The 72089-nt window shown below is 40.3% G+C and overlaps 2 protein-coding genes and 3 pseudogenes across 3 annotated transcripts; 4 read left to right on the top strand and 1 right to left on the bottom strand.

Moving 5' to 3' along the window:
* The first annotated feature begins 3915 nt into the window (after positions 1 to 3915).
* LOC125221064 (uncharacterized) lies at positions 3916 to 13804 on the top strand (annotated as a pseudogene).
* A 16450-nt stretch (positions 13805 to 30254) lies between these two features.
* LOC148929303 (uncharacterized) lies at positions 30255 to 34043 on the bottom strand. The gene has a single exon (XM_089056786.1). The coding sequence runs from the start codon at positions 34041 to 34043 to the stop codon at positions 30255 to 30257; it is 3789 nt and encodes a 1262-aa protein (XP_088912912.1).
* An 8948-nt stretch (positions 34044 to 42991) lies between these two features.
* LOC125195243 (uncharacterized) lies at positions 42992 to 48272 on the top strand (annotated as a pseudogene). Its single transcript, XR_016137554.1, has 6 exons — positions 42992 to 45523; positions 45601 to 45700; positions 45776 to 46403; positions 46489 to 46547; positions 46780 to 46847; positions 47624 to 48272. The product of XR_016137554.1 is annotated as an uncharacterized LOC125195243 (transcript).
* A 1811-nt stretch (positions 48273 to 50083) lies between these two features.
* LOC148929302 (uncharacterized) lies at positions 50084 to 57256 on the top strand. The gene is made up of 7 exons (XM_089056785.1): positions 50084 to 50174; positions 50703 to 50840; positions 50920 to 51179; positions 56069 to 56279; positions 56363 to 56442; positions 56524 to 56622; positions 57200 to 57256. The coding sequence occupies exons 1-7, from the start codon at positions 50084 to 50086 to the stop codon at positions 57254 to 57256; spliced, it is 936 nt and encodes a 311-aa protein (XP_088912911.1).
* A 915-nt stretch (positions 57257 to 58171) lies between these two features.
* Positions 58172 to 58951, top strand: LOC148929301 (protein CORTICAL MICROTUBULE DISORDERING 3 pseudogene; annotated as a pseudogene).
* Positions 58952 to 72089: the final 13138 nt, after the last annotated feature.

Below are 72089 nucleotides of genomic sequence, written 5' to 3'. Positions count from 1 at the left end.
CCAATTGTCGTTCGAATTGTAGTATCCTGCGGCATTTGCTTGCTCCACATCCAGCGAGTTGTCCGGCTGATCATATGGTAGTGCTGGGGCCTCTTGGCCTCCAGTCGGAGAAGGTGGTGGAGTGTTCTGCTTGATTGCAGTCAACAACTCCTTCTTTAATTCCTCCATCTTCAAATCCATCCGTTCCTCCTGGTCAGTAGCCGAAGCACTCGCTACCCTTTCTCTGCTGTACCCCTCTCTCGCGTTGTCGTACGTCTTCTTCGCATTCAACAACTTGTGTAACACCTTTTTGGCTTCACTTACTCTCAACTGGGTGAAATCGCCTCCAGATGATGAATTCGCCAGATCCTTGGTTTCCTTGTCCATCCTCTCATAGAAGGTGTGGTGCACCTCTATCTCCTTCATGCGATGGTTGGGGCATGACTCCAGAAGGCTCATGTACTTCTCCCAGTACTCGCTCAGTGTTTCATCATATTCTTGCCTTATGCACGATATTTTCCTCTTCAATGCGCTTGCTTTGAAGATGGGAAGAACTCGGCTAGGAAAACTGACTTGAAATCGGCCCATGTATTGATGGTGTCGGCTGGCAGGCGCATGAACCAGGTGTTGGCCTCTCCCTTTAGGACAAAAGGTAGGGCCTTCAGTCTGTAATCGTCCTCGCTTGCTCCTGCTGGCCGCCTCTGCGCCTTACAGATTTTGCAGAACTCATTTAAGAATTCATAGGGTCCCTCGTAACTCTTCCCACAGTACGTCGGTAGGATTGCAATCACGTGGGGTTTCACATCACAGGCGGTCTGGCCTGGGGTGACCACTATGGCTTGTGGGGGATCTCCGTCGGCGTGTGCGGTAAGTTTTGCGAGCTCGGGATCGTCCTCTCCTTGGTTAGCCATTCTCACTAGTGTTCTTACTGGTTGGGGTAGAAGCTCCGGGAGTTGGTACTCTAGCTCCTCTTTTTCTTCGTCGCTACTCGTGCCTAGGTCGGACAATGCTGTCGACAGGCCAGAACGAGTGGTAACGAGTATTGTTCCTCGGGGAAGTATCCTCGGTCTCCACTGACCAGGAGCCGAGCCACTTCTCATAAACTGAAAACAAAAAGAAAAGAAAAATTATAAACAGTATGTACACCAAAAAGATCACACACAATAACAGGTATGAACGCCATCCATCCCCGGCAACGACGCCATTTTGGTGGTTCCCAGGTTCTTTCCCTAGTTTTACGTATGTAATTTGGAGTGTATCCAACTGATCAGGAAGAGATTCCCGACCCAGCTGAGTCGTTGGTACGACAACCGGGACCTGGCTTCAAACAAGTTTCCTCAACCCACTTCTACTGATTAGTATAATGGAGGTAAGGGTCGAATCCCACGAGGATGGATACGTTTTGATAACTGCGGTGACTTTCCTGGGTGTTTTGGTTAGCTACCACGCTTGGGTTGAGATTTTACCTAGGCAAGAAATAAAGGTGGTACTCTACTGACTAGTAGGCGTGAAAATAACAGGCATGTGGTGGTGTTCGTGAAAATAGGGGACAAGGCGTCTCAGAGGCATATGGAAAGTAGACAGTTACTAAAAGAGGAAAATTAGACAACAAGGTATATCTGGTGACTGGGGCTCTCTGACAGGTCTGGATAGTACAACTGAAAAGTAGGGAACAAAAGCAAAAGTAACTTAAAAGTAAAAGTGGTCCCACTAAAGTTGATTTTGACGTTTTCTTCTTCACCAAGTATTGACAAAAATCATATGAACACAAACACCATAACTAAACTTCAGATTCATAAATTCAAATTCAAGATCCATCGATTTAAATGTTCAGACTTAAATTAAACGGTGAAACTGCAACTTTACTTCTACTGACTGACATGCAAGGTGGTAATCACAACGTAGAAAAGAAACTCATGCATGGAAATTTGACTAACATAACTGCAACTTCAAATCAACAACTCCAGATAAGAAAGCACTCAGAAATTAAAAGCAATAACTAGATCTAACTTCCCTAGGCAGAATGAAGCAAACTCGAACCAAAGCGACATGCGAAATAGAAACTTCATAACGTAAATGTTGGAAAATAACAAGGTACTTCAAAAGGGTAACAGCGATGAGTGTTTGCAACAAAACCATGATGAAAGCAAGTAAAGATTAAACTAGAAAGCAAGGTAACGATTGTTTGGCCACTTCGGGCGATGATACTGCTATACTACTACGATAACTGGTTGGAACGGCGGACTGATGACTTCTCCGGCAGACTCTTGGACGTCAAGTGAGCATGGCTGTGGCGAGGAACGAGAGATTGGATAATGCTGAAGGAACTGATCTTCTAGAGAGAATTCTAACTAAGTGTGGTGGCTGGACTCTAAAGGCGAACTCCTTCTCTCTCTCCAAGTGGCTTCTTTTATAGGGAGGCTTGCCCTTGCTTTTAGGGTAGACTTCCTTCAAGTTTTGACTTTTATGCCCTTGTTAATGATCATCCCAGCTATCCTTCTTCTCCATCTCGAGCCTTTTCTCTGGCATGCATCCTGGTCAGTATTACACCCTTCTAGCGCCCTTTTCACTTGTGTCACCTGAATCGTCTCCTACTGACTTGGATCCTTTAATCCTACACACTTGAGAAACTGTTTTGCAGATAATGCATGCATTTCACGACATACTGACCAATAACCAAGGCTTAGAATACGACTTATCAATTACCGACTACGCGCGATCCCGTTTGCGCTGAAGGGGGAGGCTAACACGTGGTTATTTTGGTTGCCACCCGACTCGATCCATACATGGAAGGATTTCAAGTTGGAATTCCTGGATTACTTTTTCCCTTCTAACAAAATGAATTCTCTTAAGAAGGAGATCCAGGAATGCAAGCAAGAATATGATGAATCGTTGAGTCAATACTGTTCCAGATTTAAAGGGCTGCTCGATGCTTGCCTAAACCACCGGATGATGGAAGCCGAAACCTACTATCTATTCTATGAAGGGGCAAAAACTGAGTCCAAAGACCTGATGAATACCGCTAGTGGAGGAAATTTCACCAAGAGGAAGGTGAGCGAGGCCCGAGAGATACTGGGAAGATTAATTGATGCAAAAAAGACATACGATTCACCTCGTACCATCCTAAGGAGAGGAAGTGCAGATGTAGTAACAATGCAAAATGAAGAAAAGATGGATGCCCGAGTGGATGCAAGGATGGATGTTAGAATGGAGCAGCTGGAGAAGACTATTCTAACCGCCCTGGGGAAGAACGACTCACCGGGTCCAACAGAAAAAGAAAAACAAGCACTGGGTCCAGAGGATGGTTACAATTATTGCGGATCTCAAGGAGGGATGGATTGTCCAGCCCATATAAATGTTTTAGGAAATTGGAACCAGAATAATCAGGGCAGTAATTGGAACCAGTGGAAAATTAAAGACGCTCCATGGAGGGACAAGTCATGCTTCAGGTGATCCGATGGGAATCAAAACCCTCAACTCCAGATTACTAACTCAGAAGGAAACCAAGGGAACCAATCCAACTGGTCCGGAAGAAATCAAGAGGGACAGGGCAACTGGAATCAAGGAGCACAAGGTAATTGGAGTCAAGGAGGTCAAGGAAATCAACCCAGCTGGAACAATAGGAATCAAAATAACCAGGGGAGTTCATATGTACCCCCACACCAGAGGAACAACAACTATCAGGGACCAGGGAATCAATACAACAATAACCAAGGAGGTCAAAGAAACTTTTGCCCGCATCAAGAGGGTGGACCAAATCATGGTCAAGGGCCAAGTGGCGGTCAACCGAACTCCAGGACCCAGAGGAATCTGGATGATATGGTCCATGACCTAGTGAGTTCTCAACAGCACATGCAGAACAACTTACTGGCAAATAATGACGTGGTCCACAAGCTCCAGGATGCTCAGCGGGAACACAAGGCCGCGATGGATCTGATGTCGAAGCAATTATCTCAGATCGCAACGTCACTGGGCGACATGCGAGGAAATGAAGAGAGGATTCCAGCCTCAGTAAAGCCACCCGAAATGGCAAATATCAGCCAGGTTACCCTGAGATCCGGGAAAGCATATGAAGGGCCCAAGCTGAAGGTAAATGAGAGAGGATGTTATCCACCCGGTCCAGCAAAAAGAAGAAGTTAGGGCAGAGGATGATGTCCAAGCCGGTGATTTGGGAGGACCGTTACCTCGGATGGCTGAACCATTTTTCTTAGACCCGGAGCCTGAGGTAGAAACTGAAAAAGAGAAAGAAGAGGCGGAAGAGCCCTCTAAGGAAGATCCGACCAACGCAACAAAGAGGATTAAACCTTTTCCCTACCGAGGGGATGCCAAGAAGAAAAAGGACAACCCTGTGGATTTCATGGAGATCTTTGGAAAGTTGGAGATCAATCTCCCGTTCCTGGAGGCGTTGAAGCTGCCCCCGTTCAGCAAATTCATTAAGGAGTTCATTGCGGGCAAGGCAAAATCCGATGGAAAGATCGTGATCGGGGAGAATGTATCCGCAGTAATCCAGAAGAGGATAATGCCGTCGAAGCAGACTGACCCAGGTATGTTTACCTTACCTATCACTATAGGAGGTGTCAGAGTCGAGCATGCTATGTGTGATCTAGACGCGTCTATTAATGTGTTACCGCTTTCCATTTATAAAAAACTGGTAGGAGCAAGAATGACTGATACGAAAGTGGTGATCGAGTTAGCTGATAGATCATGCATTAGCCCTGAAGGAGTGTTAGAAAATGTGATAGAAAAAGTTCATGATTTTCTATACCCTACTGATTTCCATGTGATAAAGATGAGTGAAAACGAAACTGCTGAGTCTAGTGGCATTCTTTTAGGAAGACCATTTTTGAGGACCGCTAAGACTATAATAGATGTTTTTGATGGCATTATCTGTTTAGATTACAATGGGGAGAAATTCAGTTTTAGCATTGATGAAGCTATGAGGAAACCACTTGACGTGGAAAACCTCCATTTTGTTGATGTCATTAACTCCCTGGTCCAGGAGTTTCTTGAGGCTGAACTATTGCAGGAACAGGCTGATGCATCGGAGATGACCGAATCTATAAGGAAAGAAGTTGCAGGATGGTGTGAAGCAGTTATTAAGCAAGGGCTATCAAATGAAGAAATCACAAAGGCAATAACGGAATTCTGTGGTGAGGCAGGATCCCCTGGGTCCAAGGGATCAGTCCAACTGGCTAGTGTGGAAAAGTTGCCAGAGTTGGACGAGCTGGTCAAGAAAGGTATGGAGAAGAATCCGTTGCCACCTGAAGTACCCCCTCTAAAGAAAGAGTTAAAGAACCTTCCTCCGGGTCTGAAGTATGCCTACCTAGGCGAAGACGAATCTCTGCCAGTCATAATCAACAACCTTCTGACCCAGGAGCAGGAAGTCAAGCTATTGGAAGTGCTGGGGAGGAACCAAAAAGCAATAGGGTGGACTCTATCTGACCTAGTAGGGATCAGCCCCGATCTATGTATGCACCACATCCGTTTGGAAGAAGGAGCCAAGGCACACCGGGATCTCCAGAGGAAACTCAACCCCAACATGAGAGAGGAAGTCTTAAAGGAAGTATTGAAGCTGCTGGCCATGGGAATCATATACTCCATTCCTGATAGTGAGTGGGTGAGTCCTGTCCACATGGTGCCGAAGAAATCAGGAATACAAGTAGTCAAGAATGACCGCAAAGAGCTTGTGCCCACAAGGTTAGTCACGGGGTGGAGAATGTGCATAGACTACCGGAAACTCAATGCGGCCACACGCAAGGATCATTTCCCGCTACCCTTCATCGACCAAATGCTGGAAAGGTTGGCGGGAAAGCAATACTTCTGCTTTTTAGATGGCTACAGTGGATACTTCCAAATCTATATCAATTCGGAGGATCAGGAGAAGACCACATTTACCTGCCCCTTTGGAACATACGCCTACCGGAGAATGCCTTTTGGTCTGTGCAACGCACCTGGGACAATTCAGCGATGCATGATGAGAATTTTCTCGGATCTACTAGAGGACTGCATAGAAATATTTATGGATGATTTCACTGTATATGGAGATTCTTTCGAGACTTGGCTGGGGCACCTGGATATTGTTTTGGAGAGATGCAGGAAGAAGAACCTGGTGCTGAACTATGAGAAATGCCACTTTATGGTCAAGGAAGGGATAGTACTGGGACATGTTGTATCTGAGAGGGGCATCGAGGTAGATCAAGCAAAAGTGGAGGTGATCTCTAAGCTTCCACACCCAACGAATCAGAAGGAAATTTGAGGATTCTTGGGGCATGCAGGGTTCTACCTGACAAGACTTCTCCAAAATGATGTGGAGTTTGAGTTTGATGATAAGTGTAAAAAAGCCTTCCAGCTACTCAAGGATCGTCTGGTCACAGCTTCGATAATCCGCTCGCCCAACTGGGATTACCCCTTCGAGGTAATGTGCGACTCAAGTGACTTTGCAATAGGAGCAGTGTTGGGCCAGAGGATCGAAGGAAAAAGTTATGTCATATTTTATGCCTTGAAGACGCTCAACCAGGCCCAGAAGAACTATGACACCACCGAGAAGGAGATGCTAGCTGTGGTGTACTCATTTGAAAAATTCCGACCATATCTACTGGGGTCGAGGGCAATAGTGTTCACTGACCATGCAGCCATTAAATATCTCCTAGCCAAGAATGAATCTAAGCCAAGGCTAATCGGATGGGTGCTGCTATTGCAAGAGTTCGACTGGGAAGTCAGAGATAAGAGAGGGACCGATAACAGAGTGGCTGACCATTTAAGCAGGATTACCCAAGGAGAAGATGAGGAAGCCGTACCCGATCCTTTTCCCGAAGAGCACTTGTATTACTTAGGGGGATCCGCTAGACCGATCAGATGGGTAGCAGTGTTAGCATTAACTGGGCCTGAGGAGTCAGAGAAACGAAAAGGCAAGCTGAATGACGAGCCTTGGTTCGCGGACCTGGCGAATTATTTAGTTACTAGAGAACTACCTGCCGCACAAGAAATCACTAGGGCCCAGAGGATGAAAATTAAAAGTGAATCCAAGTACTACTTTTGGGATGACCCATACCTCTGGAAGATGGGTTCAGATCAAATGATAAGAAGATGTATTCCAGAGTGGGACCAAAGAGACGTGCTAAACCATTGTCATGCACTAGCGTGTGGTGGCCATTTCGGCCCAAGTAAAACGGAAAGGAAAGTTCTGGATAGCGGGTTCTATTGGCCTTCGCTGAATAGGGATGCTTATGAGTTCTGCCAGAATTGCAATAGGTGCCAACTGACCGGAGGGATTTCTATGAGAAATGAGATGCCACAGACTCCGATAATAGTCTGCGAGATCTTTGATGTTTGGGGCATGGACTTCATGGGCCCATTTCCATCCTCGTATGGAAATACGTATATATTGGTTGTTGTTGATTACGGCAAAAATAGAAAGTTGGCCCACAAAATCTAAAAACGGCAGAATCACCCGGCCGGGCGTTTCGCGCGCCCGGTTCAGTGTGGAAATTCGCCCGAACGCCCGACCGGGCGATTCTGCCGTTTTTAGATTTTGTGGGCCAACTTTCTATTTTTGGACCCATAGTATAAATACCTCTTGATGTTATTTCATTTCCTTAGGTTTTTGCTGAATTATATGCTTGAGAGATTTGTTCCTCTTTGAGAGGGTTTCCTATCCAATTCCTAGATTTAGGTTGCTTGGTTCATCAATTCTTAGTGAAGTATGGATCAAGTAGAGGTATGCTTCAAGGTTTGTGGTTTCCTTGAAGATCTAACCATGGATGCATGTTAGTATGTTGTAAGTGTCTTAGCTTACCTCATCAATGACTATGTATCTCAATTTTCCATTCTATCCAATGTTACTTCTTGCTTTAATCATCTTAGTTTCCTAAATTCTTGTTGGGTTGCCATTATTGATACAATAGAAAATCTACTTCACAAAAATATTAGATCAATCACCTACAAATTGGGTAAATCCTTGGGAAATGGATCACAAAATACATGGATCCACATCATTTGGTATCTACAGCCTAGTACCCACTAGGTGTTTGATCTATTGTTGCTTTGGGTTGGGTTATTTTTCCTTTTGTCTTTTGTTTTTGCTCTGTTTTGTTGGGATGATCGGATTGATCAATTGTGATTAGATTAAGCTGAAATTTGGTGTGTATGATCTATGTTATGTGACCTACGTACCTGCAAAATTTCATCAAAAAGTTCCTTTGTTTGCTTAGTTAACCATGGAGATTAACATCATTGCCCTGTTTTGGCATAGTTGGGGAAAACCATACAAAACATATCCAATCATCAAATCTGACTATATGTGGCCATTTTTCCCTTGATCTAGACTTGTTTGGTAATCTATCCACCAAAATTCATCCAAATTGGGCGAGATGATGAAGGAATTCAAACAAGAGATGATGATCCAAATAGATGTGCGAGCAAAAGAATCCATTGCTCAATCAAAAGAATCCGAAGCCCGCATGCTTGCCGCCCAAAACACTTTATTTGAGGAGTTCAACACTTGGAAGGGAGAGCGGGGGACGAGGCCTCCCACTCCTATGGGCAATTTTGTGCCTAATGAGGTCCCGGAGGAAAATGTTGAAGAGGAGGAGTATGAGGGGTGGCAAGGAGGGAATGTTCGGGATAGGGTTAACAATTTGGAGAATGGAAGGTTTAGGGGGGGAAATGGAGTCAATAGGCGAGGGGGATGAGGAAATGGGGGGTATGGTCGCTATGGAGGAGGAAATCAATATGGAGGGATTGAGCCTTATGGGGATAGATTTAGGAGGGATAGGTATTATGAGGAGGAGCCCCGACCAAGGTTTGATGATCCGTCCAAGACCTTGAAACACAACCTTCCCGAATTCCATGGAAAGTTCGATCCCGAAGCCTACTTGGAGTGGGAATCTCAAGTGGAAAAAATCTTTTCCCTCCACAACTATTCCGAGGGAGATAAGGTGAAGATTGCTTTGGCCGAATTTAGGGGTAATACTAACACTTGGTGGAATGATGTGTTGAGAAAGAGGAGGATAGCTAGGATGGGAGAGGTGCGATCATGGGATGAGTTGTGCCGAATCATGAAGGAGTCCTTTGTACCGAGGTCCTATTATCTCAAGCTTCGTGGGGAGCTTCAAGACCTAAGGCAAGGATCCATGAGTGTGATGGATTACTACTATGAACTTCTTGCTTTGAGAACAAGATTGGAGTAAATGAATCGGAGGAAACCACTCAAGACCGTTTCATCCATGGTCTCAACACGTCCTTGAAGCATAAAGTCCAAATTGAGGCTTTGAGGGGAATCACATTGGGGGAAGTACTAAGTTTTGCCGAGACTTTTGAGAGGCAAGGTAAAGAGGTGGCTCTTAGCAAAGCAAGAGTGGCTTCTAGTCAAACCGGGATGGGAGGAAACAAGTGGAGTACCCCTTCCAAAAAGATGGAGAGCTCACCTATTACTCAAGGCAAAGCACCATACAAAGGATCTCCAAGCTCAAGTCCACAAGTTACCAAGAGCCCTTCCTCAACGGAGAGTAGCAAGGTACAATGTTTCAAGTGTAAGGGCTATGGTCACTATGCTCGTGAGTGCCCCAACCAAAGAGTCATGGTTATTGGGCAAGATGGTAGCGTGCATAGTGAGGATGAGGAAGACGTGGTGGTAGAAGACAAGAAGGCGAGTGTAGAGCCACGAATGTCATATTCTAGTGGAGAAGAAGAGGATGAGGGGTCAAAGTCCTTAGTGATTCTAAGGATGCTCAATGTACAACCCGATCTTGAGGAGCATAAAGAACAAAGTTGCAACATCTTCCATATGAATTGCAAGGTATACTCTATAACTTGTTTGGTGATTATTGATGGAGGTAGTTGTGCTAATGTGGTGAGTGAATAATTGGTGGTCAAGTTGGGGTTGAAGGTTGACAAACACCCCAATCCTTACAAGCTTCAATGGCTAGGGGAGTCCGGGGAGCTAAAGGTGAAGGATCAATGTCTCGTTCCTTTGAAGAATGGTGTCTTTGAGGATGAGGTGATGTGTGATATCTTTCCAATGACGGCTTGTCATGTGTTGTTGGGAAGGCCTTGGGAGTTTGATAGGAGGGTGTATAAGAATGGTTTCACCAATGAATATTTCCACATGGTGAATGGTTTGAAGGTTAGGTTGAAGCCCCTCTTACCTAAGGATGTGTTTGAAGCACACCAACATCTACAGAGGGAAAGGGAAAAGGATAGAGAGAAAAGGCTTGTGGGTGAGGGTGAGTTAAAAAAGCCAAGTGAGAGAGGGGGTGGTGAGAGCAAAAATAAAGTACCCAAGCAAGAAAAACCACAAGCAAGGGAGGGAATCCAATGACGGCTTGTCATGTGTTGTTGGGAAGGCCTTGGGAGTTTGATAGGAGGGTGTATAAGAATGGTTTCACCAATGAATATTTCTACATGGTGAATGGTTTGAAGGTTAGGTTGAAGCCCCTCTTACCTAAGGATGTGTTTGAAGCACACCAACATCTACAAAGGGAAAGGGAAAAGGATAGAGAGAAAAGGCTTGTGAGTGAGGGTGAGTTAAAAAAGCCAAGTGAGAGAGGGGGTGGTGAGAGCAAAAATAAAGTACCCAAGCAAGAAAAACCACAAGCAAGGGAGGGAATCCAATGACGGCTTGTCATGTGTTGTTGGGAAGGCCTTGGGAGTTTGATAGGAGGGTGTATAAGAATGGTTTCACCAATGAGTATTTCTACATGGTGAATGGCTTGAAGGTTAGGTTGAAGCCCCTCTTACCTAAGGATGTGTTTGAAGCACACCAACATCTACAAAGGGAAAGGGAAAAGGATAGAGAGAAAAGGCTTGTGAGTGAGGGTGAGTTAAAAAAGCCAAGTGAGAGAGGGGGTGGTGAGAGCAAAAATAAAGTACCCAAGCAAAAAAAACCACAAGCAAGGGAGGGAAAAGGTTGCTTGTTAGCTAAGGCTCCCGACCTTGGGTGGGCACTAAAAAGCCGATCAACCATCCTCCTCATGGTCCAGAACGATTTATGTTTAAATACTAACACTAATCCTTGTCCTTTGTTGATTGAAAGTGTTTTGCAAGGTTTCAAGGATGTCTTCCCGGACGAGCTTCCAAACAAGCTCCCACCCGTGAGAGGGATTGAGCACCAAATCGATTTTGTACCGGGATCCTCTCTTTCCAACCGGGCGGCATACAAAGCAAACCCAAATGAGACTCAAGAACTTCAAAGGCAAGTCGAGGGACTTCTTGCCAAAGGTTTGATTAGAGAATCTCTTTCACCTTGTGCCGTCTCCGTTATTTTGGTACCTAAGAAGGATGGAACTTGGAGAATGTGCGTGGATTGTAGAGCCATCAATAAGATCAGCATTAAGTATAGGCACCCTATACCTAGGTTAGATGATATGCTTGAGGATCTATGTGGCTCTCATTGTTTTTCCAAAATTGATTTAGCAAGTGGGTACCACCAAATTCGCATGAAAGAAGGGGATGAATGGAAAACCGCTTTTAAAACCAAATTTGGCTTATATGAATGGCTTGTTATGCCTTTTGGATTGACTAATGCTCCTTCCACTTTCATGCGTTTGATGAATCATGTGCTTCGTCCTTTCATTGGAAAATTTATGGTGGTGTATTTTGATGATATCTTGATTTATAGTAAGAGTGTAGAAGAGCATGCTAATCATCTTAGGGATGTGCTTGAAGTGTTGAGAATGCATGCCTTATATGCCAAGTTATCCAAATGCACTTTTTGTGTTGATGAGGTTTTTTTTCTTGGATTTGTTGTGGGGAAGGATGGTGTGAAAGTAGATGAGGAGAAAGTGAAGGCGATTAGGGAGTGGCCTATACCCAAGAGTGTGAGTGAAGTTCGATCTTTCCATGGTCTTGCAAGCTTCTATAGGAGGTTTGTGAGGGATTTTTCTACTAAGGCATCTCCCCTTAATCACCTTGTGAAAAAGAATGTCGAGTTTAAGTGGGGGGAGGAGCAAGAAAGAGCTTTTAACACCTTGAAAAATGACCTTACTCATGCTCCGTTGTTAGCCCTTCCCAATTTTGACAAGACTTTTGAGCTTGAGTGTGATGCTAGTGGAGTGGGGGTAGGGGGAGTGCTCATGCAAGAGGGGAAACCCATAGCCTATTTCTCCGAAAATCTTGGCCAAGCCCAATTAAACTACCCCACATATGACAAGGAGTTGTATGCTATAGTGAGGTGTTTAGAGAATTGGCAACATTATCTTATGCATAGGGAGTTTGTAATTCACACCGACCATGAATCCATTAAGTTCCTAGGGGGACAACATAAACTTGATAAAAGACATGCTAAGTGGAGTGCTTTTCTAGAAACTTTCCCTTATGTGATCAAATATAAAAAGGGGAAGGAAAATGTTGTTGCCGATGCCCTTTCTAGGAAGCCTCATGCTCTTTCAAGTGATGATGTCTTAATTGATAATCATGTGATGCATGTGAGAAAACAAGTGTTTGTTGTGTGTGCTTCCAAGTATGTTGGCTTTGAGTTCATTAAGGACTTATATAAGCATGATCACGAATTTGCCACCATTTTTGAAGCATGTGAAAAAGGATCTTTTGATAAATATTATAGGATGGATGGTTACTTGTACAAAGAGAATAAGCTTTGCATTCCTAATTGCTCTATTCGTGACTTGTTGATTAAGGAATCTCATTTGGGAGGCTTGATGGGACACTTTGGGGTGTCAAAAACTTTTGATATTTTGAGTGAACATTTCTCTTGGTTTGTATGAAGAAACATGTTGAGAAATTTTGTGGTCAATGCATAGAGTGTAGGCAAGCCAAGTCTAAGTCTAGTAACTTTGGGCTTTATACTCCTTTACCTATACCTACACAACCTTGGGTGGACATTTCCATGGATTTCGTGCTAGGCCTACCCATGTCTTCTCGCAAGAATGATAGTATTTTGGTAGTGGTAGATAGGTTCTCCAAGATGGCTCATTTCATTCCATGTAGGAAGACGAATGATGCTAAATTCATTGCAAATTTGTTTTTTAAGGAGGTGGTCAAATTGCATGGGGTTCCAAAAACAATTGTGAGTGATAGGGATGCCAAATTCTTGAGTTTCTTTTGGAAGACCCTTTGGGGAAGTCTTGGAACCAAGCTTCTTTTTTCTACTACCGCTCATCCCCGAACGGATGGACAAACGGAAGTAGTGAATAGGTCCTTAGGAACCCTCCTTCGTGCTCTCGTATTTGAAAATAATATGTCTTGGGAGGAGTGTCTACCTATTGCCGAATTTGCATACAATAGGACTTTTCATTCCACTACTAAATTGTCTCCTTTTGAAGTTGTATATGGATTTAACCCCCTCACCCCGTTGGATTTGTCCGCGGTGGATTTGCCTTTGTCAATTATGCTTGATGTAGGGGGAGAGGAAAAGGCTAGGTTCGTGAAGGAGATGCATACTCAAGTGCAAGAGAGCATCCGAGAGAAGGGAGAGCAAGTAGCCCGCCACGTGAACAAGGGACGCAAGAAGGTGTTTTTTGAACCCAACGATTGGGTGTGGGTACATCTTAGGAAGATACGTTTCCCCGACAAGACCAAGGGCAAGCTAGCCCCTAGAGGAGATGGGCCTTTTCTCGTGTTGGAACGCGTCAACGACAATGCCTACGTGATCGACTTGCCCGGTGAGTATAATGTTAGTTGCATGTTCAACGTCACTGATTTGAGTCTGTTTCATGTTGTAGGGAGTTCGGATTTGAGGACAAATCCTTTCCAAGAAGGGGAGGATGATACGACCTCACGGGATGGACCCATGACGAGAGCCATGGCGAGGCGGCTTCGGGATGGATGGACTCGCAACTTTCATTCAAAAGTCCAAGCGGGAGGAGCCTAGGAGGACGGATGAGCCAAAGTTGAGGATCATGCTGAAGAACGAGGGCCGACCGGAAGTTCCAGAGGAAACGCCCGGGTCGGGCATTTTCACATGTGAAAATCGCCTTACCGGGCGATTTGATTAAGGCGCGAGGAGGACGCCCGGCCGGGCGTTTCGCGCGCCCGGTTCAGTGTGGAAATTCGCCCGAATGCCCGACCGGGCGATTCTGCCGTTTTTAGATTTTGTGGGCCAACTTTCTATTTTTGGACCCATAGTATAAATACCTCTTGATGTTATTTCATTTCCTAAGGTTTTTGCTGAATTATATGCTTGAGAGATTTGTTCCTCTTTGAGAGGGTTTCCTATCCAATTCCTAGATTTAGGTTGCTTGGTTCATCAATTCTTAGTGAAGTATGGATCAAGTAGAGGTATGCTTCAAGGTTTGTGGTTTCCTTGAAGATCTAACCATGGATGCATGTTAGTATGTTGTAAGTGTCTTAGCTTACCTCATCAATGACTATGTATCTCAATTTTCCACTCTATCCAATGTTACTTCTTGCTTTATTCATATTAGTTTCCTAAATTCTTGTTGGGTTGCCATTATTGATACAATAGAAAATCTACTTCACAAAAATATTAGATCAATCACCTACAAATTGGGTAAATCCTTGGGAAATGGATCACAAAATACATGGATCCACATCATTTGGTATCTAGAGCCTAGTACCCACTAGGTGTTTGATCTATTGTTGCTTTGGGTTGGGTTATTTTTCCTTTTGTCTTTTGTTTTTGCTCTGTTTTGTTGGGATGATCGGATTGATCAATTGTGATTAGATTAAGCTGAAATTTGGTGTGTATGATCTATGTTATGTGACCTACGTACCTGCAAAATTTCATCAAAAAGTTCCTTTGTTTGCTTAGTTAACCGTGGAGATTAACATCATTGCCCTGTTTTGGCATAGTTGGGGAAAACCATACAAAACATATCCAATCATCAAATCTGACTATATATGGCCATTTTTCCCTTGATCTAGACTTGTTTGGGAATCTATCGACCAAAATTCATCCAAATTGGGCGTGGGAATCAATACCAATAAAAAAAAAATCATAAAGATCATTCAAATTTCAGCAAAAGTGTCACCCCTTGTTTGTTTTTCTTTGACTTGCATCTTGCTAATATGTGTTTATGGCTTTGTCTTCTTGATTTTGTTGACCAAGGAGTATACCTTGATTGATCCACCTCAAGCACTTAAATCTTGGAATTGGAGTTGTGAGTGTGAGTGAATCCACCTTTCTCACAATATTCTAAGCCTTTGTCGAGAGTTATTGGGGAGTGATTTGAGGGGGGTTTGGGACATCAAGGTTGAGTTCATCTTCTTAAATTCTACTTTCTTTTATTACTAACATCTAGGACTAGTTCCAAGTGTTTGTTTGAAGAAGATACGGCTGTTTTACGAAGACTGCGCAATGCAGTGCAAAATGTGCGACATGTGCAAAACGCGCGACTGGGCGTAAAAATGCGCGACCTGATCGAGAGTATGACAAAATGCCCGATCGGGCATTTTTCAAGGTGTAGATCGCCGGACCGGGCAAATGCTACTGGGCCTATTTTTCGAGCCCTAACTATTGATAAGGCTAATTTCATGCATCGGTTATGTGGTGAAAAACACTTTATTTTACTGGGTCTAACGCAGTTTTTAAGCCAGGTGTGTGAAGGAGACGCTAGATCCAGGAAGAATTGGAGGCAATGGACTAGAGAAGGAAAATGAAGGAAAGTGAGCAGAGTTGAAGAGAAAAAAATGGCTAGACGAAGGAAGTCAATAGCTGAGGGCAACAAAGACTATTCATACCTCGCTGGACCCACTTCAACGCCTATAAATAAAGGAGCATGCAGCACACACCAAATACATGATTTGCTCTCAGCTCACACACTCACACACACACTTGGGGAAAATGGGAATTTTGGGGTAGTTAAGGGTTTCTAGGGGTTCATCTTCGGAAAAAGTCAGTGGTAACACCGTCCTCACGGAGGGCGAAGAAACAATCTGTTTACATTCAGCTTTTCGCACCTTTATTCCGTCGAACTTCATCGTTTGGAAGTCGATTAAGTTGTTTGCTATTATCGTTATCTACGCATTTGGTTTATGTCATGATGGTGTTTATTTTGTGCTGATTTACGTTGATTCTGAGTTTTTTGTTTGAGGTTTTATTTCGGCAGTTGAATGTTGTTCTCTGTTTTGGATAATTTTGTGCTTGATCTGGGAAATAGGTTGTGGATCTGAATTGTTGTTGTTGATCGGTGGTTGTTTGGAGAATCTGTAGCTATGGGTATACTTTTGGTCGGAGTTTGTGTCGGATGCTTGGATCCGGAGTGGATTTAGCTTCCGAAGTTGGATTTGAACAGGGGAATCAAGTTGTGCATGGATTTCGAACTTTTTGCTCTCTTTTCATTTTACTTCGTCTAGTAGTCGCAGATCTACTTAGTTTTAAATGTTCTTCGTTTAATTGCTTTAAATTCAGTCTGCTTCGTTTCCGATTCACGTTCCATCTCTGTTTCTACTGAATTTTTTATGCAAATTGATTGGAGAAGATGATGTCGCTGTTAGTTGGTACTTTAGTTAATTGTTTTTCAGCTTTTCATCCGTACTTTACCTTTTCAGCAAATGGTCTCCACCGTCAGTTCATTTCCCAGGTCTAGGTAATTTAGAAAATAGTTTCTTAGATCTAGTGACTGTCTTGTTTTTCCAGTTATATGCATAATTTCTGTTCAGCCTAGATCTAGCTGTTAGCGTAGCATATTTCACTCCAAGTTTAGTTTAATCTCCTCAACCCAAAAAAAATGCGTGGCAGCAACCAACCCAAAAATAGTCCCAAATCCTTGAACATGTTTAATTGCGCATTCATATTTGTGGGATCGATCCCTACTTCCCTGTGCTAATTTTAGTATACGTGGTTGAGGGTTTTGAAGCGATATTCTGTGTGTCCAACGACCGAGATCTTCCAACGTTCTGTGAGTTCCTTGACCTGTGATCTAGTGGATTCGCTAGACCTAGGAAACTTGTTATTCCCTTCTGTGCATGCAGTCTCTAAACAAGAAGAAAATTCCTGAGCTTCAAATGGCGTCTTTGCCGGGGATGGATGGCGTTAATTGTTTATGCGATTGAGGATTTGGTGTAAATAGTTTAATTTTTGGGCTAGTTCATCTGGAAGTTGGGCTAGTTCATCTGGGTCAGGAAACGCCCGATACAAGTGGCAAGTCAAGGAGTCTACGTCCACCGTCACTACCAGATCAGGGTTAAGGACAGTAGACCCGTTTCCGTTCGAATCAGAAAGTGAGAAGGAGTGGAACTCGTAAGGAGAAGAGGACCCGAAGTCGTCCACAGAAACAGAGCATTCCGAGACTGAGGAAGAGGAAGATAGGTTCACTCACCACGCATCTAGACGGTGAGCCCGCCCATGCCATAGTCTCAAACCCGCGCCGGACGTCTATCGATATCAAGACAAATGTGCAGGGGGTTTTGCCCACATTCTCTGGACGAAGGAACGAATGTCCTTACGAATTCCTAAACGAGTTTAGTAAGTTGTGCAGCATTCAAAAGAGGCCCAACGAGGCGACTGAGGAGGACTACCGTTTGCGTGCAGTCCCGTTTGCCCTCAAGGGGGAGGCTAATACTTGGCTGCTGAGGCTCCCACCAGACTCGATCAACACATGGAAGGACTTCAAGCTGGAGTTCTTGGATTATTTTTTCCCGTCCAACAAGACGAATGCCTTGAAGAAGGAGATCCAGGAGTGCAAGCAAGAATATGATGAATCTCTGAGCTCTTCTTGGTCCCGGTTCAAGGGACTGTTGGATGCTTGTCCGAACCACAGGATGATCGAGGCAGAGACTTACTATCTGTTTTACGAAGGTGCAAACCCTGAGTCAAAGGACTTGATGAATTCCTCGAGCGGGGGAAACTTTACCAAGAATAAAGCAAGTGAAGCCAGAGAAACTTTGGGAAGATTGATCGAGGCGAAGAAGGCCTATGATAATCCGCGGAGCATTTTGAGGAGAGGATCGGCCAAGGCAGTGACAGAGCAAGATGACAAGAAAGTGGAGGACAGGATAGATAAATTGGAGAAAGCGCTGTTGAATGCTATTGAGAAGTACAACCCTCATGCTCCATCGGAAAATGAGAAATCCCCTGGTCCAAAGGAAAGGCAACTTCAACCTTATTACAGTCAACCTTGTGAAAGGGAATGCCAGGCCTAGGCAAATTCAATGGGAAGCTGGAATCCGGATGGAAGTTGGAACCAAGGAAGACAAAAGGAAGCCCCATGGAGGACTCACCCCAATTTTAGATGGACTGACAATGATCAAAGTCAGCCGCCCCCAGTGCAGCTCACAAATTATGCACACCCTCCAGAGAGGCAGTCCAACTGGTCAGTGAGAAATCAAGAGGGGCAACTGCAACTGGGGTACAGGAATCAGGACCATACTAATTGGGGAAACAGGAATCAGAACAATCCAGAGAGCTCCTATGTGCCACCTCACCAGAGGAATAACCAAGGGAACTATCAGAATTCCCAACCAATCACCAAGGGAATCAAGGGTCTAGCAACCAGTACAATAACCACCAAGGAAATCAGGGGAACTATCGACAAACCCAAGGACAGAACCAAGGTCAAGGATCAAATTATAATCAATTCAACTCCAGACCACAAAGGAGTTTGGATGACATGGTCCATGACCTAGTGAATTCACAGCAGTTCATACAGAATAACTTACATTCCAACAACGACGTGGTGCACAAACTGCAAGACGCTCAGTCGGAGCACAAATCCGCCATGGACATGATGGGAAAACAGTTGTCCCAGATCGCGATTTCTTTAAATGAGATGCAGGGGACTGAAGGAAAACTTCCTGCCATGGTCAAGCCACCCGACCGAGCAAACATTAGTCATATTACCTTGAGATCCGGAAGGGGCTATGAAGGACCGACATTGGAGATCGACGAAGAAGTACCCACACAGGCAAGTAAGGGGAAGGAGAGTCAGGTGCTTCTAAGAGATAGCCCTAGACCCAGAGAAATTCCTGTTCAGGATGACCTCCAGAAAGGAGATTTAGGGGGATCTTTACCTGGAACAACCGATCCATTTTTCCTAGATCCAGAGCCTGAGTTAGTAAGTAAGGAAGAAAGCAGGAAAGCTGGCGAAACCCCAGCTGGAGTTCCACAAATGCGGTAAAGCGGGCAAAGCCGTTTCCATACCGAGGGGAAGCAAAGAAAAAGAATGATGATACAGAGGACCTCATGGAGATTTTTAGCAAGCTGGAAATCAACCTGCCCTTCTTGCAAGCCCTGAAGATGCCTGCCTTTAGCAAGTTCATCAAGGAATTCATAGCTGGGAAAACCAAGCCAGACGGGAAGATTGTGATAGGGGAGAATGTGTCTGCTGTGATACAAAAGAGCAGGATGTCGTCGAAATGCTCAGACCTAGGTATGTTCACATTACCCATTTCTCTAGGGATATCAAAATCGAGCATGATATGTGTGATCTAGGGGCGTCTATAAATGTTTTACCGCTTTCAATCTACAAGAAACTGACAGGGTTAGGATGGTCGCCACCAAGGTGGTAATCCAGTTAGCAGATAGAACTTGCATCTGTCCTGAAGGTGTGTTAGAAAATGTCATAGTCAAGGTGCATGATTTTCGATACCCTGCTGATTTTTATGTGCATCGGCTACAGGAAGCTGAATGAGGCCACAAAGAAGGATCACTTCCCCCTACCTTTCATTGATCAGATGTTAGAAAGATTGGCTGGCAAACAGTATTTTTGCTTCCTTGATGGATACAGTGGCTATTTCCAGATCTACGTTAACCCAGAGGACCAAGGGAAAACCACGTTCACGTGCCCTTTTGGTACGTATGCATACCAAAGAATGCCGTTTGGATTGTGTAACGCACCAGGAACGTTCCAGCGGTGTATGATGAGTAATTTTTCGGATTTGCTTGAAGTATGCATTGAGATATTCATGGATGATTTTACCGTATACGGGGATTCATTCGATACCTGTTTGGCTAGCCTTGACCTAGTATTAAAAAGATGCCAGGAGAAGCACCTAGTTTTGAACTTCGAAAAATGCCACTTCATGGTGACTGAAGGTATTGTCCTGTGGTTTCTGAAAGAGGAATACAGGTGGACAAGGAAAAGGTAGATGTGATATCAAAGTTACCTTACCCCACGAACCAAAAAGAAGTTAGAGGCTTCCTAGGTCACGCGGAATTTATAGGGGGTTTATCAAGGATTTCGCGAAAATCGCGCAACCGCTCAGTCATTTGTTGCACAACGATGTGGAATTCGTCTTTGACGAAGGATGCAAGAAGGCCTTTCAGTTGCTTAAGGACAGACCCGTGTCCGCACCAATAATCAGGGCACCAGATTGGAATCACCCTTTTGAGATAATGTGCGATGCGAGTGATTTCGCTGTGGGGGCTGTCCTAGGGCAGAAGATAGACGGAAAAAGTTATGTGATCTTCTATGCATCCAAGACTCTAAATCAAGCTCAGAAGAACTATGATACCACGGAGAAGGAAATGTTGGCTGTCGTGTACTCGTTTGAAAAATTTTGACCTTATCTTCTTGGGTCGAGGGTTATAGTCTTCACAGATCACGCAGCAATAAAGTACTTACTGGCTAAGAAAGAGTCTAAGCCGAGGTTAATCCGTTGGGTGTTGCATTTGCAGGAGTTTGATTGGGAAGTGAGAGAAAAAAGAGGAACGGAGAATAGAGTAGCCGATCACTTGAGCAGAATTCGTCAAGGGGAAACGGAAGAGGCCATACCCGATGCTTTTCCTGAAGAGCATTTGTATTATCTAGGGGACTTTCCTAGACGGATCAGTTGGGAGTCAGTTTTGGCATTAACCGGTCTAGGAGATTCCGACAAGGGGAAGCGAACGCTGAACGCAGAACCATGGTTTGCTGACTTAGCAAACTACTTGGTCACGGGAGAGGTGTCAAGTTCAAACGAAGTTTCCTGGGCCCAGAAGATGAAAATTAAAAGCGAAGCCAAATATTACTTTTGGGACGATCCTTACTTATGGAAGATGTGTTCGGATCAAGTGATTAGACGCTGCATTCCCGAATGGGAACTAAGAGATGTGCTAATTCATTGCCACACCTTGGCGTGTGGAGGTCACTTTGGACCAAGGAAGACAGTAAGGAAGGTATTGAACAGCGGGTTCTACTGGCCGACACTTAATAAAGATGCCTTTGAGTTTTTTCAGTGTTGCGAGAGATGCCAACAGACAGGGGGAATTTCAAGGAGAGACGAGATGCCCCAGGTCTCGGTGATTGATTGTGAAATCTTCGACGTATGGGGGATGGACTTCATGGGACCATTTCCATCATCCTGTGGGAACACATATATACTGGTTGCAGTGGACTATGTGTCTAAATGGATAGAAGCTAAGGCCACCAAAACATGTGGAACGAAAGAGGTGGCAAAATTTCTGAAGGCCAATATCTTCAACAGATACGGAGTTCCTCGAGCCATTGTCCCAGATCAAGGAACACATTTTTGTAATCGCACCATCGAGGCTCTGATGAAGAAATATGGTGTTCACCATAGGGTATCTACCCCGTACCACCCTCAGTCTAACGGCCAAGCAGAAATTTCTAATCGCGAGATTAAGGCAATATTGGTGAAGACAGTTAATCCGTCAAGGAAAGACTGGGAGTAAGAGGCTCGGCGATGCATTATGGGCCTACAGAACTGCTTTCAAGACTCCTATCAGAATGTCGGCTTATAGGCTGGTGTTTGGAAAAATGTGGCACTTGCCCGTGGGTATCGAGCACAAGGCGTACTGGGCAGTCAAGGAGATGAGTATGAAGCCTTCGGCTTGTTAGGAAGAAAGAAAGTTACAGTTACAAGAACTGGAGGAACTGAGGCTGGAGTCTTATGAGTCTGCCATGTGGTATAAGGAAATGACAAAATTATGGCATGACAAGAATCTGCGGGTCAAGGAACTCCATGTGGGATAGAAGGTGCTCCTTTTCCAATCCCGGCTCAAGCTGATACCAGGGAAGTTGAAGTCTAAGTGGATTGGTCCATATACCATTGTCGGCCTCCGCGCAAATAAAGAAGTAGAGATCTAGGGAAGTGCCTCTAACTCTGTCCATTTTCTTGTTAATGGTCATAGAGTGAAAGTCTATAGAGATAATTCTAAGTTGTGTGTAGTGGAGGAAGTGCCACTACGCGCACTCCCTATTATCACCTAATCAGACAAGGAGATATTCTCGATGAATTCCTGGGTCAGGTAAATTGGTTGACATTTTAAATATATACACTGAACCAGGGGATCTCGGGAATACTCGAACGGAGTTGTAAATAGTTTAATTACGTTTTAAACATAGGAAAATGCAAAAATATATATATATATAATTTAAATCTTCCAAAAATATTTTCGAAGCACCAGACTCCGTAGGAAAACCGATGCCTTATATTCTAACCTTGACCTAGGAGTCTGGCGTCTTCATTTTTTTTAAGTATAGGGTCATGGTCAGGGAAATCAGCTAGGGAAGGAGAGCCTGGAGAAGGAAGTCAAGGAGGGATGGAGATAATTTGAATTTCAAATTGGTCGATATTTATGGGAGGTGTACGGTTGCTTACATCACACCTGCAACCGCACCATCTTTTCACCAGAAAAGGCTAACCGGCATTTCTCTCTCCAATAACCCCAATCGATGAAACTGCATTTTCTCTTCCTTCTCTCTACTTCGTTCTCTCTCAAGAAACACAAACCCTTACCAATTTCGACCGAGTTTTCTTTTTGATTTCAGATTTACAGCAATGGATCCAACCCAGGCCACCAGAAGTTCGCAGCCGGCGGTGTACGACGCAGTTCTGTTGGCGGAATTGACGCAAAAATTAGGAAGCGTCGAGAAGGCGAAAGAAGTTTACGCTCTGTTCTACGCCAGCCTGATGACATCCGCGGCGGCCTTACCAACACCGACGATCCCAGTGGATTCGACGGCACAACCCGCAGTTCCCCAAGAAGAAAGGCCTCAAGATTCAACCAGGGTACCGGACTCTGGTCCTCAACAAGCAGAAACCGCTTCACTGGAGGCGGATAAAGAAGAGGCGATGAATGAACTGCCAACGGATGGTGAGCGGAATGATGGTGAAACGGAGATGGAGACCGAACGACAAGGTGATGGAAACCCTAACTCTGAGGGTGAGAAAGAGGGGGAATCCCCTGTTCGAGAGGAGGCTACTGAGGGGGAAACCCGTATTGTGGAAAGGATTGCTGAGGGGGAAACCCCTGTTTACGAAGAAGTTGCTGAGGGGGAAACCCCTGTTTTGGTATAGTTTGCTAAGGGGGAAACCCCTATTTTAAAGTTGATGGCTGAGGGGGAAACCCCTATGGAGATTGGTGACCCCTGAAGGATTTTAGATGTGCGACCCCTGAACCCATGGAGAAGGGGGCGACCCCGAGTGATGTCAGGGGGGAAACCCCTGTTTACATTGAGGGGGCGACCCCGTGAGGGGGCGACCCCGATGGTGGAAGATGTGGTGGAAACCCCGGAAAAGCTTGTGGAAGAAACAAACCTAGATACTACTGGAGTACCGGAGCCCGTTGAGGAAGGGTTGGATCTGATTGTGGACCTGGTGGACGACCAGGAAGATGTCGAACCCTGGGTGGACGAGAGAGCAGAGAGGAGAAGGGCCAGGAGGAGTCTGCTTGACGAAGTGGATGACTTGGTCTATTCCAAGACGGAGGAGTTCCCTGCCCGAGGGACAGAAGCTGAAGTCGCAGAGGAAAGAGCAAGGAAAGGAAAGGCAGCTGCGACCCAGTCAAAACGGTCAAGGAAAGCTCCCTCCGTCGAGGAGGTTGAGGAGACCCTTTCCCCAGTGACCGAAGTTCCCTCGACCGATGAACAAGACAAGCCTACTCCTTGGTCCAATTCTGAACTTGGAGAATATGAAGAGGAGTTTGTCCAAGGACGTCCGGAGGTGTGGCTGACCAAGGAACTACTGGAGTCGATGAGGCATTTCGACGATCAGAAACGGGCCACAGTGTACAAAGAGAGATGCAGTGCGAGAAAGATGGCTAAGTCTGGCAAGCAGTACAGCTCCGAGGAACTCATGACGATTGCATGTGATGAAGATTTCCGCGCATGTATCTATTCAATCGGTTTTGAGTGGTTATTGAGGCACAGCCAGGAGAAGGTGTCGGTGAACTTAGCACGGGAGTTTTTCTCGACATTCCGATTAATGAACACTTCTGACCTCGACGCGGACTCCATCACATTCAGGCTTTTTAATGAGGAACATGAAATGAGCATCCGAGAGTGGTCCTTGAGAATGGGGTTGTTTACCAAGGCTGAGGACGATGAAGGCATATGGAATGAGAGGATGGTTGGCGTACCGAAGAACACGCCATGAGTCAAAGTACAAGCAGCATGAGAACTAGTCACTCACTCCAAGGCAGGGGCGTTTAAGTCCAGTTACTCCAAAGCCTCTAACATCGAGGACCGAATGCTCCGTTTTGCTCAGACGTTTATCAGCTACAACCTAATGGGAACTGCAAATTCAGCTCTGACAACAACCGACCTTTATTTCACTTGGTGCATGGCAAAAGGCGTTAAGGTACATCTGGGTTACTGGCTGGCTCAAGCATGTCATCAGGTGACAAGCAACCCTGCTCGACATATGTATACCTGCCATCTCCTTGGCGCCTACCTCCAGCGGAATATTGAAATGAAGATAGCCAAAACCGCTCCCTTGGTCGTGATGTGCGAAATTGAGTACTTTTTCAACAAGGGGTTACTCCAAGCTCACGGCAAACAAACTTTCTTCTACACGGTAGGAAACAAGGTGAAAGCGGAGGCTGAGGAAACTGCGGAGGCTATGCCGAGTGAAGAGGTCGAGGAGCTGAGGAAGGATGTCCAGGAGGTGAAGAAAGAAATGGTGAGAGAGCTTGGAGGGATAAGGAAAGAGCTGAGCGGGAGCCGTGAAGAGGTGAAGACCCTGCGGGAAAACATTGCGGACCAGGCGGTGAACTCCGCCAAGCAGAACGAGCGGATGACGGAGGCTGTGGAGCTTGTAATGAAGATGTGGAAATGGTTGGAGAAGACACTCCCCTTGACCCAGTCGAAGGTAACTCTTGGGTCCAGCAGCGAGGTCAAGCAACCAGGCCAGAGCAGTCCCTCCGTCCAGCGACCACCGCACCCGCTCAAGCAAATGGTTACCCCATCCACGTCCAAGCCAGTGTTAATCCCATCCAGGTCAAAGTCCATGATGTTAAAGAAACCAGTGTCTGATCAACTAGAGCAAGAAAAGGAAGAAGAGGAGCCGGAGCTGCCGGCGAAAAAGAAAGTGAAGATGACCCGACCCGGAATCCCACCCCAATCTGGCTCTCGAGGGAGCCAGACCCAGAAGTGAATCACCCCCATGACCAAGTAACTTTTATTTTCTGCTTTCCGTTATATCTTTTTTTTTTATGTTTGTTGTTATTATTTGTGTCTCTGTGAATATTTGCTATATGTGTCAACCTTCTCCCACTTAGCCCTTGTCAGCATGTTATGAGTCGTTAAGTCTAGGTTTTGTTTCTGTCGCATGAGCTGGTGAATATAATACGGCATGATCTCCTTAGTGAAAGTAATTGAAGATAGGATGTATTTCAACTTATAAGCCTTTTCCTTTAACAAGCCAAGTCAATCTGGACGAAGTAAGAACGATGGAGGATGCCTTAGCTTACTTAGTTGTGAAGCCCCACTAAAAGAGTGAGTTATAAGCCTTAAATAACTTTGAGCTAACACATGTAAAAGGGCCGCCACTGAATGCTTAGGGAGAAGAGTCATGACGAAAAAAATAGGAGAATTGGGTTATGAAGGTATAAGCTGGACGAAGTCCAGGTAAAGGAGTTATAAGCTGGACGAAGTCCAGAGGGAAAAAAGGGAAGAAAATGGAGGAATAAGCTGGACGATGTCCAGAGGAAAAAAATGAAAAAAAAGGGAGGTATAAGCTGTTTGAAGTCCAGGGGAAATATGTCTAAGGGCAGGAAACAATAGTAAAAAAGGGGAGAACGAAGTGTAAAAATGGGAGAACGAAGTGTAAAAAGGAGAAAACTCTCATAACCCGACGCTTCAGTGGTATGGCAATAACTTATGAGAGAATCGGTCCTAACATCCCTGGTGAGGAATGAGTGATCGAGTGAATCCAACAATTGGGAAAGTGAAAGGCTATCTTGACGAACTGACAGATTGATTAGGTAGAAAAAGGAAAGGGGCCAATTTGGAGAAGTGCAGCCTGTTGGATTGACCTTGATCTTGTGGGGAAGGTTGCCTAAAGTTGAAGCTAGTTCATGCATATGTGTCTATGTGTTTTTTTTTTCTTTAAGTGTTTGTTATCTGTGCATTAGTTGTGTCTGGGTCTAGGAGTTTGTTCAGAGTCTAAAGAGTCGGTCAGGGGATAACCGTGCTTTGAAATTCGTCTTATTCTTTTTTCTTGTCTTTATACTTGAGGACAAGTATGGTTTAAGTGTGAGCAGTTTGATAAGCCTAATTTCATGCATCGGTTATGTGGTGAAAAACACTTTATTTTATAGGGTCTAACGCAGTTTTTAAGCCAGGTGTGTGAAGGAGACGCTAGATCCAGGAAGAGCTGGAGGCAATGGACTAGCGAAGGAAAATGAAGGAAAGTGAGCAGAGTTGAAGAGAAAAAAATGGCTAGACGAAGAAAGTCAATATCTGAGGACAACAAAGACTAGTCATACCTCGCTGGACCCACTTCAACGCCTATAAATAAAGGAGCATGCAGCACACGCCAAATACATGATTTGCTCTCAGCTCACACACTCACACACACACACTTGGGGAAAATGGGAATTTTGGGGTAGTTAAGGGTTTCTAGGGGTTCATCTTCGGAAAAAGTCAGTGGTAACACCGTCCTCACGGAGGGCGAAGAAACAATCTGTTTACATTCAGCTTTTCGCACCTTTATTCCGTCGAACTTCATCGTTTGGAAGTCGATTTGGTTGTTTGCTATTATCGTTATCTACGCATTTGGTTTATGTCATGATGGTGTTTATTTTGTGTTGATTTACGTTGATTCTTAGTTTTTTGTTTGAGATTTTATTTCGGCGGTTGAATGTTGTTCTATGTTTTGGATAATTTTGTGCTTGATCTGGGAAATAGGTTGTGGATCTGAATTGTTGTTGTTGATCGGTGGTTGTTTGGCGAATCTGTAGCTATGGGTATACTTTTGGTCGGAGTTTGTGTCGGATGCTTGGATCCGGAGTGGATTTAGCATCCGAAGTTGGATCTGAACAGGGGAATCAAGTTGTGCATGGATTTCGAACTTTTTGCTCTCTTTTCATTTTACTTCGTCTAGTAGTCGCAGATCTGCTTAGTTTTAAATTGTTCTTCGTTTAATTGCTTTAAATTCAGTCTGCTTCGTTTCCGATTCACGTTCCATCTCTGTTTCTACTGAATTTTTTATGCAAATTGATTGGAGAAGATGATGTCGCTGTTAGTTGGTACTTTAGTTAGTTGTTTTTCAGCTTTTCATCCGTACTTTACCTTTTCAGCAAATGGTCCCCACCGCCAGTTCATTTCCCAGGTCTAGGTAATTTAGAAAATAGTTTCTTAGATCTAGTATACGTGGTTGAGGGTTTTGAAGCGATATTATGTGTTTCCAACGACCGAGATCTTCCAACGTTCCGTGAGTTCCTAGACCCTGTGATCTAGTGGATTCGCTGGACCTAGGAAACTTGTTATTCCCTTCTGTGCATGCAGTCTCTAAACAGGAAGGAAATTCTCGAGCTTCAACTATTTAAATAGCTAGGGCACGACTTCAAATGCATCTTTGGTGGCTGTGGGGCAAATGTTGAAGAGCAGTTAGAGCTTGGGAGCCATTTTTAGAAGGAGAGAGAAGATCAAGCCCCCTTCCACCTAAAATCAAGCCTCATATGGTAGCATTTACTCATCTTCTTGTATTGTTGCTCACTATGAGTGGCTAGATTTTAGGGATTACTTCTAGTTTGTTAGGGGTAAATATGAATCCATGACTTTGTTTTGATAGATTTTTATCTTTTGGTTCTTATCTATGTCTTTATTTCAATCCGTATTCGTTAAAAGCCTTAACTTCAATGTCTCTTTTACTTGTAGTAGAGAACTAACATAGATAAGGAACCCTAGGCTAAAACTGATTAGGGGATAGTCCGGGGTGGATCTTATGTGTTGAACGTTTGTAGAAGCCAATCCTGAGCTTACTATGCGACTGTAGGAGTGAGGGGTTGGTGAGTAGAGCCTAGGAGACGGGATGGTACACGGGGAGGGGCTTCTGCTTCCTTGACGGAAGAGATTCTCCGTGACTTCCTGGGTTTGGGAGTGGCCACCTTCTTGCCCTTACGCTTACGCTCCATGGCTATGCGGCGTTCCTTCGCATTGTCAACTTCCTCCTCCGACCCAGGGACACCCTCCTCCAATGCACTTCCTTCCCTTGGGGCTTTGAATTCCGATCCTCTGGACTGATTAATTTCGTCGAACTCGTCTAGCACGCTCCTCCGCACCCTTCTTGATATGGATCCATGTATTTTGTGATCCATTTCCCAAGGATTACCCATTTAATGATGCTTGATCTAACTATTTTTGTGAGATTGATTTTCAATTTATCAACACTAGACACAAGATAATAAAGATCCAACCAACAAAAATTGAATCTAAACAAGAATGTATGGAAGATTAGGAATGGAAAGCATGTGTATAAAGATGAGATAAGAGAGCTACAACCATAGGACCTTAACCAAAAAGATGGAGACAACCCTAGGCAACTTTCATTAGCTCTATCACCCCTTGGCTCCACTACTCAATGGATACACTCCATTGATGCATACCTGTACTTGAATCAATCAAAGATGGAAACAAGCAACCTTCAAGGAAGGAATTGGATACAATCCTCAAAGAGGAAACTCTCTAGGATAGAAACTTTAATTCAGCCAAAAATCTAAGGAAATGGAATAACATCAATAGGTTTTTATACTAAGGGTCCAAAAATAGAAAGTTGGCCCACAAAATCTAAAAACGGCAGAATCGCCCGGTCGAGCGTTTTTCACAGGCCAAAACGCCCGGCCCGGGCGTTTTCCCTATTCCCGGGCGAATTTCCACACTAAGCCGGGCGCGCGAAACGCCCGGCCGGGCGTCCTCCTCGCGTCCTCAGGCAATTCGCCCGGTCGGGTGATTTTCACATGTGAAAACGCCCGACCCGGGCGTTTCTTCTGAAATCTGCGGCCGGCCCTCGTTCTTCAGCACGATCCTCAACTTTGGCCCATCCGTCCTCCTAGGCTCCTCCCGCTTGGACTTTTGAATAAAAGTTGCGAGTCCATCCCGAAGCCGCCTCGTCATGGCTCTCGTCATAGGTCCACCAAGTGAGGTCGTATCATCCTCCCCTTCTTGGAAAGGATTTGTCCTCAAATCCGGGCTCCCTACAACATCAAACGGACTTAAATCAGTGACGTTGAACATGCAACTAACATTATACTCACCGGGCAAGTCGATCACGTATGCATTGTCGTTGACGCATTCCAACACGAGAAAAGGCCCATCTCCTCTAGGAGCTAGCTTGCCCTTGGTCTTATCGGGGAAACGTATCTTCCTAAGATGTACCCACACCCAATCGCCGGGTTCAAAAACCACCTTCTTGCGCCCCTTGTTCACATGGCAGGCCACTTGCTCCCCTCTCTCTCGGTTCCTCTCTTGCACTTGAGTATGCATCTCCTTCACGAACTTAGTCTTTTCCTCTCCCCCTACATCAAGCATAATTGACAAGGGCAAATCCACCGCGGACAAATCCAACGGGGTGAGGGGGTTAAATCCATATACAACTTCAAAAGGAGACAATTTAGTAGTGGAATGAAAAGTCCTATTGTATGCAAATTCGGCAATAGGTAGACACTCCTCCCAAGACATATTATTATCAAATACCAGAGTACGAAGGAGGGCTCCTAAGGACCTATTCACTACTTCCGTTTGTCCATCCGTTTGGGGATGAGCGGTAGTAGAAAAAAGAAGCTTGGTTCCAAGACTTCCCCAAAGGGTCTTCCAAAAGAAACTTAAGAATTTGACATCCCTATCACTCATAATTGTTTTTGGAATCCCATGCAATTTGACCACCTCCTTAAAAAACAAATTTGCAATGAATTTAGCATCATTCGTCTTCCTACATGGAATGAAATGAGCCATCTTGGAGAACCTATCTATTACTACCAAAATACTATCATTCTTTCGAGAAGACATGGGTAGGCCTAGCACGAAATCCATGGAAATGTCCACCCAAGGTTGTGTAGGTATAGGTAAAGGAGTATAAAGCCCAAAGTTACTAGACTTAGACTTGGCTTGCCTACACTCTATGCATTGTCCACAAAATTTCTCAACATGTCTCTTCATACAAGGCCAAGAGAAATGTTCACTCAAAATATCAAAAGTTTTTTACACCCCAAAGTGTCCCATCAAGCCTCCCAAATGAGATTCCTTAATCAATAAGTCACGAAGAGAGCAATTAGGAATGCAAAGCTTATTCTCTTTGTACAAGTAATCATCCATCCTATAATATTTATCAAAATACCCTTTTTCACATGCTTCAAAAATAGTGGCAAATTCGTGATCATGCTTATATAAGTCCTTAATGAACTCAAAGCCAACATACTTGGAAGCACACACAACAAGCACTTGTTTTCTCACATGCATCACATAATTATCAATTAAGACATCATCACTTGAAAGAGCATGAGGCTTCCTAGAAAGGGCGTCGGCAACAACATTTTCCTTCCCCTTTTTATATTTGATCACATAAGGGAAAGTTTCTAGAAAAGCACTACACTTAGCATGTCTTTTATCAAGTTTATGTTGTCCCCCTAGGAACTTAATGGATTCATGGTCGGTGTGAATTACAAACTCCCTATGCATGAGATAATGTTGCCAATTCTCTAAACACCTCACTATAGCATACAACTCCTTGTCATATGTGGGGTAGTTTAATTGGGCTTGGCCAAGCTTTTCTGAGAAAAAGGCTATGGGTTTCCCCTCTTGCATGAGCACTCCTCCTACCCCCACTCCACTAGCATCACACTCAAGCTCAAAAGTCTTGTCAAAATTAGGAAGGGCTAACAACGGAGCATGAGTAAGGTCATTTTTCAAGGTGTTAAAAGCTCTTTCTTGCTCCTCTCCCCACTTAAACTCGACATTCTTTTTCACAAGGTGATTAAGGGGAGATGCCTTAGTAGAAAAATCCCTCACAAACCTCCTATAGAAGCTTGCAAGACCATGGAAAGATCGAACTTCACTCACACTCTTGGGTGTAGGCCACTCCCTAATCGCCTTCACTTTCTCCTCATCTACTTTCACACCATCCCTCCCCACAATGAATCCAAGAAAAACAACCTCATCAACACAAAAATTGCATTTGGATAACTTGGCATATAAGGCATGCATTCTCAACACTTCAAGCACATCCCTAAGATGATTAGCATGCTCTTCTACACTCTTACTATAAATCAAGATATCGTCAAAATACACCACCACAAATTTTCCAATGAAAGGACGAAGCACATGATTCATCAAACGCATGAAAGTGGAAGGAGCATTAGTCAATCCAAAAGGCATAACAAGCCATTCATATAAGCCAAATTTGGTTTTAAAAGCGGTTTTCCATTCATCCCCTTCTTTCATGCGAATTTGGTGGTACCCACTTGCTAAATCAATTTTGGAGAAACAATAAGAGCCACATAGATCCGCAAGCATATCATCTAACCTAGGTATAGGGTGCCTATACTTAATGGTGATCTTATTGATGGCTCTACAATCCACGCACATTCTCCAAGTCCCATCCTTCTTAGGTACCAAAATAACAGGGACGGCACAAGGTGAGAGAGATTCTCGAATCAAACCTTTGGCAAGGAGTCCCTCGACTTGCCTTTGAAGTTCTTGAGTCTCCTTTGGGTTTGCTTTATATGCCGCCCGGTTGGGAAGAGAGGATCCCGGTACAAAATCGATTTGGTGCTCAATCCCTCTCACGGGTGGGAGCTTGTTTGGAAGCTCGTCCGGGAAGACATCCTTGAAACCTTGCAAAACACTTTCAATCAACAAAGGACAAGGATTAGTGTTAGTATTTAAACATAAATCGTTCCGGACCATGAGGAGAATGGTTGAACGGCTTTTTAGTGCCCACCCAAGGTCGGGAGTCCTAGCTAACAAGCAACCTTTTCCCCGCCTTGCTTGTGGTTTTTCTTGTTTAGGTACTTTATTTTTACTCTCACCACCCCCACTCTCACTTGGCTTTTTTAGCTCACCCTCACTCACAAGCCTTTTCTCTCTTTCCCTTTCCCTTTCCCTTTGTAGATGTTGATGTGCCTCAAACACATCCTTAGGTAAGAGGGGCTTCAACCTAACCTTCAAGCCATTCACCATGTAGAAATACTCATTGGTGAAACCATTCTTATACACCCTCCTATCAAACTCCCAAGGCCTTCCCAACAACACATGACAAGCCGTCATTGGAATGATATCACACATCACCTCATCCTCAAAGACACCATTCTTCAAGGGAACTAAGCATTGAGCCTTCACCTTTAGCTCTCCGGACTCCCCTAGCCATTGAAGCTTGTAAGGATTGGGATGTTTGTCAACTTTCAACTCCAACTTGGCCACCAATTGTTCACTTACCACATTAGCACAACTACCTCCATCAATAATCACCAAACAAGTTTTAGTTCGTACCTTGCAATTCATATGGAAGATGTTGCACCTTTGCTCCTTATGCTCTTCAAGGTCGGGTTGTACATTGAGCATCCTTAGCATCACTAGTGTCTTCAATCCCTCATCCTCTTCTTCCCCACTAGAATATGACATACGCGGCTCCACACTTGCCTCCTTGCCTTCTACCACTCCATCATCCTCATCCTCACTATGCACGCTACCATCTTGCCCAATAACCATCACCCTTTGGTTAGGGCACTCACGTGCATAATGACCATAGCCCTTACACTTGAAACATTGCACCTTGCTATTTTCCGTTGAAGAAGGATTTTTGTTAGCTTGTGGGCTCGGGTTTGGCGATGCCTTGTATGGTGTCTTGCCTTGAGTAATAGGTGAACTCTCCATCTTCTTGGAAGGGGTACTCCACTTGTTTCCTCCCATCCCGGTTTGGTTAGAGGCCACCTTCGCCTTGCTAAGAGCCACTTCTTTTCCTTGCCTCTCAAAGGTTTCGGCAAAACTTAGTACTTCCCCCAATGTGATCCCCCTTAAAGCCTCAATTTGGACTTTATGCTTCAACGAAGTGTTGAGACCATGGATGAATCGGTCTTGAGTGGATTCCTCCGATTCATTCACTCCAATCTTGTTCATCAAGGCAAGAAGTTCATAGTAGTAATCCATCACACTCATGGATCCTTGCCTTAGGTCTTGAAGTTCCCCACGAAGCTTGTGATAATAGGATCTAGGCACAAAGGACTCCTTCATGATTCGGCACAACTCATTCCATGAACGCACATCTCCCATCCTAGCTATCCTCCTTTTCCTCAACACATCATTCCACCAAGTATTAGCATTACCCCTAAATTCGGCCAATGCAATCTTTACCTTGTCACCCTCGGAATAGTTGTGGAGGGAGAAGATTTTCTCCACTTGAGATTCCCACTCCAAGTAGGCCTCGGGGTCAAACTTGCCATGGAATTCGGGTAGGTTGTGTTTCAAGGTCTTGGACGGATCATCAAACCTCGGTCGGGGCTCCTCCTCATAGTACCTATCCCTCCTAAATCTATCCCCATAAGGCTCCATCCCTCCATGTTGGTTTCCTACCCCAAAACGACCATATCCCCCATTTCCTCCTCCAAACCGCCTATTGACTCCATTACCCCCCCTCCCCCCAAACCTTCCATTCTCCAAATTGTTAGCCCTATCCCGTACATTCCCTCCTTGCCACCCCTCATACTCCTCCTCTTCCACATTTTCCTCCGGACCCTCATTGGGCACGACGTTGCCCATAGGAGTGGGAGGCCTCGTCCCCCGTTCTTCCTTCCAAGTGTTGAACTCTTCAAATAGAGTGTTTTGGGCGGCAAGCATGCGAGCTTCAGATTCTTTTGCCCGAACATCCATTTGGGTCACCAACTCTTGCTTGAGTTCCTTCATCATTTGTGCCATCATGCTCACAAGATCACCTTCGGGTTTGGAACTACTTGAGCCCGCCCCCTTCCTTACTTCCTCCTCATGGACATCCCCCATCTTGTTAGATCGAGTAATAGGACGCATCCAAGTTACCTACAAACACAAAAAAAAACAAAGACTAGAAACTAGCCTTAGATATTAGCAAAATAAGAAAAGAGATTTAAGAAGCTAACTCACCCCAATGTAGTATCCCAATACCCCCCAAGTCACTCACCAATGTCACTCGGTAGGTTTAGAATATAGTGAGGCTAGTATCACACACTCTCGATCCAATTCCCACTCGTTGGCGCCCGGACAACTCAATCAAGGTATACACCTCAAGAACATATGGACACCAAGTAGTAAATACCAAAGTAATAATGATTAAACATATGAAAGCAAAGAAAACTAGGCCTAGAGCAAACACACACACTAAAGAACACAAGACATGGGATGAAGCTTTATGCTGAAATCTGGTTGATCTTTATGAATTTTTTTGGTATTGATTCCCGCGCCCAATTTGGATGAATTTTGGTGGATAGATTCTCAAACAAGTCTATATCAAGGGAAAAATGGTCATATATAGTCAAATTTGATGATTGGATATGTTTTGTATGGTTTTCCCCAACTATGCCAAAACAGGGCAATGATGTTAATCTCCACGGTTGACTAGGCAAACGAAGGAATTTTTTGATGAAAATTTTCAGGTACGTAGTTCACATAACATAGATCATACACACCAAATTTCAGCTTAATCTAAGCACAATTGATCAACCCGATCATCCCAACAAAACAGAGCAAAAACAAAAGACCAAAAGGAAAAATAACCCAACCCAAATCAACAAAAGATCAAACACCTAGTGGGTGTACTAGGCTCTAGATACCAAATGATATGGATCCATGTATTTTGTGATCCATTTCCCAAGGATTACCCATTTAATGATGCTTGATCTAACTATTTTTGTGAGATTGATTTTCAATTTATCAACACTAGACACAAGATAATAAAGATCCAACCAACAAAAATTGAATCTAAACAAGAATGGATGGAAGATTAGGAATGGAAAGCATGTGTATAAAGATGAGATAAGAGAGCTACAACCATAGGACCTTAACCAAAAAGATGGAGACAACCCTAGGCAACTTTCATTAGCTCTATCACCCCTTGGCTCCACTACTCAATGGATACACTCCATTGATGCATACCTCTACTTGAATCAATCAAAGATGGAAACAAGCAACCTTCAAGGAAGGAATTGGATACAATCCTCAAAGAGGAAACTCTCTAGGGTAGAAACTTTAATTCAGCCAAAAATCTAAGAAAATGGAATAACATCAAGAGGTTTTTATACTAAGGGTCCAAAAATAGAAAGTTGGCCCACAAAAACTAAAAACGGCAGAATCGTCCGGTCGGGCGTTTTTCACAGGCCAAAACGCCCGGCCCGGGCGTTTTCCCTGTTCCCGGGCGAATTTCCACACTGAGCCGGGCGCGCGAAACGCCCGGCCGGGCGTCCTCCTCGCGTCCTCAGGAAATTCGCCCGGTCGGGCGATTTTCACATGTGAAAACGCCCGACCCGGGCGTTTCTTCTGAAATCTCCGACCGGCCCTCGTTCTTCAGCAGGATCCTCAACTTTGGCCCATCCGTCCTCCTAGGCTCCTCCCGCTTGGACTTTTGAATGAAAGTTGCGAGTCCATCCCGAAGCCGCCTCGTCATGGCTCTCGTCATAGGTCCACCAAGTGAGGTCGTATCACTTCTCCTAGATTCCCTTGGTTTTAGTGGTGAGTCTTGTGGCACATCTACCAGATCCACGATCTCATGTAGCTCTTCTTCCCTAGGCTCCTGTTCTTCAGCAAAAACGGGGACTTCCTCCCCCACATACTTTTCAGGGATTTCTCCCTCAGCAAATAAAGACGGGGTTTCCCCCTCAGCAATTTTCGGGGTTTCCCCCTCAGATAATTTCGGAGTCTCCTCCTCAGCAGTTTTCGGGGTTTCCCCCTCAACGAACAAACTTGGGGTTGCCCCCACAACGGATTCAAACGGGGTACCCCCTCAACATACAGATTTGGAGTCACCCCCTCGGCATTCCTTGGGCTTTCCCCCTCAACAGAATTTGAAACAGGGGTTTCCCCCTCAACAGACTTCTCCACAGAAATTTTACCTTTCCTTGCGTCCTCATTCCCAAAATCGTCCACCGTCAAGCTCCTCCGCAAAACCACTGACGCCCTCCTGCTCCACCACAAGTCCACCAACACCCTCTTCCTCTTCTATGTTGGGGCTCGGCCCAGTTTCTTCATGTGGTTAATCTTGGGTAGACTCTTCGATTGAGGCTTGGGCTATCTCTGAGTGTGGAATCGAGGCCTGGGCTGTTGTATCCTCAGGAATTGTCTCCGGCAGATTTCCCTTGTTGCATCGCCGAAAAGAGGGCAAATATTCTTCTGACCTCCTCCTTGCTGCCAAAATTTTCCTCCAATTCCCTCAAGAATGCTGCCTCTTTAGGGTCTTCAGTGGTAGTGGGCTCTGGATCTGAAGCCAATCTCCACTCGATTCGTATATCATGCATCATAAAAGTTGCTTGCGCGGGAACCGGTGGGTGCACTTGAGATGAATCACTAGATGGTGGTTTTGGGGCGGGGTTTTCCTTCCTTGCAGTAGTAGCCGGTGCCTTCTCTATTGTTTTTTCTGCAGATATTTCACAAAGATTAGGGTAAAATGTGGGTTAGGGTTAGAGAGAAATTGGGTATTGAGAGAATTTTTTAGAGAGATTAGTGAGAGAAAGGTCGGTTGGGGTTTTTGATTTGAAAGGAAAAAAGGAAATTATTTTATTTGTTTTTAGATAAGAAAGGCGAACGGTTGCAGGGTGATGTAAGCAACGGTACGCCTCCTTAAAAGGCGGATTTTGAATTTCAAAAAGTAACCGACTTCCCTCCAAAAGTATTTTGCCTCCCCTATGCATCTCCACGCAAAAATAAAGGTGAAACACCAAAGTCCCAGGTCGAGGATTATGAATGACAAAGCAATTTCCCTAAGGAGCTTGGTGTTTCGAAAATATTTTTGGAAGATTAATTTTTTTCTTTGTTTGGATTTTTTTATTTTATAAAAGCGATTAAACTATTTACACCTGCAGATGAGTATTCTCAAGATCCCCTAGGTCAGTGCACAGATAAAATTTTGTTCAAATTTTACCTGACCTAGGAATTCGTTGAGAATAATCATTTGCCTAACCAGTTAGGCAATAATTACGGATGAATGCAGTGGCACTTCCTCTACTACATGCAATTCCGAATTATCCCTAAATACTTTTACCCGATGTCCATTGACGAGGAAGGGTACAGAGTTAGGAGCACTTCCCTGGATTTCCACAGCTCCATTTGCTCGAAGGTTGACGATGGTGTACAGGCCTATCCACTTGGATTTCAACTTCCCAGGCATTAGCTTAAGCCGAGATTGAAAAATAAGTACTTTCTGCCCAACTCGTAGTTCCTTGACCCAGAGGTTCTTGTCATGCCAAAGCTTTGTTCTCTCCTTATACCACATTGTTGAATCAAATGCTTCCAGCCTTAGTTCCTCCAGCTCCTGTAGTTGCAGTCTCTTTTCTTCTTCACAGGCCAACGCCTTCATATTCATCTCCTTTATGGCCCAATATTCCTTGTGTTCCACTTCCACGGGTAGATGACACATTTTCCCAAACACCAATCTATAAGGTGACATTCCAATTGGTGTCTTGTAAGCGGTCCTATAGGCCCACAGAGCATCATCAAGGCGCTTACTCCAATCTTTCCTCGTGGCGTTCACCGTCTTCTTCAGAATGGTCTTGATCTCTCGGTTCGACACTTCAGCCTGACCATTTGATTGGGGTGATATGGAGTCGATAACCGATAGTGGACACCGTATTTCCTCATCAATGCCTCTATGGTGCGATTGCAGAAGTGTGTTCCCTGGTCTGAGACTATGGCTCTTGGCACTCCATACTTGTTGAAAATATTCGCCTTCAAAAACCTTGCTACTTCTTTCGATTCACATGTGGGTGTAGCCTTTGCCTCTATCCATTTGGACACATAGTCAACCGCGACCAAAATATAAGTGTTACCATAGGAAGATGGTAACGGTCCCATAAAATCCATCCCTCACACGTCAAAGATTTCGCAGACTATTATTGGAACTTGGGGCATCTCGTCCCTCCTTGAAATTCCTCCTGTCTGTTGACATCTCTCACAACATTGACAGAATTCGAAGGAATCCTTGTTCAGTGTTGGCCAATAGAATCCACTTTCTAAAACTTTTCTGGCAGTCTTCCTAGGTCCAAAATGACTTCCACACGCCAAGGCGTGGCAGTGGTTGAGCAAGTCCTTCTGTTTCCATTCTGGAAATTCCTTGGGAGCTTGGCACTTCTCCCGTGACCAAGTAATTAGCCAGGTCAGCGAACCATGGCTCTGTATTCATTGGATATTTTTCCTTATCTGATGTTCCTGGACCCGTTGCTGCTAATATTGTTTCCCATTCAATAGGTTTAGCAGGTTTCCCTAGATAGTAGAGGTGTTCTTCGGGAAAGGCATCAGGTATGGCTTCGTCCGTGTCCCCTTGAAATATTCGACTCATATGATCGGCAACCTTGTTCTCTGTGCCCTTTTTATCTTTTACTTCCCAGTCGAACTCTTGCAACAACAGCACCCATCTAATCAACCTTGGTTTGGACTCTTTCTTTGCCAGGAGATATTTAATGGTTGCGTGATCAGTGTAAACTATCTCCTTCGACCCCAGTAAGTATGGTCGGAATTTTTCAAATGAGTATACTACGGCCAACATCTCCTTCTCTATAGTGTCATAGTTCTTCTGAGCCTGGTTTAGGGTCTTCGAGGCATAGAAAATGACATAACTCTTCCCTTCGATCTTCTGACCCAGGACTGCTCCTACTGCAAAGTAACTCGCATCACACATCACCTCAAAGGGGTGATTCCAATCTGGTGCCCTGATTATATGAGCAGAGATAAGCTTATCCTTCAACATTTGAAACACCTTCTTGCAATCTTCATTAAAGACGTCATTGTGCAGGAGATGAGTAAATGGCTGTGCAATCTTCGCGAAGTCCCTAATGAACCTTCTATAAAATCCTGCATGCCCCATGAATCCTCTGACTTCTTTCTGATTCGTAGGGTAGGATAACTTTGAGATCACATCCACCTTAACCTTATCCACTTGAATACCTCTCTCCGAGACCACATGGCCTAGGACTATTCCCTCCGGCACCATGAAATGGCATTTCCCAAAGTTTAAGACCAAATTATTCTCCTGACATCTCCTCAGCACGAGGTCTAGGTCAGTATGTCGTGAATTACATGTATTATCTGCAAAACAGTTGCTTAAGTGTGCAGGATAAGGGGTCCAAGTCAGTAGGAAACAATTCGGACGACGCATGTGAAAAGAGCGCTAAAAGGGTGCAATACTGACCAGGGTGCATGCCAGAGAAAAGGCTCGAGATGGAGAAGAAGGATAGCTGGGATGATTAATAACAAGGGCAAAAAAGTCAATTCGCAAAGGAAGTCTACCCTAAAAGCAAGGGCAAGCCTCCCTATAAAAGAAGCCACTTGGAGAGAGAGAAAGAGTTCCGAGTTCGAAATTCGAAAGTCCAACCACCACGGTTAGTTAGAGTTCTCTCAGATCAGTTCCTTCAGCACTGTCCACAATCTTCTTGTTCCTCGCCACAGCCATGGTCACCTTAAGTCCAGAAGTCCATGGGAGAGTCATCGTCCTATCGTTCCAGCTAGTTTGTCGTCGCAGTATAGCAGTTTCATCGCCCGGAGTGGCATAAACAATCTTTAATCACTTTCCTAGTTTAATGTTTACTTGCTTTCTTCGTTGGGTCTGTTGCAAACATAAATTCTTGTTGCCTTTTGAAGTATTTCGTGAAGATCCGAACATTTAAGTTATGAAGTTTCTATTTCGCATGTCTCTTTGGTTTGAAATTGCTTCGTTCTGCCTTGGAAAGTTAGATTTAGTCGTTGCTTTTAATTTCTAAGTGTTTACACATATTTTTGTTTGAGTAAACTAAATATGGAATTGTTGATCGAAGGTTGTAGTTATGTTTCAGTTTAAATTTTCGTGCATGAGTTTCTTGTTCGGCGTTGTTATTACCACCTTGCATGTTAGTCAGTAGAAGTAATCTGCAGTTCCAGCCGTTCATCTTAAGTTTGAGCATTTTAATTAATGGATCTTGAGTTTGAAGTCATAAATCTGAGTTTAGCTATGGAGTTTATGTTCATATGATTTCTGTTAATACTTGGTGAAGAAGAAAACGTCAAAATCAACTTTTGCTTTGGACCACTTTTGCTTTTTAGTTACTTTTTGCTTTTGTTTTTTTACTTTTCAGTTGTACCTTCCAGACCTGTCAAAAAGCCACCCAGCCACCAGATATACCCTATTGTCTATATTTACCAATTTAGTAACTGTCTTCTTTTCACATGTCCCTGAGATACCTTGTCCCTTATTTTCACGAACACAACCACATGTCTGTTACTTTTACGCCTAATAGTCAGTAGAATACCACCTTTACTTTCCACCTAGATAAAGTCTCAACCCAAAAGCGTCGTAGCTAACCGAAACCACCCAGGAGTATCACCATAATTATTCGAGCGTGTCCATCCACTACTAGAAAAATGAGCTATTCTCACACTTACAATATGGCACTTCATAAAAGATGTCAATATATATATCCAATTATTGCATCAAGGTTTCCTGACATTTATAATAATTATTATTGTTGCATTTTAAATAAATGTCAAAAGAGGATTCACTTAATGACAATTTTATTACGTGTCATATGATTATAATGCTAAATATTAAACTTAAATTTAGATATAAATTTAAATAGATAATGGAAATCAAAATATGATATCATTTTTAGATTAAATATTAGTTCGTAAAACTAAAAGATTTATTATACTATTAATTCCTAGTCAAAATGAATCACAATCTATTTTTAACGAAATTCCAATTTTCGCTCCTTTCTCCCTCTAAGTCCTAACACTCTCTCCACTCCTACCCCCAATTAATTCCTCTCTCCCACCGCCCTTTTCTTTCACAGTCTCGATACTCACTCCCCTGTTTAAAATGGCGGACGACACCCGGTCCTTAGCTGGTTCTCAGTGACAATCGTCTCTTCCCCTGTATCACCTCACCAAATTGTCAAAGTTACAGAACAAAATAATCTAGATCACTTGTCTTTCTCATCCCTACAGCTCTATCATTCTTGACATCGACCAATCTATTAGAGTCCAAAAGAACCCAATCTTTGTGTTCTTGTGTGCTCTATCTCGGCCGAAGGGTTTTCGTGCCACCACGACAGTGTTGTGCTTTGTCTTCTCACTCAGGTATCATCTTCCCTTGATCCTAAATCACTCCAAAAAAATCCTAGCTTGTCAATTAAATTTTGTTTCAGTAGCTTTATTTTATAAGAATTTCTATGATAATTATTTTTGTCCTACAACTTTTTATCGGATGCGTGTTTCTCATTCACAATCAACCGATTATTGTATAATTAAATAAATATAGTGTAGTTGAATGGTTGATCTAGGTACAATAAAGCTTGATTTTAATTATGACATTTTGTTTAGTTTGATATCGATCAAGAAGAATGAATATCCACTATCATCTTTTAGATTTGATTTATTAGTAAATTTATTTTAATGTCATTGTTAGTAGGAGTTCTTGCTATTATGTTTAAGTAGTAATAGTAGTAATCTTTTAGATTTTGTTTATCCTTTTGTTATTCAGTATTCTTTCTAGCCAAAGATTTTAATTTGCAGAGTGTAACAGTTAGGAGTCTTTGTAATTTTGTAAAAATACCTTCAAGGGATCAGATTTTGTGAACAACAGTCCGCCACCGCCTCTTTAAGAGGATTATTTTATTTCCATTAGTTAACTTTTGCTTTTCACTACATATAATAGTTTTTTTTACATATAACTGATTCCCAGCTACTTCACTAATGAATGTCTTAACGACTTGTAAATTAGAGCACGACCAGAATAAATTAGTAGTTTATCTTATCATTCATTATCTAAGTTGCTAAGTTGTCAATATTTATACATTTCCTATAGATTTGATAGGAATGTAGAGTTTGATGTGTGTGCACAATCTTAACAAAAAGTTATGGATAAGGAATGATGATCAAAAAATGGCTGAAGTGGAATAAAAAGTTCTTGTTTTCTCGCTGCATTGTTGTTGCTGTCACAGTTATGTTACTCTTAGTTTTCATTATCTTAGGTATTTTACCAGTAATTAAATCTCTCTTTGTCGCAGCTGCTGGTATCCTTCTCCACACTTCTCTCCATTTGAGTCCGAAAGATATTTAATCTTTTTATTTGTGTGCACTCTCTATCGGTTAAAGGGACGTCGTGCCATTGCTGTGCTTTGCCTTCTCTTTCACAGGTCAGCATCTCATCTTTCTCTTGTCTTGAATCATAAAAAAGATTACCTATCCTACTAATTAGTTTAGGTTTTTGTAGTTTTTTTTTTTTTTTTTTGCACAAGAGTTCCCTTGCTAATTAATGTTCTATGTATATTTGAATTCTAGAACCTCAATCTAAAATCAACCATAATTCATTTGCATTATAGTCTGAATTTTTCTCTCTAAATTTTTTAGAGCCACTAGAATTTTTGTTCAAGCAAAATAGAGAAATTTGACCAAACAAAATTACTAGAACTATACATGAAACACATCCTAACATACATTGCTTTTGTGGTCCTCATAAGTTCAAAAATAAATAGGTGAACAATGTCTATTGTACTTAATGGGGATGATAATTAGGTCATTTTAGTGTTTTTGTTATTGAATGCACACAAGCATATTTGTGCACATAGTGTGCTAATGAATTTCATATGTGTTGGTTATTTGAACATGACTAATCTTGCAACATAAATATGATTACAATTTTTTTTTTGGGGTTTTTTTACAATTCACTTTCTAATTTACATAGTTATCTATATTTATATTATTACATATATAGGCTTGGTGGAATTTATTAAAACAATATGGATAGAAGTTGGATGACAAAGTCAAGAATCACAACGGAATACCAAAATGGACTTGAATATTTTTTGGACTATGCTTTTCGCAATTCAAGCATGAATGATAAGATATTATGTTCATGTAAACGTTGTGGGATCGGTATATCCGTGAGTAGAGATGAGGCATTTGAACATTTGACGGTTGACTGATTTATTCCAGGGTACACCCAATGGATAGCTCATGGAGAACTTCCTAGTAGTCGCTCATCTAGGTGTGACAATCAACATAATACTTTGGGTGGTGATGATATGCAAGGTTTAGTTCATGAAGCCTTTGGAGTTCCAAATGAAGATGGATATACTGACGAACATACTAGATCTCAAATAGATGCAGAAATTGCTAATGGACAATCAAGAGAATTTTATAAGTTGATTGATGGTTCACAACAACCATTGTTTGAAGGATGTGATAAATTCTCAAAGCTATCATTCATAATCCGTCTGTTGCACTTAAAGTGTATTGGGAGTTTGAACAATAAAGTATTTGATATGCTTTTGGAATTATTAAGAGAAGCTTTTCCAGATGCCATGGTTGATCTACCAAAGTCTTATTATGAAGCCGAGAAATTGATGAAAGGACTAGGACTTGGTTATGAAAATATTGATGCGTGTCAAAATGATTGTACTCTGTATTAGGGGGCAAATGTGACACATGTTATCAGCTAAGATGGCGTACTTCAGATGCAGATCCCACAGGTGAGAAAAGAAAGATTGCTCAAAACGTATTGTGGTATTTTCCCGTCAAACCAAGGTTGCAAAGATTGTTCATGTCTACAAAGACGGCATCTGACATGAGATGGCATGCTGAAAATCTTACGAAGGATGGGTATATGAGACACCCTGCCGATTCCTCAGCATGGAACACATTTGATACCTTGCATCCTAGTTTTGCTCAGGAATCTCGCAATGTTCGATTGGGATTGGAATCAGATGGAATTAATCCCTTCAAAAATATGAGTGTGTCACACAGCACATGGCATTTCATATTGTTTCCCTATAATCTTCCTCCATGGATGTGCATGAAAGAGCCTTATCTTATGTTATCTCTATTGATTGATTCCTGGTCCATCAGCTCCTGGGAATAATATTGATATTTATTTGCAACCCCTAATTACAGATCTAAAGGATTTGTGGGAAGTAGGAGTTGAAACATACGATGCTTCAAAAAAGCAAAATTTTCAATTACACGCTTCATTGATATGGACAATTAGTGATTTTCCGGGATATGCGTATTTGTCTGGATGAAGTACCCAAGGTGAATTTGCATGCCCAGTTTGTAATAAAGAAACACACTCTCTCAGACTAAAACACGGTGGGAAGTATTGCTACATGGGGCATCGGAGGTTTCTACCTAAAGAACATGAATTTCGGAAGAATAGACGACTCTTTGATGGCACAGTTGAGTATGGAGAAGCACCACAACGACAATCTGGTAATATGGTGATGGATGAGCTGAAAGACTTCACAGTTAAGTTTGGTAAGCAAGTTAAAGGTAATCCAAAGCTTTTCGGTTGGAAAAAAAAAGAGTATATTTTTTGAGTTGTCATACTGGAAAGATAATGTTGTCCGCCACAATCTCGATGTCATGCATACAGAGAAAAATATTTGTGAGAGTATTTGCGGCACATTATTGGATTTAGACGGTAAGTCTAAAGATAATTATAAATCGCGCCAAGACTTGGAGCAGATGGGAATTAGGCCTGAACTTCATCCAATTTCAAAAGGTCCTGGTAAAATTTATTTACCTGCAGCAGCTTTTACAATGAGCAAAATGGAGAGAACAACATTTTGTCGGGTTTTAAAAAATATTAAAGTTCCTCATGGTTATTCATCAAACATCTCAAGGTGTTTTCACCTAAAGCCGCCAAAATTGTTAAGCTTGAAAAGTCATGACTATCATGTTATGATGCAACAGTTGTTGCCTATAGCCTTGCGAAACACACTGTCCAAGTCCGTACGCGCACCTTTAGTTAAGCTCAGTGAGTACTTTAGAGAACTCTGTTCGAAAGTAATTCATCCCGCTGATGTCATTCGACTAGAGAAAGATATTGTTGTGGTACTTTGTCAATTGGAGAAGATATTTCCACCATCATTCTTCGATGTAATGGTGCACTGTACATTTGGCAACAGAAGTGAAGTTATGTGGACCTGTTCATAATGCATATTAATTTTTGTTTTCTTAAACAGATATTTAGGCACATTGAAATCCTATGTGTGGAATAGGAGCAAACCTGAAGGTTCAATCGCTCGGGGATATCTAGCAGAAGAATGTTTGACATTTTGTTCTTTGTATTTGGCTGGCTGCGTGGAGTCGAAGTTTAATCAACCATCGAGGAATGAAACTGTGAATGATAATGCAATAATTGGATTAGATGTATTTCCAATCATAGGTCATTCTCTTGGAAAAGGAACTGCTATGAGATTAGATGATGAAACATTGACGAAAGCACATCAATATGTATTGTTCAATTCTGAGGCCGTAAGACCATATATTGAGTAAGTTATCAGGCCTACTTTTATTTATTGTAATATTTCTAATTTTTTGTTTGAAAAGGTTAATGGTATAATTTCAGGCAACATTGGGCAATAGTTGAACAATCTAATCCTCGTGTTGCACGCCATCAGCTGGAACGCATCCACAGTGAAAGCTTTGCTGATTGGTTTGCTCAATATGTAAGATATATACTCCAAAAATGTAGTAATGGTTAATACAGTGTTGTTTTTTTATTAATTAACTTCTTTCAATAGGTCGAAAGGTTAATCATCCATGCAGAAACTCCAACATTAAGAGATTTGAAATTAGTTGCTCGCCGGCCTAATTTTATTGGAGTGAAATATAAGAAGTATATCGTAAATGGTTTTAGGTTTCACACGAAAGATTTGGAGAGTACGAAGAAAACACAAAATTGTGGGGTCCGTGTAAAGGCCACAACATCAAGTTTTTCAAGTAGTAGAGATCAAAATCTAATCTTAAGTGAGTTGGACTATTATGGAATTCTAACAGATATCATTGAGTTGGATTATGGTAGTGGACGTCGAGTTGTATTATTTGACTGTGAATGGGTGTCAAAAGGTAAACGACTGAAGACGGATGCTAATGGATTTACATTAGCCAATTTTTCAAATGTGACAAACCACAATGAACCATTTATTCTAGCATCCCAAGCTGGGCAAGTTTTCTATGTTGAGGATCCTACAGATTCACAATGGAGAGTAGTTGTCTCTACTACAACACGAACTAATTATCACATGGAACCAATTATTGATGTTGACACTTACTTACAAAGTAATATTTGTGTTCCTCCTGATAATGTAGAATCTGGTGACTTTGGTTGGGTTCGCGACGACGTCGATGGAACTGAGGTTGACATATCAGGTGATCTCAAAATTTGTAATCATTATGTTATTCTATTTTTTTCAGTTCAAAATCAACTTTAAAATGCTTGTAAGAATTATAACAGTTTGGAGCTTGAGAATTCTAAATGCTAACATGGAAAGGGACATACGCTGAGGAGAAAAGGTATAGCTAGATAGATATTCTACAAGTTGAAAAGACATGCATTCTATTTAATGAAGTAATTTTTTTTGCTTGATATGTAGCTTTTTGCAGTAAAACCAAATATTTGTGTGGATATAATATCTCCAGATTCTCGAGGCTGGGAATGTCTTAGTATTCAATAGTAACATTTGAACGCGTCTCATTTAAACTTTTTTATTGATATATTATGCTGATTTGTTTTTTACTTTTGCAGGTATGGCCAATAGAAGTGGACTTAAAGTTTATGAACCAGTTGGGTGGGAACTGAAGTCAATTGGCAAAGTAAGTTGACTAAGTTCCAATAATATACATTTGATTATAACATGAACAAAATAAAAAGAAAGAGAAAGTGTTCGTTGATTATTTGTGTACCTCACAATGTCAAAAATTCCAGCTAAACTAGCTCAGGGGATACTCTTTTTAGACGTGTTCTAAAGAAGGGAACGAAGATCAGATTTTGTGCTATATTTTATATAGAGTAGCTTGTAGATGAATGGATAATTGAGGAAATTAGTGAATAAGTGGGCTTTCTATGTGTCTGCTAACTGTCTATATTTTATAGTGAAGCCATGTCATGATGGATGTGTTGATATATGCTTTTTTCAATAAAAAATACCTTAACACTAGTGTGCCATGTTTGTTTATTAATCGAGTTATTTGTTATGGTGGTGGCAGTTCATGGATACAGCCATCGATCTTATGAACAAGTCGTTTATTGATCGCTAGCAAAATTAAGTGTGCTGCTAGCGTTGCATACGGAGGAGGGAAACAATTATTTTTTATCTAACAATAAGAATATGTTATACATTTCGCATGAAGGTCTGTACATTTAAGAGTTTATTCAAATGAGTGATATATATCATTCTAGTGGTGTGTTAGTTAATCATTTGGCTAATTGTTGGCTTAGATTGTGTCATTGTGATAGATATTTCTCTTTTTCACTATTGTGTTAACTAATCATTTTGACGTTTGTTGGCTTAGATTTTGATAGATATTCCTCTAATTCCACTTATCACTTACATTGGAATCACTTATTTTTTGTTTTGTTTGTTTTATAGGATAATGATCATATATCGCAACTGCCTTGGTGAAATTGTGGAGGCTTTCTGTTTGCCACTAGCTGCAAACTCCGGGCTGGAGGCTGAGATGAAGGGTCTGTTGGAAGGTATGGTAGGCATTTATGGATGGAAACGGATGCAGAAATATTGTGTTCAATCCTGGATAAGGGTCAGCTTGGGCCGGCAGAGACGAGACACACCATGACAGATATCAGAATCGCACTTAAGGGTCTCACTTGGAGGATAACACATATCTACAGAGAAGGCAACAAAGCAGCTGACTTGCTGGTGTCCCTTGGAAAGGAGAGTGTGGAGCCAAAAGATACACAGGAAGGTCAGTCCCGGCCACAGTTAGAGCCTTGGTGAGACTTGACCAGATTGGTATTCCTAATTTTAGGTGCACTTGACATTCTTTTGGCTGTTTTGGTAGCTTGGTGAGGATAGTTTTGATTTTGTTCTTTCTTTCTGTCTAGTTACTTGGCATAGATTTTTGTTATTTCATTATATATGGTTTCTTGGGCACTCCACTTTTGGGTTTGTTGGATTGTAAAATTTTTTTGTTATGATATATATGGGATGAGGTTCCTACTTAACACTCCGCCGGGAAGGCGTTTGATTAAAAAAAATAAAGTGATCATATATTTTTTCACTATTTGTATTTTATTCACTATGCATGAAAATAATATAAAAATGTACTCATGTCATGTATTTTTCTTTATAATAATAATGTGTTAAATAAGGATACAGATATATTTGGACTAAAGAGATGAAAAGTGATATAAAATTATAAAACTCAAAGTTAATTTTCCTAAATTAGCCTAAAATGTGCATTTTTATTACTATGATTTAATATTTCATTGCAATTGTTTTGTGTATAAAATATACATAAAATATTATAGTTATTGCATTTGTGAACTTTTGTATGTTATTATTTTTATAAATGACATAGTTTTGAATTAAAATTTTAGGTTGTCTATAAAAATTAGTCACTTTATTCTTTAATAAAATTTTTTTATAACTAAGTGAGACTCAATTTTCACTTATAACACTACAACCATTTTTCGTAATTTTTTTTTGTATTTTAATACTTATGTATTAAAATTCGTAATATAAGAAAGGTAGAATAAATAAGAATATATGGAGCTCCTACCAATGGCGGATCCAGGAAGGGCCAGGAGGGTGTGGTCGTCCCTCCCTTTGCTTTTGACGTCGCCATTCATTTGCTTTGTGACGTCGCCTCGAGAAAGACGGAAATCGTCCAGTGCTATATTGGGCTGACTTGTTGCAAGCCCGCCATATTAAATTTTAGCTCAAACTCAAGAACCCCAAGTTGCCCAATTGATATCCTAACCAAATTCAAGCAATGCAAGAAATAAGTTTATTCGAAAAATTGGAGAGTCGAGCTAAGATAATCGAGCGACGGATCTTAGTTAGAACTGAGGGTAAACTCAGGACTTATAGTAATTGTTGGTGGAAAATGACCATTTTGTTTCTCATATATTACGACGGAGTTTGATGCGTTAGACAAAATAATATTTAAATACAATAGGAAATAAGCTATAATAGAATTTACTTAGGATTAAATAAGTCACAATGGTGTAATTGTGAGATTGTGTTATAATCTTCGCATTGTGACGAGATGATTATTAAATTGATAATTATTATTTTCATAATATTAAATAATAAAATGAACATGTATTTAGAAAATTGGTGGAATACTTATTCTATTATTTTATCATTATTACAAACATGTCTATATCGATATGTACCATATCTAATATTGATGATTATTAATTTTGTAATATTATAATAAAATGAACATGTATTTAGACAATTGGTGGAATAATTATTCTATTATTTTATCATTATTACAAACATATCGATATGTACCATATCTAATTCCTTTTTAAAATATTTATCCAATTTATGCATTTAGATATCGATAACTATAGCTTTAAAAAGCTAATAAATCACTCCATTCGGCGGTTTCAGTTTCATAAATTAGAAGAATACATCAGGAACCCTAGATTATGGATTGAGCGGGAGAAACATTGAGCGCCAAATTAAACATGGATCTTACAACCGTCCACTCCTCCCACAACCCCAAGCACATTCAGGAACTCTCAATTATCTATAGTTTAGCAAAGAGAACAAGAACGAGAAGAAAATCAAGTTGAGACCTTCGTTTGATTCTTGCAAGGGGAGTTTTTTCAATGAAATTATTTTTAGAACGAATGATATAATATATTCACGGGAAAGATAATCTACTGTTGCTAACATAGATTATATGTTTTAATCACATACTATAGGTTTCAATTGAATTTTATATGCGATGTGATCAAGTTTAAACTAATTTTTGTTTTACTCCTCAAGTGTTTGATGAAATGATCTCAAGTTTCACTATATCATTTTACCAGCTATTGTCTATACTTACTTTCATTCCAATGTATGTAGTTACATATGGCTTCTAAAGGAGGGAAGCAGATTAAAAAAAGTGCTCGTTTACAAGAGGAAAGGAATCTATCAGCTCAAAGGTTTACATCTAGCGAAGGTAAAAAAATGCTCGGCTTCTAGGTGATAGTAGGGAAGGAAAATCATTATATGTTTCGATAAAATAGTGAAACTAAATAGAATCTGATGGATTTATTCTGACAACAATATAACATCCAGATTCAAATAATTCCACCCTTAAACTCCATTTTTGCTGCACTGTAATCTCAATTATTCCTATTTTTAGTACTTTGTCTAGTTAAATTGTAAACCCGTCGAATTAGGATTTCGTAGATCCATTGCTATCTCTAGTAGTGGTTAACTTGAGAGGCCTTTTATCATTAACTAAGTTTCAATAATAGAGTTATAATCACCACTCATCCGTTTCAATGACATAATATAATATTTTATTTCGAATGTCTCAAAAATAAAGTACTACATGTTAAAAACTTCATTCTTTACTAGTAATTTTTGTAATCCTTGTGAAAATTTAAATCAGCCAAATTGAGTTGATCTTTTTTGTTTAGCGTACGATACTGTTAGGTAGTTAACATATATTTTTAATATAAATTGTTATAATGATTAGCAGGTTTTATAAATAAGACAACAATGAGCATAAATAAAGAAGCTGTGAATATGGTCACATATTCGAACCATATCCATAGGAGTGTGCCACCATTGCCAAATGAGGATATAAGTCTCGACATCGAAGAAGAAGAGGAGGATGGTAATGGGCAATCACACACTCTAATAAGCTCCTTAATCTTTTAGATAGTAGACTAATCATATATTTTTTATGCTTAAAGGTAGTGCATCAGTTCATGAAACTATTGAAAAGGAAAGCAGAGGCCCTACCTATATGTCAGATATTTGGGGCCGCCCTCCAAACCTACCACTCATTTCTGTCGAGTATAATGAGTTTGGTCAGCCCATCGGTGCTGAAAAGAGCAAGCTTTGCCATTTCTTAGGTTCAATTGCAAGAAATGGTAGATATTGTCCATTAGATGTTAATAATTGGCGTGCCATGCCAAAGGGGAAAAAATATGACATGCTCGACTTCGTAAAGGTAATAAAATTTCAAAAGAGTGTAGTTTATTTAATTTATCATGCTCTTTAATCCTTCTATGCTTTTGGACTACGTTAGATTTCTCGTTTACTACACTTGTTAAGCATTTGTTATGTTATTTAACATGTGGCTTATGTTTTGACATGCATTGACATGACTTTTTAATGCTCACTTTTCATGGTAATCCTATTATCACATATATTTAGTACTTAATACTTGATGTGAAGCTGACACATATATGTGTGTTCTTGCATGTTGTTTAAATCATTGGATCTAGTTTTGCTAAAAGTACATTTTTGAACAGATGATCACACTACATTATTCTGAATTCTTAATTGTTATTTAAGTTCTATTTTACTTTAACTCTTACAAGTTAATGTGATCTATTTTTTATTCCAGAACATTGCCAATTATATATATATATATATATAGGGATGTATTCATATCCTTTTTATATGTTTTGTTCAATTGTTCAATTTAATCTTGGCTGTTCAATATCAAGATCTTATGGCCCAAAATATTGCCACATGAAATTAATTAAAATATTTAAAAAAAACATCCAGGGCCTTTTAGGAATACACAATAGAGTTAGTTTTGGAAACTTCCTTGATTTTCTCTCAATAAATCACAGCGGTTTCTCATAGAATTAGACGAGATCTTTCTTCTCTCTCCAAACTGAAATATTTTCTTCTCCGTTGAATATTCTCTCCAATATATCTCAATCTCAACCTAGTCGTGAATCACTTTTCTCAAATTTCACAAGAATTCTTAGCCATCACTTCTTTCAGTCATGAATCACTTCTCTCAAGTTTGACCTTTTTTGAATTTTGTTCTTGTTCGCCAACAATGGAAGAAGGTAATTTAATTTGTTATTGTTTTGAGTATTAAACGTGGTTGTAATCTTAAAAAAAAAATTGATTTGAGCAGTATTGTTTAGTATGACTCTCTTTCAATCCTTGGCAGTAGTTTTATTTATCCCCGTAGGGTTTAGGTATCATGTAATCTATTTTGTAGTTTCAACTTCCTAAAATAATGCACAAATATCTATGTGTAATGTAATTTTTCGAATCAATAATGGTCGATGTATGTACTATAATGTATAAGTTTCAGAGCAGTTTTTGTTGTAATTTTATACGGTAACATTGGCATTGTTTGATTTTTTGGCCCAACTAAAATCCTTTCCCCTAGGGTTTATTTATCGTTGGGGCTAGGATGTAGTATGGGATCAGAATAACACGTATGAAGATTGGCGTCGTGAATGTGTCGTTAATTTGGAGCCGTCGTGAATTACACGAATCAAAAGAGTTGGACCCGTCGTGAATTTTGTTCTTGTTCTGCAACAATGGAAGAAGGTAATGTAATTTGTTCCTGTTTTGAGTATTAAACTGTTTTGTAATCTTAAAAACCGATTGCAGCAGTAATCCTTGATCTGACTCTTTTGTTTGGTTGAGTTATACAATTTCATGAGCAGTTTAAGATTGGCAGTGTTTGATTATATGGTGCTAGTTTAATTTATTCTCCTAGGGTTTAGCAATCCTTGGGGCTGAGGTGTAGTATGAATTAAGTAACACAACGTTTGCCGTAGTCCACGAGTTTCAGTCATTAATCTAGGGTTCAGATATCATATCTGCTAGGGAGTAGTGTTAACTGACAAACATAATGTACAAATATCTATGTGTAATGTAATTTATGTAATCAGTAATGAACGATGTATGTACTGTAATGTATAATGTAGATGTTTTAGATAATTTTTTGTTGTTATTTCATACAGAAAGATTGACTGTGTTTGATGTTTTGGCGCAACTTAAATCCTTTCCCTAAGGGTTTAGAAATCGTTGGGGCCAGGGTATAGCATGGAGTAAGTAACACAACCGTCGTCAAATTTCACGAGTTTAAGTCATTCCTATAGGGTTTAGTTGTCATCTCTGCTAGAGTTTAGTTTTAACCCAGAAATATAATGTACAAATACTTAAGTATAATGTAGTTTAGCTAATTAGTAATGTACAATATATGTTATGTAATGTATACTTTTCCTGATATGTTTTTGTTATGATTTCCAAGAGAGAAAAGGCTATAAAGGAGGCCGCTAGGCCTTAGAGACGGTGTAAGGCTTGCGATGAGATGGGGCCGTCACGATTCTAGAAATTGTCCAATGCTTAAAGAGATGGAGAAGGAGAATGCGTTGCGCAAGGGCAAAAGGAAATGTTGATGATTTTTTTAATATCACGAAGCTCTATCCCATCTTATTTTTATTGTTCTTCGGATTAGTCTTCGTCTGTTATCCATTAACTTATTCTCATTAGTCGTACATTTTGGTACATTATATGCATTAATAAAAATGCATTATTATTATGTTATTAGTGCATAATTAGCTACAAGAACTTTATTTTTTACGCAATATTACATCTCTACCTGATACTGACATCAGTTACATTATTCTTCACATATAGTACATTATTATTATGTCGTTGTACATTAATATTATTAAAGTTGTACATTATTTGTAACGAAGCAAATAACTCTCTATACGCAATTAGTACTGTAAAGTGCATTATTTATCACATGATTGGTTAAGGTTTGTTATAAAATATGTAATTTAGCTCATTCGATCACTATCATTTTCCATACATTAGTAGTCACATTCATTACATTATATACATTATTATTCACATTTCATACATTATTAGTTCATTTATAGCCATTAGAGAAGTTTTAAAAAGTAGCTAATTTATTATACATTATGTTATTCATATAATACATTATAAATTTCAAACTGTGCATTATACGTTACTTTTCATCCATTATATGGTTTAAGATAATGATATTATCACCTAATACAAAAATATATATTGGATTTCCACAAGTTTAGAAAACTTGATATTGTTTAAAACGAGCTACGCAACAAGTCCCTACCTGAACTTCCAACATAAGTTATCAACGCAATTCCTTTACAGCTTCTTTCTGCCTTGGAGTCAGACTTTTTAAAGCATTCAAATACTCCGTTAGGGTGCGACGACAATACAGATGGTTTGCCTTTTTTCCTCTAGGTTTTCTAGGCTCAACATCTTCACGGGTTGTACTAGTCTTTGCTTTTTCCTCGGCTAATCTATGCTGAAGCTTGTGGGCCAATGCGATTGGAAGACATCGACTACAGCTTCCTCAAAATCAAATCAATGCTGCTTAGTTGCTGACCAAAATAAGACACAGATGTTTCACATATGTATTCCTTAATGCACAAATCTTGCTAATTAATGTTACAAAATGAATAAATAATGCAAAACTTTAAATTTAACCAATGTATAGTTTAACTTATATCCTAATGCCATCATTAATGAATAATGTACAATATCAACAAAATAATTCATAAATTTAACCCAATAATGTACATCTGTCAAATGCATACAAAAAAAATGCAACATACTACTTAGTAATGTATAGCATCACACAAATAATGTGTCAAACCATGCAAATAATGCAAACAACGAACTAATATAATGTTTCACATCTGGATAAAGAAGTAACGCATAAATCTGCTTAAATCATGTCTCACTTTTACACAATGTAATGATTTTCAAAGAATTACAATGTGTCAAACCAAGCAAATAATGCAAAAAACGAACTGAAATAATGTTTCACATCTGGATAAAGAATGTAATGCATAAATATGCTTAAATAATGTTTCACTTTTACACAGAATAATGTAATGATTTCCAAAGAATTATATTGTGTCAAACCAAGCAAATAATGCATAAAATGAACAAAAACACCTACTCAAACACACCAACACTTCGGGGGGACAGCCAAAACTTAACAGAACTCGTAGCATACTATGAAACCAATACATTTAACTTAAAACCACAACATAATATACACCAACATCTAATATAATGTACACACATTATATGCTTAATTAGATTGCCTGCATTCGATGTTGGTTGTGTTTTAAACGGCCTTCCTCTCTTCGACATGGTTATCCTGCTTTTCAGACCAACAAACACAACACAATAAGATTTCTACAACATCGAGAAACACACAATTGGTTGGGCAATAATTAACTATAAAAGACAATAATTCCTAGAACCCTAACCAAAAATGAAAACCCTGTACAGGAAAAACTGCACCACCAAGAAAAGGTAAGAGTGTTTCGGATAAATAAAATCGATCGTAGCCCAAATCCAGAACTCGAATTTACTAAAAGGTTGAATAATGAACAAAAAACAAAAATACATGAAAAAGAAGTAGCGATTTTCAAAAATGTCGACCAAATGTATGACAAAATCGTCATTGTTTTTAGTTGAAAACTCTGAATCGACGACTATATGATGTTTTTCCGGCTACAAACAACACTCAAACTGGTATAGTACCAAAAATCGAAGCTTTTAGAACCCTACCTTGTTGTCGATTCAAAATCTCCCCCCGATTACAATGTTGCTTCGTCGCCCAAGGGTGTTACGGCGGCAACAGTCGACTATTCTAATGGAGATTCTCCGATTTTAGCGGCGGAAGGGTTCACAAATGAATGGAAATGAGAGAGAAAGGGTTTTGATCGTGGGTTGAGGGAAGAGAGAGGTATTGTGAGAGAGAGAGAGTGATTGGATGGAAGGTCAATCTGTTTCAATGAATATCCCGCTGATATCATGCCTTCTGTTTTGAAACGCGTGGGATCCATTGTTGTTTTACAGCTTTACCCTTATAATGCACAAAAATGAACTAATAATGCAACACGGGATCAGATCTACTCTTTTAATCTAGTCCGTCCATTCCATCCATCTAATGGTTGATATTAAGAAGGAAATAGTATCTAAAGGGGTAAAAGGAGCTTAATGCTCCCCTATATATATATATATATATATATTATATAGTTATAACAATGTATGTCTTTATCTAAGGCACGATTCACTGTCCCTACCATTGCTGAGAAATGGGTAGTGGCCTCCATTGGAGTTAAATGGAGAAGTTGGAAGCATTATTTGAAAACGAGGTATTGGGCTGATGTACCTATCGAGCTTTTAATACATGACAAGGATGACAGAGTTTTAGAAGATCAATGGATCAATTGTCTTACTTACTGGAGAACGGAGAATGCAAAGGTTTATTCTAGTTTTTCTTTATATAATGATATTTCATTTAAGCTATGAATCTAATCATTTGGATTTTTGACTTGCTATTAGGAAATAAGTAAGAGAACCAAAAAGTTCGAGCAAAGAAGTTAATGAATCAAACTACAAGAAAGACTTCATTTGCACAAGTTAAAGAAAAATTGGTAATGTTTTCTTTTTTCTATGTTTAATTTCATCATTATTATTATGACATATTAGTATCCTAACAATATACATATTCCTAGACAAAGGAACACGAACGATGCCCAACCCGTGTTCAACTTTTTAGTTCCTGTTTTGTTTCTTCGAGTGGAAACACGAGTGATGATGTATCAACTAAAATTGTATGTTGCACTATATTTTCCCATTGTATGGAATATATTATGCAATTTCATTGTTGTTATGTACAAACTCCATCCCACATCGGGAGTCTGAGGGAAGTTGGAAGGTGTATATAATTCCTGTCCAACCCAATTAGTTTGAGGCCTTTTGGGAGTGACCCAAAAACAAATCCGTGCGGGCTTGACCCAAAGCGGACAATATCAAACGTTTGTTGCAGTCGACGATCCTAACAAATTATCAGAGCAAACGGTCTGTTGGACACACTCCCTTGTCCATCATCCTTACTTGGCCTGGTTTGTCCTTTCCCATTATTTGGAAAAATATGTAATTTGGAGCAATTTGATCTTCGGCATCTTCGGGAAGTTGACTACTACGTTCCACCATTGCTGCCTGTTCACAAAATTATAAAATGAATGTTCACAATTGTTATGACAAATAGGGCAATTGTGAATCGAGAAACAAAAGAACGTAAATAGACACATAATTTACGTGGTTCACCAACGTTGTGTTGGCTACGTCCACGGGCAAGAACGAAGAACAAATTGTATTATGACTGCGGTTTTCAGATTATGGCTACAGATTGGATCTGTCAGATCTCAGATCACAAAATTATGTGCCCTACTCCCATATAAATAGGCACACATAAAATCCTATCCTAATTCGGAAACATAATCCTATTCCAATTAGGAAACACAATCCTGTACAGATTCAAGGTATACTAACAAATCTCAACCTTGACTTGAATTCACCTTGCAGATGCATCATTACAATGCCAGACTTCTCCTTCCTTGCCTCAGATTTTCCATAAACCGAATTCACCTTGCAAACGCATCATTACAATGCCAACCTTCAAATATGCAAATCTACTATTTATGCACGTAGGTTTTTTATGTAAGATCATTATGACATTGGATTTTTGTTATTCAAATTTAGCATTTTATTTGAATTAGTTGTTTATTTAAATTTTGTTGGATGGTTAATAGCAATTTAATATGATTTTTTTACATTGAAAGTGGAAACGTAAATATGTATTTAATAAATATGTAAATATAAAAATTTGAAGGACTAAATGTAATTTATAAATATTTATAGGATGAAAATACAAATTACAGCAATTTGTAGGTCAAAAGTATAAATCAAATAAATATATGTGGGAAGTTGTAATAATATATATTTGTGGGGTTGATTTGTAAATTTTCGTGAATTTATATAGTGTAGTTTAAAAGAATACTTTATGACACTATACATTGTGATGACAAGAGTTTTTTCTTGACACTTTTTTTAGTGTAATAAAGAAGGATTTATCTTCACACTTTGCTTATTATTACATTTTTTTCCTCACACGTGCAATAAGTGCCATTACAACGTGTCAAGATAATAGTTTTCTAGTTGCATTTTATATATGTCATAATATTTGCAAGGCACTGCTATAACCGAGGCCTTCATTTTGTGGAGTAACTAATTTTCATTTTCCAAAATACTTCCACCAAAGTTCTTAAACCATTCAATCTCTTCAATTCTTATCCCTTCCCCTTTCCACCACTCTACAAAATGGCCTCTCTAACTCCCGGAATCCTTCTCAAGCTCCTTCAGTCGATGAATTCCAACATCAAAGTCACCTGCGACCACCGCAGCCCCCTCCTCCAGGTCATCGGCATCCTCCTCGCTATCTCCGCCGCCGATTCCCTCTGGCCGCACAATGTATTCTATGTCCAGCTGTCCGACTCCCTCAATTCAACCTACGTCTCCCTCTCCGGCCGCGACACTGACCTAATTCTCAACGATCACCTCCAATTAGGCCAATTCGTGCAACTCGATCGCCTCCTCCTCGACTTCGACTCCCCTCCCGTCCCCACGCCCGTCAACTTCCGGCCCGTCGCCGGCCGCCAGCCCTTCATCGGATCCCCCGAACCCGTAATTGCTCGGATCTCCCCTTCCAAAAACGAATTTGTTATTCAGCCGGTTTCCAACTCCAATTCCTCCGTTGACCCCATCGCTACCTATTTGTCTAGGGCGGGGAAGAAAGAGACGGAGGGAAAGGAGAAATCCGCAGAGGGAAAGGGGAAATCCATAGAGGGAAAGGGTGGCAGGCATGTAATTGCCCCCAAAAAGGAGAATGTTAATGTGAATGTTCCTGCAAATTGCGGAGATGATACCTCTAATGGTAGTAGAGTTGGATCGGATAAGGTCTCGCAAAGGTTTTCGTCGTCGGGGTCGCTGAAGCAGAGATCGGTATCAGCAGCTGGAAGGAAAGTTGTGGTGGCGGAGAGGGATCCATCGCTGGCGGCCAAATCAGGGAAGAGGTCCTCCTCGCCCGCTCCGTCGATATGATATGAGTCGTCATCAAAGTGACACGAACCGAGCTCGACCATGGCTCGTTTACAAAAGGGGAAGCCGAAGGGTGGAGAACTATGGTTTTGCTGAAGTGGAGGAGGTGGAGAATGTGGATATTAATTCTACCAGGGGTGGAGTGTTGGGGTTTGGTGCCCCTTGCACAGCGGAAGACTTGTACAAAACAAATAAATCAGACACGGATCTATTTGACCAATTATGGGATCAATCAATTCACATGTTAAACGGATAATTGCATGCTAGAACACAAATAATTCATGCTCAAAGAAAGTAAATCCTAAACATGATTTCTACGGTTTAGAGTTACCGTTTTGATTCTCCAAAGAATCGTCGATTGCTCGCGCCTTCTCCACGTGATGATCTTCAATACTAGACCACGGATCATCTCTCTGGTTCCCGAACTGTATCTCGATATCAGGGTGGTGGACTGATCTTATCAAATATTAGGACTCGAATAAAGAAGACACAAAATTCTCACGGAGGAAAGCTGAAAATTTCGACTCCTTCTGTAGAGAGAGGAGATCGAAAATTTCAAATAAACTTAAATTATGTGTCTGTCTCTCCTTTATTCTCCTATTTATATTAAGTTCTTTTTAGGCCCAGACAGGGATCTATGGAAGGTTTATGATATGGGCTCCCCCAATTAGCTTTTTACTAATTAAATTGAACCCACAATTTAATACAAGCTTTAATTGGAATATTACGAGCAACCACTACAGAAGTAATATTGAACTCTCCCCATCCAAATCCGAAATTACAAGTAATTCGGATTTCCACTTTGTTTATTATTTATTACCCGCGCTTAAGATATAAATGTCCATTAATTAATTAAGTCATTAATTAATTAATGTCTGTTATGGACTTAATTAATTAATATCTTATTAATTCCAAGAGTGGACTCAGCAAGAATCATTTATTTATTATTCATAGAGTAATAAAACTCCAACTGGCCAGTTTTCCGAATAATAAAACCTTGTTCGAGCTCCTCTTGAGGACATTATCAAACGAGACTCACCTCGCGCACGTTTCAACATAATAGCAATCCTAGCACCGCTAGATATTAATCACCACTACCCAATATATCATGATTATTGGGTTGCGAAAAACCCGCACCATTTGATAAGTCAAAGTAGTGCATAATCAATACCGTATGCTCAATGCTAACATATGTAGATTAAGAAATAGTATGTTATCAAGACCTAGTCTTTCAGTAGATAGCATAAAGACACGTCTTGCTGTTAGATCCGTTCAGTGCTATACCACACCAATGTCATCTTATTTCAGTAAGGCTTAGTAATATGTGGACTGACATTGCAACCTTTCACGATAGGTATACAAAGCCTATCTAGGTTGTGAAATTCTTCTTTCTCTTTTGCAAAGCATTGCATAGAACCGACTGTAGTTACCTTAAAGTGGACGTCGCCCACAACCAGTCTACTAAGCAAAAGACTTAGGCTTTGTTTGCTTCTTATACATTTAAATGTTTATAAAACATCTTATAAATGCACAAGCAAACACAATGTAATAATAATAGTGATTCTATTCGTGCGAGACTGCTCGAATAATACTGAATCGGGTTAAAAGTGGATTGTAGAGTTTTACGTATACAAGCAAGATTCTATTCGCGCGAAACTTGCTCGAAAAATGCTTTTCAGTATACCAAACCTAACATGGAGAACGTGGATTTCAATTCTATTAGAGTGGGTAGTGCAGCAGTTACAAATGAGGGAATAAATGACAAACAGTTACAGACGTTGGGTGATAATATGGCCATTATGCTATCTTTAATTCTTAATCATTATTGTATTTACTTTTCTTATTTACTTTTCTTAAGTAGGAGAGTTCTATAAAATAAGGTAGGAAAATGTAAGACACACCAGAGAATAATATTGTATTGCACGGCACTGCTATAGCCGAGGCCTTCATTTTGTGGAGTATCTAATTTTCCTTTTCCAGAATACTTCCACCAAAGTTCTTAAACCATTCAATCTCTTCAATTCTTATCCCTTCCCCTTTCCACCACTCTACAAAATGGCCTCTCTAACTCCCGGAATCCTTCTCAAGCTCCTCCAGTCGATGAATTCCAACATCAAAGTCACCTGTGACCACCGTAGCCCCCTCCTCCAGGTCATCGGCATCCTCCTCGCTCTCTCCGCCGCCGATTCCCTCTGGCCGCACAATGTATTCTACATCCAGCTGTCACTGACCTACGTCTCCCTCTCCGCCCGTGACACTGACCTAATTCTCAACGATCGCCTCCAATTAGGCCAATTCGTGCAACTCGATCGCCTCCTCCTCGACTTCGACTCCCCTCCCGTCCCCACGCCCGTCAACCTCTGGCCCCCGCCAGCCCTTCATCGGATCCCCCGAACACGTAATTGCTTGGATCTCCCCTTCCAAAAACGGATTTGTTATTCAGCCGGTTTCCGCATCGCTGCCTATTTGTCTAGGACGCGGAAGAAGGAGACGGATGGAAAGGAGAAATCCGCAGAGGAAAAGGGGAAATCCACAGAGGGAAAGGGTGGAAGGCATGTAATTTCCCCCAAAAAGGAGAATGTTAATGTGAATGTTCCTGCAAATTGCGGAGATGATACCTCTAATGGTAGTAGAGTTGGATCGGATAAGGTCTTGCAAAGGTTTTCGTCGCCCGGCTCACTGAAGTAGAGATCGGTATCAGCAGCAGGGAGAAAAGTTGTGGTGGCGGAGAGAGATCCATCGCCGGCGGCCAAATCAGGGAAGAGGTCGTCCTCGCCCCCTGTGTCGAAATGATACGAGTCGTCATCAAAGTGACACAAACCGAGCTCGACCATGGCTCGTTTACAAAAGGGGATGCCGAAGGGTGGTGAACTATGGTTTTGCTGAAGTGGAGGAGGTGGAGAATGTGGATATTAATTCTACCAGGGGTAGAGAACGTGGATTTCAATTCTATTAAAGTGGGTAGTGCAGCAGTTACAAAGGAGGGAATAAATGACAAACAGTTACAGACGTTGGGTGATAATATATATTACACTTTTGTCATTTTTCTCCGTCTCACAAAATTAGTGTACTTTTAGTTTTTGGTAATTTTTTTCTTTTTAATGAGCCAGACCTCATTTTCCATTAATAATATTTTTATAGTTTTTCTTTTTACCACTCAAATTTTATTGCATTAAAATTGATGATTGATTTGAGTATTAAAGTTTGACAAGCCTAATGTGAATTGACTGAATTCATGCCAAAATTAACCAATCTATATGGTATAACTTCAAACCATGCACAATCAATTTATTTTTTTCATATCAAACTTACATCTTACATGTCTAATAAGCCCCCGATATAGGGCTGTCAAATCGTGCGTGTTGGGTCGTTATCGTGTCAACCCATTATCGACCCAACCCAATCATGTCCCAACCCAACCCGAAATCATCGGGTTCATGCGTGTTATCGTGTACCCAATTAAAAAGTCAACTCTCTGTTAATGATAGTAAGTTAGCTTGACACAACACGATAACGACTAAAACATGATGATATTATACGATTTAAACATGATATTACACGATAAAATAAAAAATTAACAAATTAAAATAATTATTTTCTTAATCAAAATAATAAAATTTAATTATAGTAAAATTAAATCTATATAATAAAATTAAATAATTAAAAAAAATTAATATTTAATAAAATCTAAGCATAATATTTTCTTAAAATTCATAAAAATATTAATTAATATTTTTTAATTAATAAAATTAAAGTATAATATTTTTTAATTAATTAAAATTAAATTATAATATTTTTTAATTAATTAAAATTAAAGTATAATATTTTTAATCAACAAAAATAACTAAAATTAAAGTTTAATAATTTTTTAATTAATAAGAATAATTATTTTTTTTCTTAACGTGTAACCCAAATACGACCCGACCCAACCCGTTATCTTCGTGTTCTTATTGGGTCGACCCTATAAGGACCCAAATCCTGAACGTGCGTGTTCGTGTCGTGTTAATTTCGTGCAGGTCCGTGTCGTGTTATCGTGTCGTATCAAAAATTTCCAGTGGCCCGATATGATTTGGCTGGGTTCATACTAAAATTATCAGGGATTAATTCACTGACCTCATATTATGATTACAAGGTTTCATGGTAGCCCTAATATGAATTCGCTAAATTATCACCAAGAATACTAAAACTTAAATAGGTTTGATACCCCTAATAGGACATTTCGTCAAAAGTTCCAAAAAATTGACCATATTGTTTTCTCGCAAAAATTCAAATTTGCTAATGGGCTGATTCAGAAATAGCCTCCTTTGGTAATTATTTATTTTTGTACTTAATTGTTATTGATTGAGTATCACATGGCCGTTATGGGCTTCATGTCCACCTATTAAATTTATGGATCGGCACCAGCACTCTGTGTATTAGTAGGTGTTTGGGGTCCGCATAATTAATTAATGTTATCGAACATATATTAAGGCCCACCAATGAATTATGATATTATATCTAATAACATTGATTATTTCAGTTAAGCATGTTTGTTGTTATGTTTACTAACGAACCCCATTCTGCGGAATGTATAGTGTTTAATATTCATTTAAAATAAAACTACTATAATGATCTCTAAACCCCATTATTGGTTTTCAAATTCACAGATAGAGATATGTTTCACCCTTTGTCCCCATAAAAATAAGGACATTTTCTAGTTTGAAATATTCCATAAAATCTCCTTTTATATTTAGCAGTAACTTCTTCTATCTAATATGTTTGTGATACGCTCGGATTTTGCATAATTTTAAGGACATTATTTGGTTCATTTTTAATGTCAAAGTTGCATTACATGTCCATTATTTGTATATTTTATACATTTTGGTATTTTGACATGTTTTGTGAGAAATGTACATATTTGAGCCTAAAAGGGAGTAAAAACGCGAATTAGGAAAACTGGAGCATTAGGTGGCGTCCGGCGACCGCCGCAACACATTCGGCGACCGCCGGAGCTCATAGACTGACAAAGACACGCCCGACGACCGCCGGGAAGTGCGTGGCGACCGCCACAAAGAGTCAGAAGCTTCTGGACAACGCTTGGCGACTGCCGTCCAAGGTGCGGCGGCCCGCCACAGAAACGCGGTGCACTATAGCTGTGTTCAAACTCAATTTTCTGGCGATCCTGAAGTCCGATTAGAGCGTTCTACACATCATTCTCTTCGCCCTGAAAAGAGCTTCAAGTTGGTACTAAGATTACCTCAATCGGAGTTCTGTGGAGAACGTTATGTCTGTTCTACCAAAGTCGCGCAAAACTGTCAAATGCAGTCTAGGCGCAAATTTAAAGAAGGAAAAAAGATGTTACCTTGTGAAGCCAAAATTTTTTCTTCTACTATGGGGAACGAAATTTACATCTTTCCTATTGCTTGGAGGAGACTATTTATAAAATTTAAATCCTTCTCAAGCCTATATATGCCATATAACCTAATTCATAGAACTCACCCTTCAATAACCCCCAAAAGGGGAGTCTCCAAGACTCCTCCTCCAACCCTAATTCGAGAGCTTCTTTTTGCAAAATAATTCACAGAGATCAAAAGCTAGAGTACTTCAATTGCACAAGGAGTTGAAGAAGGATTTCAAGAACATCAAGAACGACAAGGATTCAACCTACGGGTTTTATTTGCTTTAATGTTATGTTCAAATTGTCTTCCCTTCAATCTATATGTTTAGCTTATTTCACTATGTGTAGCTAAACTCATAGGATTCAAGGGATGTGTTAGTAACGACTTTGGCTATACAATTCCAGTTTTCTATTTAATATCTGTTTTGTCTTTACTTTGTTTCTTCCCTAAGTAATCTTGATGTTGCATGATTGAGTGACACAATCATGTATGATTTAATATAACTTGTTTCATAACTGTGAGAGAGTTCTAGCGAGTTAGATCCACTTAGTAGACGTTACAGTTAGCTTCCCTTAAAACGGCACTGTTAATTGAGAGTGAGGACTTTTCAAGGGTTTTAGGAACTTTTTGGAGTTACGTGTTAGGATTGACAACCCCAATCTTGTAATCAACGTTTGCATCGCATGAGCATAAGCTAGGTGACTCGTCCTATCAAAATAATAACTGTGCTAGATATTGTAATTTGGAATTTGTATAACCGTAACTGTGAACGCACATTCCTGGAATTCCCTTATCTCTATCGTTTATCTTCGTGATTTTCTTGCAATCAGTTGTTATTTGCTTTCAAATATTTTCAGTTTTCAAAATTCTCTTGTCTTTCCAAATAGTAATTGAGTCTTAGTAGAAGATAGACAGTCTGTGTTTGCCTTCCCCGTGTTGGATATCCGGTACTGACCTTTAGCTATACTATATATACTCTGTATACTTGCAGGTTTAATTAGTGCTAAAAAATAGTGCACCAAGTTTTTGGCGCCGTTACCGGGGAAGACAATTCACTTTGGAGTGATATCTTCAAACGGACAATTTTACTACTTTGGATTTTAATTGCTTTATGCTTTTTTTATTTTAGTTTAATTTGTTTTTATTTATTTTTTTATTTTCTTTCGAGGTACTTGAGAAGAGCAAGGAACGCAACAATGGATGTGTTTCAATATTGGAGCCACCCAACATGGGCATACACTACCAATGAAGAATCCGAGCAAAGGTGTCATGGACTTGAATTCATATTACAAGAACTTGAAAGATACAGAGAGGAGAGTCTACAACAAGGGAGAGAAACTAGAATGGAAAACACAATGAAGTCCATGGAGAAGAAATGCAAAGAGACCAATGAACGACTCAAAAATATTAGCAAGATGATGACTGAGGCGATACTTCCATGTTTTGAAGAAAAATCAATCATTGAAGAAGAAAATGAGGAACAGCCCAGCTTCAAATGGGAGGAACTGTTAGAAATTTGCATCACCAAGGTACAAGAAAATAGGAAGGTGACCAATCAGAGGTTGATGAATTTGGAAAGAAACACTGACCTTTTAGAGCAAAGATTGGCAAGTCTTATCGCACAAGTGGGGGAACTGGAATACAATATGGGGATTTTGGCCACTAAAGTAGGGAGGAAAGAGAAAAAGAAAGAGAAGGAACCAACTGAACCTTCGCCAACCGTTGATGCAGAGCAGCCACCAACGGCCGCTGCACCACTTTGCAGCGATCCGCCGCCTGAAAGTAAGTCCCTAGAATCGCAGGTTCCTAGCGCTGACACCATGACCATGCCTTCCCATAAAGATGAAGAAGATGAGACAAATAAAACTGTGGTTAATTCTTTCAAATCCTCTCTCTCTATAATGTTAATTCCTTTTATTGCTAACAAAGCTGATTTTGGTGAAGATTCACAATTAAGTAATGCATGGAGGAAAAGTTGGAGCAAAGCTGAAAAATCCAAGTTCAAGCTAAGAAGTTGTACGAAATATTTGAGGTACAACTTGTGTGGGTTCAATCTTATGTGTCCATTGTCACATTCTGTGTTTGCAAAATCTTCTGCTGCAACACTTGATAAGCTCTGTAGAGTGTGGGTGAGATATAAAGTTCCATGTTGATTGCTTTCTAGTTTTTTTTTTTTTTTTAATTTTCTAGTTTAGTTTGTTTTTCCTCCGTAGAGCTGAAGTTTTCCTCCGTAGAACTAAAGCTAGTAGTTTTTTTTTTTTTTCCATCCTTCATTTTAATTTTTGTTTTTATTTGTTTTATTAAAAAATTTTTAAAAAAAAATAAAAAATATTTTCCTTTTTCTAAAAACAAAAAAAATAAAAATAAATAAAAAATAAGAAAATCAGGAGCAGGGTTGGCGGTAGCCGCGTTAATTGCGGCAGCCCGCCGAAAGAAGAGCAGTAAGGACAGACCATCCACGGCGGTCCGTTGAGCTGCAGTCAGCGGCCGCTAAAGCATGTTAGACGCGTGATTTTCACATAAGGTATGTTTCTTCCTTCTTTCTTTCATTCTTTTTCTTTCTAACCCTAGCATCCACTTTCTCCCCTCTCTTTAAATTCTATTTATCCACATTATTCACACACCCACACTTCAAATTCACATCACTCAATTAAATTCTTTGGATTCTACCAAATTGTTTTTGTGCTCAACTGTCGACCAACGCAAGGTACGTTCTTCTTGTAATTTCTGAGCTTTGATCTTGAATACTTTCATTGGATGACTTTGTTGTTGGTATATGTTTTGGTAGTTTATCATGGGGTTTGATGGGGGATGATATACTTTTGATATTTTGTTGGTGAATTTGTGAGTTGGAGTTATTGGAATTGATTATTGTTGGGTGTGCTTGAATTAGCTTCTTCTTGTGGATGAAATTTGAATACCCCGTTGATTTGATTGTTGATATGCATAGTTCATATTCATAGCATTGTGAGGCTATTTTATCTTGCATGACTTGTGTATATGCTTGAGCTTATATTGTTTTGCATGTTCTTGGTATTTTATTGAAAATTCTTGCAAATTATTGAGGGATAGAGATCATGTTGGGGGATGATTTTTGAAACAAGGTAGATTAATTCGTCTTGCATGTGATTATTTTTACACCTTGATTTGGTTGAAGATTGGGGGATTGTCAGGTATTATGTGTTGTATCCTACTACTATTTTCTTCATTTTATGCTCACATTGCGAGGTTGAAGGTACAAAGGCATCCCAAAGGAATTCCCACGATGGGGGATAACTCATGAGCTTCAAAGAACGTCAAGTTAAAGACTAAAAACAAACGCTTGTTGGGAGGCAACCCAACCATTTATTTCTAGTTTCTTAAGTATTTTTGGTTTTGGTTTATTTTCTACTTTGAAAAAATTTTCGCAGGTTCTGACCCTTACGTGGCGACCGCCGCATACGCTGCGGCGGTCCGCCACCTGAACGCTGGAAAGAAACTGACATCGTGCGGCGACCGCCGAACGGCCGCGGCGAACCGCCACCTGAGCACAATCTCCAGCGCAAATTTTTTGATTTTTTTCGAATTTTTGCCCCGTCAAGCCTCAGGGCGAAATTTTCCAAGGTATGTTTTCTTTTTAGTAGTTTACTCACGTCCCTATCAACTCTACAAACTTATTTTACACTTTGTTGTAAATAAGTTTGGGGGGATGAAGTGGTGGACCGTGAGTTTAGGTTTTTGATTTATTTAGGGTTTTCTATTTGTGTTCTAAAAAAATGTTTTCTTGAATCCATGTCGTGAACTTAACATGAGGAACTTAGACACACGCATGCTTAGGGACGCACCTTAGATCGAGTTGTCGATGATATTACATTCCATCTATGTTTAAGTGTGGCTTGACGTTTTGATTTGATGGTTTGGTGAAAAGGTGCATAATTAGTGAATTGCTTGTTCGCCATGAATCATGTTTATACCGTGTGAGATTTGAGCCTAAATTCTTTCATGTGTGATTTATCTGCATTCGTGTATATGTTTTTAGAACTTGCTCCTAGTCCGCCTAAGTTTACATAGATAGTGTTTAAGTTGATTTAGGAGGATGATAGACCATCTTTTCTAGCTACTTTTATTCAAAAAATTTGACCCTCTCAAAATTTCAAAAGTTTTTCCTTTGCAGCCAATTTTGAGCCTTTAAGCCTATTCTTTGGAAGCCAAAATAAATGGGGACAATTCCTTGGGTTAGTTTAGCTTTTGTTATCTTATTTTGTAAAGGAATTGGAGAGATAAGGAGGAAAGTATAAAAAGTAGTGTGCTTAATGTAAAAAAAGTACAAGTTATGAAATACAAAAATTCCATATTTGTGCTTGATCTTAGAAAGGATGCTTATGAAAAGGAAAAGAAAAAAAAAAGAAAAAGAAAAAGTGGGAATGTTGTGAAAAAGAAAAATAAAATCAAAGGATTGGAAAGTGAGTTGAAGAAGAAAAATAAAGTGTTAGAAGTGTCTTGGGTTATTAGAAAAGTGGAGTCAATTTTACTCTACTTGGGATATCTTTTTGTTTAAGTTACGTTTTAGCCAAATATTCCTCACCTACCAAAGAGCCTACATTACAACCAAAGATAAAGACCTTTCGGACTTTTGATGCTTAATCACATCTAGTAGAAGAGGGATTAGATTTTGAGCAAGCCTATAGTAAACTTTGCATGATGTATGATTTGAGTGCTTATACACTTAGCCCATATACACTTTGAGAGTGAGAGAAAGAAAACTTTCCATCTTTGGAAGTTTGTCACATGTGAGTGCTTGAATTCAAGGTGTTCTACGAGTTAGTAATGAAAGTGCACTAATGAGCCTTGCTTGATTTGATTGCGTTAATTCATACTTAATCTGCTCTCTCATCTTTTGAGGAAATTATGACGTTTAGTCCTTGTGCATTCCGTGCATCTATTCTTGTGTCTTTATTGTTTTGTTCGAGGACAAACAAAAATGTAAGTTTGGGGGAGTTGATACGCTCGGATTTTGCATGGTTTTAAGGCCATTATTTGGTCCGTTTTTAATGTCAAAGTTTCATTACATGTCCATTATTTGCATATTTTATACATTTTGGTATTTTGACATGTTTTGTGAGAAATGTGCATATTTGAGCCTAAAAATGGAGTAAAAACGCAAAGTAAGAAAACTGGAGCTTCAGGTGGCGTTCGACGACCACCGGAGTTCATAGGCTGACAAAGACACGCCCGGCGACCGCCGGGAAGTGCGTGGCGACCGCCACAAAGAGTCAGAAGCTTCTGGACAACGCGTGGCGACCGCCGGCCAAGGTGCGGCGGCCCGCCACAGAAATGCGGTGCACGACAGCTGTGTTCAAACTCAATTTGCTGGCGATCCTGAAGTCCGATCAGAGTGTTCTACACACCATTCTCTTCGACTTGAAAAGAGCTTCAAGTTGGTACTAAGATTATCTCAATCGGAGTTCTTTGGAGAACGTTATGTCCGTTCTACCAAAGTCGCGCAAAACTGTCAAATGCAGTCTAGGCGGAAATTTGAAGAAGGAAAGAAGATATTACATTGTGAAGCCAAATCTTTTCCTTCTACTATGGGGAACGAAATTTACATCTTTCCTATTGCTTGGAGGAGACTATTTACCAAATTTAAATCCTTCGCAAGCATATATATACCCCATAACCTAATTCATAGAACTCACCCTTCAATAGCCCCCAAAAGGGGAGTCTCCAAGACTCCTCCTCCAACCCTAAGTCGAGAGCTTCTTTTTGCAAAATAATTCGCAGAGATCAAAAGCTAGAGTACTTCAATTGCGCAAGTAGTTGAAGAAGGATTTCAAGAACATCAAGAACGACAAAGTTTCAACCTACGGGTTTTATTTGCTTTAGTTTTATGTTCAAATTGTATTCCCTTCAATCTATGTGTTTAGCTTATTTCACTATGTGTAACTAAACTCATAGGATTCTAGGGATGTGTTAGTAACGACTTTGGTTATACAATTCCAGTTTTCTATTTAATATCCGTTTTGTTTTTACTTTGTTTCTTCCCTAAGTAATCTTGATGCTGCATGATTGAGTGACACAATCTTGTATGATTTAATATAACTTGCTTCATAACTGTGAGAGAGTTCTAGCGAGTTAGATCCACTTAGTAGACGTTACAGTTAGCTTCCCTTAAAACGGCACTGTTAATTGAGAGTGGGGACTTTTCAAGGGTATTGGGAGCTTTTTGGAGTTACGTGTTAGGATTGACAACCATAATCTTGTAATCAATGTTTGCATCGCATGAGCATAAGCTAGGTGACTCGTCCTATCAAAGTAATAACTGTGCTAGGGTATTGTAGTTTGGAATTTGTATAACCATAACTGTGAACGCACATCCCTGGAATTTCCTTATCTCTATCGTTTATCTCCGTGATTTTCTTGCAATCAGTTGTTATTTACTTTCAAATATTTTCAGTTTTCAAAATTCTCTTATCTTTCCAAGTAGTAATTGAGTCTTAGTAGAAGATAGACAGTCCGTGTATGCCTTCCCCGTGTTGGATATCCGGTACTGATCTTTAGCTATACTACATATACTCTGTATAATTACAGTTTTATTTAGTGCTAAAAAATAGTGCATCAGTTTGGCATCATTCTCTACTAATAATACTATAAATACTTTTTTTTCTATCTCTCTCGTATTTTACCAATTGTGCATTAATTCTTGTGTCCTCTCAAATATTCATATTTTTGTGGGATGAGAAAAGTATTTTTTACAAAGTTTAAATTTTTAAGATTAATAAATTTTGTAATTTCAAGAACCAATTAATAGTTCGGATTTAAAGTTTGGACTCTGTAAACATTTGTTGATTTTAATCAAAGCATTGATCAAGTGTCTATAGGGCGAAGAACATGCCCACAAGTAGTTGTTTCAAGTGTAACTCAAAAGTTCGTTTATGTACGTATATTAATATAGAGAAGTTTGTGCTGCAGACATTTTATCATATTGATTAGATTTTTTTATTTTGTGTTCAGACCACTTCTCTATATATGCTTTCTTAATCATTCTACTTCAGATTAGGATTTGACTTTTTTAATTGAAATAAATAAATAATCTGGGTTTGGATATTTTAATAGGTGACTAACTGTTTGTACTAATCATTACGATTTGTTCAAATTACAATTGAACTGTTATCCTATTAAATATTAATTTCATGAAAAAGTTGAAAGATATATATGGAATATAATCAGTAGTTAGATTTGACAACGATTTCTTTCAAATTATCGATTTTTGATAGCCTACATAAAAAAGCTTAGGATCGACTTGTTGTAACTTGTACTAAGATTTACTAGGATGGTTTCAAATATGGAGTAGTATATTTTATTTTCAAATTAGGTATGATTACTATTTACTAAAGTTTGAATACTAGTAGAATTTAGAAGCCTTGAAAGCATATAAGAATGTATCATCAGATTAAACACCTCGATTAATAAAAACCAATAAAAATATTTCGACTAATAATCCTCTTATTTGACTTAATTAAGCATCCATAGCGGATGCTTAAGCACATTGTCGTGTGCTTACTTACCCACTAAGCATCCCGAGCATATACCTTTTGCACGCACGCCTTTACATGCTTATACACGTTGTGACGTTGCAACCAATTGGAGCTCGTCGTGTGACATTTCATATTTTTTTAACTTAATTTTCTATATTAAAATTATTGATTTTTACTATGAATTTTTTTTCAATGTTTACAATTTTTTTAATTATGTACATTTTGAATTTAAACTTATATATTCTCTTC

The sequence above is a fragment of the Salvia hispanica genome, chromosome 4 (genome assembly GCF_029641045.1).
Source record: "Salvia hispanica isolate PSC_SH4W2 chromosome 4, Shi_PSC_v1, whole genome shotgun sequence".
Taxonomy (NCBI): domain Eukaryota; kingdom Viridiplantae; phylum Streptophyta; class Magnoliopsida; order Lamiales; family Lamiaceae; genus Salvia; species Salvia hispanica.
Note: the sequence above shows the minus strand (reverse complement) of the source record. Positions and strands in the feature narration are given on the sequence as shown.

What these genes read in the sequence shown, in the direction of transcription:
- LOC148929303 (XM_089056786.1), bottom strand. Translation starts at nt 34,043, where the DNA reads ATGGGGGATGTCCATGAGGAGGAAGTAAGGAAGGGGGCGGGCTCAAGT.
- LOC148929302 (XM_089056785.1), top strand. Translation starts at nt 50,084, where the DNA reads ATGGCTTCTAAAGGAGGGAAGCAGATTAAAAAAAGTGCTCGTTTACAA. An exon ending in AAGGTTTACATCTAGCGAAG is followed by an intron (nt 50,175 to 50,702) that starts GTAAAAAAATGC and finishes AATGATTAGCAG; the next exon opens with GTTTTATAAATAAGACAACA. An exon ending in ACATGCTCGACTTCGTAAAG is followed by an intron (nt 51,180 to 56,068) that starts GTAATAAAATTT and finishes TCTTTATCTAAG; the next exon opens with GCACGATTCACTGTCCCTAC.